The sequence below is a fragment of the Nicotiana tomentosiformis genome, chromosome 3 (assembly GCF_000390325.3).
Source record: "Nicotiana tomentosiformis chromosome 3, ASM39032v3, whole genome shotgun sequence".
NCBI lineage: Eukaryota > Viridiplantae > Streptophyta > Magnoliopsida > Solanales > Solanaceae > Nicotiana > Nicotiana tomentosiformis.
In genome coordinates, this window is record NC_090814.1 from 72433078 (window position 1) to 72505166 (window position 72089).

The following is a 72089-nucleotide window of genomic DNA, read 5'->3' on the forward strand; positions in this document are numbered from 1 at the left end:
TTTGAAAAATCTTTCAAAAACGGAAAATTTTGATTTGGAGGCCGAGTTGTTATCGGAATTTGATAAAATTGGTATAGTTGAACTCGTATCGAAATGGGTGTTCGGATTTCGTAAAAATTCTGCCGGGTTCCGAGATGCGGCCCCGCGTTGACTTTTTAATGTAAAATTTTAAGTTGACGTTTTATTGTCCGGAATTATTTTTGATGAATTTTAATGAAGTTATACAATTAATTTGATTAGATTTGAGCTGTCTGGAGGTCAATTCAAGGAAGAAGGCGAATTTGAATTATTGGCCTAACTTAAAAAAGGTAAGTATCTTGCCTAACCTTGAGTGGGGGAATTACCCCTTAGGCATTGAGTTTTATGTGGAAGTTGTGTGATTGAAAGCCATGTACGCGAGGTGATGAGTACGTACTCAGGCTTATATGTACAAATTTTATTGGTTTAAAGTCTTAGGTATTTTTATGAATTAAATTGGATAATTGTTGGCATTTAGTAAATCATTGAACTTATCATGCCCCATTCCTTGTTTGTCGAGTTTGTATTTTATATAATAATTTGGTGTGATTGTCACTTGAATTTTTATGTGAATTCCATGTGTTTGTTGATTTGATATTTTCTTGGAATTTAATTCCTTATGGATTTTCCATCTCCAAATAATTAATTAAATAAGTTTAAATTGGGGTGTTAATATAATTATCTAAAATTTGAATTTAAGAAGGCGTTGTTCCTTGATGAATTACTTTCCAGTTCATGTTGTTGAAATTGGTATTGAGTTATAAAGGTCGTAAATCATATTGAGACAAAGTGTTAAACTGTAAAATATTATTCTGTTGAATTGTTCACTCCCAGATATTTTTGTTAAGATTTTATGCACATTATGGTCGAGCCATGGATCCCTTATTGTGAAAATTAATGTATTGTTGATTTTTTGTGGCAAGTTATAATATTTGAGCACTTGATGTGCAATATGTGATATGTTGTAATATTTGAGCACTTGAGGTGCAATTTATGAGATATTGTGATATTGGCACGTGATATTGTTGGGAGATTTGTTCGGATATTTGCACGAGGTTTCTGCCGTGCTATTGTTAATTACTATTGATACATGCACATGCGGCGTGATAAGGGGACAATATATATGTGGGTTTGCGCATGTGGCGAGATAAGGTGGGAATATTATCATGCGCGTGCGACGAGATAAGACATGCATTTATTTTATTATTGCGCACGTGACGAGACAATGTGGGCTATATCGAAAATTGATTTGTGATGACTTGTGATGGCCTGGGGGTATTGTTATTGAAATTTATTTATGATTTGGGAGTACGAGGCGGTACCTCGGGAGTGCCCTTTTGTTGATATTTCTCTATGGCTGCACTTGCCTTTGGTTATTTTATTTTCCCGTAATATGTAAATTTATGTGTTATCTGTGATGTATTATTTGACTTAATATTAAGTGTTTTGTATTTCTTGTAGTATTATGCTGGCTTTATGTCACGGCCCAAAATCCCACCACAGGTATCGTGATGGCACCTAGTCTCTAAGACTAGGTAAGCTGATTTCAATTACCTTTTGAAGCCATTTCTTTTTTTGAATTAAATAAATAATCAAAACTGACAGCGGAATAAATATGAATATACAACCTCCCAAGACTAGTAGTACTGAGTCACGAACTCTAACTGAATACATAGAATGATCACGAGGACCGAATATACAATATTGTTTGATTACAAGTTAACAGTATAATGAAATGAGAAAACTCCAAGGGACTGCGACGACCAAGCAGCTCTACCTTAAATCCTTACGATCCCGCTTTAACTCTGCTCAAGTCTGTTATCTTCAATACCTGGCTCTGCACAAAATGTGCAAAAGTGTAGAGTGAGCACACCACAGCGGTGCCCAATAAGTATCAAGACTAACCTCAATGGAGTAGAGACGAGGTACAGTCAAGACACTCACTAGTCTAATAACCTGTGCAATATAATATACAAAATAATAGGAAACAAATAATAATAATAAAGGCAGGATAAAACAATCAGTGATATGCACAACAGACAACAAGAATACCATTAATATCACTCAACAATTAATAAACACAACTACACCCAATTAAATCAAGCCCTTCAAATAAATGTCTTTCACATAGTTCTTCCAGATAACTCTCTTTCAAATATAATTTTCTCAAATGATTTTTTTTCAAATATAATTCTTTCAATAAATTTTTTCAAATACAATTTCCTTTATATAATACTTTCTAAGTAAAAATCCTTCCAAATAAATATTTTTAATATAATTCTTTCAATTAAAAAGTCACCATGTGACACCTCATTTCATAATTATCAAAATACGGGTCTCAACCCATTTTATATTTTTCGTAAACATGGGTCTCAGCCCATTTTCATATTTTCATGGCACCTCGTGCCCATAATTAAATTATCATATTTTTCTGGCACCTCGTGCCCTCATTTCATATCACAACTGTACGGACAATTCACGTGCCAAATATTATTATCATTTCATCACAGCACCTCGTACCCACATTTTATATCACAACTGCACGGACAATTCACGTGCCAATATCCCCATTTCATATCACAATTCACGGCACCTCGTGCCCACATTTTATTTTATAAACCGCCTGGCAATAGCTACGGGCTCCCAATTTCAACATAAATCAGATTATTATCAATTTACTAACAACAAGATAAGTTGCACGAGGTATAAAAATAAACACAAGAAAATCACAACATCACATAAAAATTGTCAACATCACAACCCCACATCATCACATATCGTCCCTCATAATAGCCACCCTTATCGCTCTTATTGCCACCCTTATCGCTCTTATAGCCATCCTTATCGCTCTGCCCAGACAATATCAATAGCCACCCTTATTGCTCCTATAGCCATCCTTATCGCTCCGCCCAGACAATATCAATAGCCAACAAACACAACAGTGAAATGCCACCTTTATAACCACATAATATCAACGGTGAAATGCAACTTTTATCTCCCTAAAATAATAACTCACACAACACAACAATTTACACGAAAAAATTATCACAATAACATAACAAAAATCAATTCATATCACAATTTTTCCAATGGCCACAACCAAATTTCAAAGCTACAACCAAGTCAATTAATTTCACAACAAATGACCAAAAGCTCCACACAATGTGTACAACACCTAAAAACAATCAATAGAGATAGAAATTACTCAACATAAAGCAAAGACATCATTTAAATTCAATTTTTCAATAATTATATAAACACCTCTTCTTTAGCTCATTTAATTAATTATTTGCAGAAGAAAAATCCATAATGAAATTAAATTACAATAATTATCAAACCAGCAAATTCACGAAATTTCATAAATAATCAAACAACAATCACATCACATTGTCATATAACAACAGAGTCGACAACAAAGATTTAGGCATGACAAGTAGATGATTAAATATATGCCAACAATTATTCAATTTATTACACAATATGCTCAAGACTTTAACTCAATAAAATTTGCACATATAAACCAAGTACGTACTCGTCACCTCGCGTACATGGTTTTCAATTACACAAATGGCACATAAGATTCAATGTCTAAGGAAAAATTCCCCCACTCGAGGTTAAGCAAAACACTTACCTCTATGAAATTATGCCGATATTCCAAAATCGCCTTCTTGCTTGAATTGACCTCCTGACAGCTCAAATCTATCTAAATTAATTGTATAACTTCATTAAAATTTATCGCAAACAATTCCGGATAATAATACGCCGACTTAAAAATTTATTCCAAAAATTCAACAAAAGTCAACGCGGGACCCGCCTCTCGGAACCCGACATAATTTTTATGAAATCCGAACACCCATTCCGATACGAGTTCAACCATACCAATTTTATCGAATTCCAATAACAACTCGACTTCCAAATCTTAAATTTTTGTTTTTGAAAGATTTTACAAAAATCCTGGTTTTTCCTCCATTAAATCCGAATTAAATGATGGATTCAAAGACATAATCATGAAAATTAATCAAAACTTGATAAGAATCACTTACCCCAAACACCCACGCAAGAATCTCTCCAAAAATTGCCTTCTACCGAGCTCCAAATTAGATTTTGAGTTATGAACTCAAACCCCTGTTTTTGGGACTTTTAATTCTGCCCAGATAGGCCTTCTTCGCGTTCGCGACCTCTGTTTTGCATTCGCGAAGGCCAAAACCCGACTGCCTCAAATCCTTCATCGCGTTCGCGACCTCCTCGTCGCGTTCGTGAAGGCCAACTGTTTCTGCCCCATCATTTCCTCTTCGCGTTCGCGAACTCCTTGTTGCGTTCGTGACGACCAGCTGACCAACTCCTTCACGTTCGCGTTCCACGCTTCACGTTCGTGAAGGCTAAACGACCCCAGGCCCCAATCTTCCTTTCTTCTTCGCGTTCGCATTGCCTGGGCCGCGTTCGCAAAGGCTTGCCCTGCTTCTTCTTCGCGTTCGCGTCCACAGCTTCGCGTTCGCGAAGGCCAAACCATCAGTCCCTCAAATTCCTCTTCGCGAATGCAGGACTCCCTTCGCATTCGCGAAGAAGGAAACCAGACTTCAGCAACAGCAGTCCAAACAGCTCCAATTTAGTCTGAAACACACCCGAGCCCTCGAGACCTCAACCAAAACTACCATCAAGTCCCAAAACATCATACGAACTTAGTCGAATTCTCAAATCACCTCAAACAACAACAAAATGACGAATCGCATCCCAAATCAAAATCTATGAATTTTGAACTTTCAATTTCTATAACTTGTGCCGAAATACATCAAATCAATCCGGAATGACTTCAAATTTTACACACAAGTCATAATTGACATTATGGACCTACTCCAACTTCCGGAATCAGATTTTCACCCCGATATCAAAAGGTCCACTTCCGGTCCAATTCTCCAAAAATTTGACTTTCGCCATTTCAAGCCTAAATTGGCTACAGACCTCAGATTCATAGTCCCAACACGCTCCTAAGTCCAAAATCACTCAACGAAACTAACGGAACCAACAGAACTCCATTCCGGAGTCGTCTTCACACAGTTCCGAGTACAGTCGAAATTCTAAGACTTAAGCTTTCGTCTTAGGGACTAAGTGTCCCAAATCTCTCCAAATCATCCGTAAATCAAACTCGATCACACACGCGGGTCATAATATATATTTTGAGGCTTCTCGAGACCTTAAGTCACTGAACGGGGCGTTAATTCTTAAAACGATAAGTCGGGTCGTTACACTTTATCTTTTTCGTACGAGACTCTGAGGATTTGTATTTCTGGTTTGTACTTGTTCTTAATGATTGAGTTATTTTAAATAAAAAAATTACTATTATGTTTTAATTTAATAAGTTTTATATCCAAATCAGTAGCTTATCTGATGCTTTATTTTAATTGAAATGTCATTTTCTTTACTCGAACTATTTCAAAAATAAACTCATTTCTTTGTTGAATTCTTACTTGGTTTAAAATTTGTAACCTTAATTTATTGAAAATAAATTGATTGTGCAGATTTTATGTATTGATATATTTGGCACGAGAGTTGTCTGTGCGGTTGTGATAGTGATATGGGAACAAGGTGCCGTGAGAATATTAAAGGGGGCTGAAACCCGTATTTTATGATTTTTATATAAGGATTATTTATTTGAAGAAATATATTCAGAGGGTATTTATTCGAAAGAATTATATGCGAAAGATTTATATTTGAAGGACTTGTTTAATTGGTTGTACTTGTGTTTCTTATTCGTCTGAGTAATAATTATGGTATTCTTGCTGCCTTGTTATTTATATCACTAGTTGGTTATTGTTGCTATCACTGCTATTTATTCCCTATTATTTTTGTATATTATATTGCACAGGTTATTTGACTAGTGAGTGTCTTGACTGTACTTCGTCACTACTCCACCGAGGTTAGTCTTGATACTTACTGGGAACCGACTGTGGTGTACTCATACTACACTTCTGTACATTTTTGTACAGAGCTAGGTAAATTGGAGTCAGTTGATCGCTAGCTAGCTGTACGGATCTTGTTGTGGAGACTCAAGGTAAACATGTTGCTGAGTTCGCAGGCTTCGGAGTCACCTTCTGATATTGTTCTCCCATTGTTTTATCTCTACTTCAAAACAGTTGTATTTATAGGCTTTCTAGTAACTCAATATTATCAGTCTTGATAGGTTGTTATAATTATTTCCGATGTTGGTTTCGACACTTGTATTAAATTATATGTTTTAAAAAAATGGCTCAAAATGTAATTGTAATCGGCTTACCTAGTCTTAGAGATTAGGTGTCATCACGACATCCTACAGAGGGAAATTTGGGTCTTGACATTTTTCAAAAGCTTTCTATCCAATATGAAACTTAAATTTTAAAATATATGAAAAATAATTTTAAAAATGGTGGTCCGGCCCGTGGGGGCCCATGACCCACGTAGGGCTCGGCTGGGTTGACTATTTTAAGGAACCATCGAAATAGTAGGTCAGCCTAGCCTAGTCCGTCAAATGCCAAAGCCCGCGTAGGCTGGGTTGGGCCAGCCCATATTGACAGTTCTACTCGTCACTTTCCTAGGATGAGATTGTCCAAGGGGATAACAATTATCGAATAACCAAGTTCAGGGGAATAATTAATACTACAAATAGTTCAAGGTTGTAATTAATAATCAATGCCAAGTTAGGGGGCTCTTAAAGTATTTTGCCTTAAAATTTATCATCGAAAACAAGTGAGAAGAATTTGTGTGGCTATAAATCATGTCATTCACGATAAAATATGAAGTTTAAAGTTGATTATTTCTAAATAAGGAAGTATGATATTATTTTTTTGACAAAAACATGACAGTATAACACATAAATTGGAACAGAGGGAGCACATAGTGTGTGTGTGTATATATATATATATATATATATATATATATATATATATATATATATCAAATCTTGGTTTCCAATTTTGGCAGGGTTTAATTAGATCAAGCTGAGGTTATATACCAAATTTTTGTTTTCAATTTTGACAGGTCGTAAGATCAATCTATATTTTTTAAATTACATCCTGGTTGGGTAAGTGGAGGGGGGAAAACGAAAGGGGATACTACAGTAATAATGGGGTTTAAACCCTCAACATCTTAAGTGTTAAATGCAGGAATTTCACCTAGTAAGTCAACCCCGATCAATTTATATTATGTATTCTTTTGGGGTAAAAAACGAAGCTAAATCAAAAGTATATATTTTGGCGGAACTCTTCGCTTTACCGAAAAGTTAAATTTCGCTTTAAACGCAACGTAGGAAAAAGGGGGAAAAAAAACTAAATTGGTATCTAACTTTCTAAATAAACAACATTCAATAGTCTCGCTTCATTTAGTGACCGTCGATAAGATTTCAAAAATGCGAAAAAGAAGGAAATTAGGAAATCTTATTAAACCTTTTTTTTCTTGGGGGGGATTAATACTCGTCTGAGGCATGCACATTCATGACAAATTGTTCATAGTTGATCAGCAGAGCAAATTATTGTAACTCAGGCATATTGTTAACTGAGTTCGTTGTAAATTAAGGACCTATTTGTTCATAATTTATTTTTCTTTTCGAAACACATCTTCAAAATATTGTTTGGGTATAAATTGTACTAAATTTTTGAAATTTTTCTTGAAGACGAGTTTCAAGTTTGAAACAGTAGTTTCTACCACTTTTTCAAGTAAAAATTCATTTTTCCTCATAAAATTATAATATTTTTCAAAGTGAAATATATGTCCAAATATAATTTTAAATTTTTAATATTCTTTTTTAACTTAACTCCAAATACTATTTTTTTTCTTTAAAAAAAGTATAATTGTATGTCCAAATTGCAATATTTTGTATCCATATGCTTAAAATTTAAATCCACCTAAGGTTCGCATTGTTTATTTCATATATAATCTGAGTAATTGTTATAGCTCTATTAGGCAAATTAAGTGCATATTTTTATGTAATATATGAATTCGGCCTTAGTTTTGAATAGTTTGAATCACTGTCTATTGCTCTATAGCAAGAAACAAAAGGAACAATGGAAGGAAAGAGAAGGGCAATGTAGCATCACGTAGGGGCATAGTCGTCTTTCTACATAGCGGGGACCAAGACCAGACCTCACTCGCCGTTGCGTTATCAGTTAACTTTATCATTTCTCTCTCTCTTTTCTGCTCAATTTCATTTCGGTACTGCTCCCAACTCTCAGTATAACAACTTCCTTCACTCCATTTTATCATTGCACTTTGCAACAATACAATTCCAAATTATTATTCCAAATTCCAGAATCATCTAAACTCCATTTATATACATGTTTTCTTAACAATCTCTCTATACTTTTCCATTCACTATCTCTCTTCTTCCACAGCATTTTCTCCATACCTCAGTGTCTTTAATTTCAGCATATACGACGATAGGTATAAACAAAGCTTTCATTTTCTCTCCTATGTTCTTCTTTTTATTTCTCACTTCAATCCTCAATCGCCTCAGTAAAACAAGTGTTTACTGTTGCAGATGAATAATATCTCTAACTCTTTCTCTCTGTGTGTAAGTGTGTGTATCGGTGTGTGTGTGTGTGTATAGACGGGGATGGATATATGGCAGTTAGGGTTTCTTCATTTTTTATGCTGTAAATTTTTTTCCAAGAAACCATCTTGGTTTTTTTTTCTCGGGAAAGAAAAATGGAGTACTCTAGGGTGTTCGAAATTGCAACCATTTCATGTGTTGATTCTCTTTAGTAAACTAAAATCTCCCAAAAAAAACAAAAAAATCACAACTTCCTCTCTTTTTTTCGTCTTGCTTTGATATGAATATAAAAGTTCATGAATCATGCATTTATTTGCGATTTCCGTGTAAGACTGATCAAGCAGCAGTTTAGTCAAAAGGCATCAGTGCTTGCACTGCTTGTGTATGGATGAATATTATATAAATATACAAATATTCAGTTGGCGTATACAGAAGAGCATGAGAGTGTTGAAATGTACGGACACTGAGCATGAATATTAGCAGTTCATGTCTGAGTATTTATCCGTATGAGTGTTTTTGCTCTTTTTGCTTTTGAGCCGCTATATTTAATGCAATACTATTCACGGAACTGATCATTTCTGGGGGAAAACCCTAATGGCAGCTCAACAGTACTTCTCCACTTTTCTTTTGATTTCTGTTTTACCCAGATAGATTGTCATTTTCAACTTTTTGAAATCTAACCCCAAAAAATCCAACTTTTTATGCAAATCGTTATCGTTAAACACATAATTAATAAGTATGTTCTTTGCTTTGTTTGCCTACAGATTATGGCAACAATGGAAACTTACTACAGAAAAAGATCCAAAAAAGCCATTCAAGCCAACCTCGTAAGCACTCTCTCTCTATATATATACGCTTTTTCTCTCTCTAAATAGGTGCACTACTTCAGGCAAGGAGGTGGTTTTTTATCAGAAAATCAGTATCTGAAAGTTTCCTTTTTCTGTTATGCTATTCTTTGGCTTCATTAAATGTGAGTCCTTTACACGCGCCTTTAACATATTGTTATGATCAAATGCACGCGCCACATTAATGGCATTTTTACTTGAGCAGTAGCTTTCAATACGAGTGCGTGCATGTATTGTGTTTTCCTGCAAAAAGACAAAAAGAAATCTGCTTGATAATGATGATGGCGATTGCTAAATAACCCGCATGAGTGGGGCGAAAGAAACACTTATTATACAAATACTAATTAGATTATGCATATGTTAATATAATATTCTAAGTGATCATAGTGTATATAATAAACTCGTGTTTGAGTATATTCTGTGACATATTTGAAGAAAAGAGAGAGAGAGAGAGTACGTGCATATATATTGTACTAGTCTGATCAGAAAGGATAATGGTGGTAGTGGGTGTTCATCTTTTGTAATACAGCTTTATTGTATATACATACAGGAAATGGATAACCTGAAAGGGCAAAAGCAAAGCAGTGTCGCCTGCGCAGACACTCCAGCTTTGGCCAGACATGACAACCAACCTCTTCTGCCCACATCTGATCGCTGTACCCTAAAACGCAATGGTACTCACTCACTCACTCTCTTTCTGCAGTAGTTGTACTGTATTTTAACCTCATATGAATCAATTTCTTAAACCCCCATTTCGGCATTTGTTTTTGTGTAGTAGTATCTATATATCTAATAAGTAAGCTTTTGGGTTTTCAAAAGTAGCTTTAGTTTCTGGGAAAATGTATTCTTATTATGATCCTTTTCTTTGCTTTTCAGCAGACCATGAAATTCTGCAGAATGCAAAGATGAATATTGAGATGGGTTCTATCTACGAGATTGATCATTTATATTTGCCTCCGAGGACCCCAGTTCAACTCAAGTCCATCCGAGTTGCTATGGTGAGAAAATCCTGATGTTATAGTACAAAAATTATTTTCTGGTTCTAAAGTTTAACGTAGACTAATTAATTAACCCAAATATGCTTTGATTTTTCAGGTGAGCGAGAGAACTGTATTGAATGTGGCAGTGAGGTACCCGAGCATGCAGTCACTACAAACATACTTCAGCAATAGCAAACGAGAAATGTATCCAGCTTTTGATGAGAAGTTCGTAATGGGAACAGCTCTGGCTAGTAAAGTGCTTCTTCGTCAAGTTCCTTCTCAGGAGTTTGCCGAGAAGAAACATCTTCATAGCTTCTGGTTAGTCAACTATACTACTTTGGGCGCTGTTCCTGCTGCAAAGAATGGCATCTGCTTGTCTCAGCTTAAGGTCAATGGGATGGTTACTTGGGGAATACGCCGGCAGGTCAAGTTTCTTGGGAGACACGAAGACCAAAGCAACAACACCAAGTCTTCTTCCAGCTTTGTTCAAGGAGAAGAAATTCCAAAACTGAAAACACCAGAAAAATCTGAAGAAGATGAAGAGGAGGAAGAGGACGACGAGGAGGAAGATGAAATTGATGGTGAATCAGTAAAGCAAAAAGATGAAGAAGCAGAAGAGGAAGATGATGAGGAAGCTGTAACAGAAAAGACTAACAAGAATCTAAAGAGAAAGAGGTATAGCTTTAGAACAACTACAGTAAAGAAAAAGGCAAAGACAACAAGGGGTCCCGAGAAGAAAAATAAGATTAAGAAGAAAAACAAATGCAGGGTTTTGTCAGTATACAAAGACCCCAAAGACCGTTGGTCTGCTGAGAGGTAATTAAATACTTTATATGTATTGCAGGTTCAGAAGGGGAAAAAAAGACCCCTGAATCATTTCCCTTTTCAAATGTGTTCAGGTACGAGTTGGCGGAGAAAAACTTAATGGAGGTGATGAAGGCAAAGGGAGCAATGGCTAATAACCCTATTATAAGGCCAGAGTTGAGAGCAGAGGCGCGGAAGCGCATTGGAGATACGGGCCTGCTGGATCATCTGCTCAAGCACTTGGCCGGTAAGATTGCACCTGGAGGAACTGAACGTTTTCGCCGCAGGCACAATGCTGAGGGAGCAATGGAGTATTGGCTGGAGAGTGCTGACTTAGTTAACATCAGGAAGGAGGCTGGTGTTAATGATCCTTATTGGATTCCCCCACCTGGTTGGAAGCTTGGAGACTCCCCCATTCAACACCCTATTTGTGCTCAGGAATTCAAGCACCTGAAAGATGAGATTTTTGTACTCAAAAGGTACTTAACAGAAAATTCTTCACTAGCTTTTCAATGTGCAAATGTCTATGTAACAGGAAAAAGTTGAAGTTGTTCTATGATTATTCATGTGGAGCACTGAGGGTTTTGTTATGACTGTTATCATAATCAGAGACTGGGAGGAGATGGTGAGTTCCAAGGAACAGTTGGAAGAAGAAGTTGGAAGGCTGAAAAGGTAAATACAGTACTTATGATTACTGTAATTCAAAGTTTTTGTGTTGGTGAAATATAATTTATGGTTGTGTTAATATGTTCTTCTTTTCTTTTTTTTTTGTTTGAGCAGAAGGATTGAGGAGCTTGAATTCAAGAAGAAGCAAAGCCAAGCTATTGAGGCTTCAAAGACAATGGTAACGTATTAATTTCTAAAAGACGATAGTAGTTTATCATTCCTAACCCGTGTGATAATTACACTTCATGTTCCTTTTTTGTGGCAGGAAAAATACAAGAAGCAATTAATGATGACCACTTCAGATTTTATGGCCAAAATGGAGGTATTCTAATCAACTAACAAACGTTCTTGAATAAATTCTAGTCCTCCGCTTTTTTTTAAGTTAGTATTGGACCCCCAAAGTCCAAATTGGTCAAATTGGAGCCATGCTATTGCTTTGCATGTAGCCACATGAATGCTTGGAATTAATTAGATGCCACTAACACTTTCACCTTGTGCTTCGAATAACAATTGAGATACCCAACTTATATTCATTTCTCTAATCCATCAAACATGCATTATTTCCCCTCTCTGGTTAATTCTCTGAGTTTTTATGTTTCTTGTTAGGAGTGACTGGGAATGTAGGTTGAGGCTAATGGCTTGACTGGTTAGGAAGTAGATGCATATTACTGTAGCATGTACTATGATATGTAATAATAACTACTGTTTGGACTGGTAATTAAAATGGGTGCTCTGGTTATGAATACAGGAAAAGTGTCTGGGCCTAGTGTCTAAACTGGAAGAAAAAGAAAAGTCAATCTCCGCATTAATGTTGTCGACAGAAGGAAAGAAAAAGCAAGTGGAACCAGAGAAACAGGGAGTGCAAGAGGTAGTAACAGTGGAGGAAAAGAAGAGATCAAAAGCAGCTGATGATGATCAGAGCAAGGAGCTAATAGCAGTTGACCCCAAGCTGAAAGCAGCAACAAAAGCACAAAAAACTACTCCAACAGCTGAGGAAAAAGCTGCCAAGATACAAAGGCTTAAGAGTGGTTTCAGGATCTGCAAGCCCCAGGGTAGTTTCCTCTGGCCAAACATGGTTCGCAACAACAAGAACAATGGTGGCAACATGTCCAATCAGGTTATGGTCCAGGTTGAAGATGTTCATATGGTCCCTACACCACCCTCAGTCTCTTCTTCCACTGCCATAACAGCTCCTTCACTGCTGCCTTACTACCAGCAGGATAAGCAGCAGCCAGTTTCCCCTGTCAAGCCTGTTCCTGAAAGACGAGCTGTCACTGTTACTGTCTCCACCATCTCTAGTGAAACTCGCTATGAAGCTGGGGATAACAATTACTCTACTAGCAACAAGACAACCACTCTGATCAACTTAAATGATGTCCCTTTTAGCACTGGTGAAGTATTTCGGCAAGCCCCAACATCAAGGCAAACTATAACCACAACTACTGTCATGCCTCATGTGAGTATACCATCCTCTCTCTTCAATGCTAAATTACTTGCATTTTAGTGAAATCTTTATGTTGCAGAAAGGACTTTATAATTGATTGCCACCTTCTCTATGTATGTATTCAAGTCATTGCCCTCTCCGGTTCATGGAGACAAGATGAGTAAACCATGGCAAGCTTCAAGAGATGACAGGGCTAGCCAGGTTGCCATGAGTGAGAAGGACTCAGGTCAGCAACAAGCAAGCAAATGCTGCTCTTCTTCAGCCACATCCTTGCCCCAGGGTGCTGCAAGTTGGTTAGTTCTGGCTACTCCAAGCAACACTGATGCCTCAGATGAGTCCATCATTGGATGAGAAATTGGTAACTGGTTCATATTTAGGGGAACTACATAGGGTATAGTATCTAGACTATTATTAGGTCCTTTTGTTTCCAAGGGTATATAAGTTGAAGATTCTGCTTTTTTTGCCTTGTTTTGCTTTTGCTATGGATGCTGTTATTCTAATGGTATTGGTAGGAATCTGTGTATCTTTCTGTTTTGCTGGTCACTTGGGTTGAACGGGTAGATGAAGTATGTAAATCTGCATGGAAGGAAATATACTCCAGCATTTAATATCCAACCTCAGAGTTAAAGTTGAAGAAATATATGTTTCGAGTTCAACTGACACTTGACAAAATGATACTATGATTTTTATGGCATTATATTTTCATTTAAACCAGAAAGTTGCTGAGAACAGATTTTTTATTTAAACCAGCAAGTGGCTGAGAACAGACTTCGTACCCTTCATCAATTGGGTGCCAAAATTATTACTTATTGAACTTCATTAACTGCTAGATTTCATCGCCAGAAGGGGCAAAAACCAATGTAAATAATTCACGATTTCACTTACAGAAGGCGGCATCGTTTTCATTAATTGCAGCTCGTATTTACTGTACGAAAATTAGACCTGCTAAATTACTATAGAATGCTAAGAACATTACAAGTCACTCTTGTGCAGATGTCTTCATTAATTGCATTTCATACTAAAATCCACTCTTCTAAATAAGCAAATGCATCGAAAAACAAATAAATATAATTAGAGTCGGGCATTCCAGCTTGCGCAGTAGAATCCGATCTCACTGAAGTTGACACATTGAGACAGCGCTGCTATGAGCTTTCTTATATCATCCAATGTGTGAGCTGCACTCAGTGTTATCCTTAACCTGAGGAAAGGGGAGTAGGCAAGAGAGAATTTGAGTTCAGAGAAAATGAGAAAAGAAAGTAAAAATTAATGAACCTATTGTATGTGTAGGATAATATTCTGAAACTGCTTAACAAGTAAAAGCCCAAGATAAGCCACTGTCAGAAAAAACAAATCAAGCAAGGTGCACTTGATGACCAAAAACATCATAAAAGCATGTCAAAATTGAAACCAGCTTCATTCAAAGTTCCTCGAAAACAAAGAGGAAATGCAAGAAAACCAACCCAAAATTCTACACATAGCCAAGTACGAGACGCCCCAACACTAAAATTGCAGACTATAAAGAAAGTAATGTAATATATAATTATCATGCAGATGAAGATGTGAAAAAATCATCAGGAGTCATCACAACTTCAGAGAGAGAGAGAGATACATCAGCGACAAACCTGCATGAGTTAGGAGCCACTGTTGGGGGTCTTATTGCAGTTATGTGAAAGCCAAGTTGCAAAAGATGCCTGTTAAGAAATGAATGAGACAGTTATGAACAAATTAAGAGAGACCGCGCTGGACAAAGAGAGATGGACAGTAAGAAAGGTAACCTGCTAGATTGCAGAGCCGTCGCTTCATTTCCCACAATAAGGGAGATGATAGGACTTGTAATGGGAATTCCTGTTAAATCACGGAAATCTTGCACCCTATTCCAAATAGCTCTTCTACGCCACATCTCCTTTTTTGCCACAACAACAGCAGCTGCATACGTTACATCATTAACAATGTATAAGTAAGCCGCAATAAGCTCGCAGTTCGAAAATTATGTCCAGTCTCCATCCTAACACAGTTCAGTTTTCCAGCTCACACTTATTTTTAATAGGCCATATTTCCTTTGCATTTTTTTCATCTAGGATAAGGAAAAAAATTGTCCATAAATATGAGATTGAGAAAGACAATATTTCACTTAAGTGCCAGATAAGGCTATCCATTTCTTGCACCTTATCAGTCGATGAAGATGGAACGAAGACCATGAGAGACCAGGGTTCGAATTACACCAGAGAAAAAAAAGGGTGATTTCTTCTCTTCTATCTAAGATTTGGTGGGAAGAGTTACTCGGTACTTGTGGGAGGATTAAGGTAAGACAAGATAGTTGAGGTGCATGCAAACTGGACCGACACCACCATTATTTAAGTGAAAAAGAAGGAAGGAAAAGGCAGGAAGGAACGAAGGAGAAACTCCCCACTTCTCTCAGTTATGAGATACAAAAACAAATACTGTCATTTATAAAATGGCCTCAAATAAGAGCAATAACTAAATTTTTCATTCTGATAAGTAGATTTACCATGGGAAGCAGCAATTACAGGCACCGGGGTAGAAGTTGAAAATATGAAAGAGCGGCCTCTTGATTGTATCAATTGCTTCCATTTCTTGCTGTTCATTTAGCATTTCAACCCCAAAAAATAGAAGAACTGTAAATAATAACTTCTGATTGAAAATAATGGTCAATATGACTATCTAATATGTACCTAGTAGTCCAATTTTTTTAATAACCGAGAGATCCCCCGAGGCTAGTGTGTCCATAAAGCTATTGTGGCTCACAACAATCAATTTGACTTTCAAAAAGGTGGGCAGTGTGGCCATAATCAAATTTCTTTCTTTTTTCAAACAAAGGCGGCTATCATTGGATTGTTCAATATATATGTGCTGTTGTTTGAGGGAAATATTCCACATGTAATAGGAAGAAAAGCTAATACAGCAGACCAGGTATTGCCTTTTGCAAGGATAAATATCTTCAACTCAAACTTCAGGGATAGAGAACCAGATCTAAACCCAGAGTTTTATGGATGATTCGCACAAATAAAGGTAAGCAAAATCAATCTTCTACATAGGACTGGTTCAAGTTCTCATGAAGCGAGACTGGCACCAAAGTGTCATTCAACTGTCAACTGGTTTCAATGTGGGGACTCTCAGCAGTACATAAAATATTTTGCTCCTAAATGCAAGTCTCAGGTCCATTGAACAAATTAATCAACAGAAGATAAGAACTATAAATCCAATCAGTACTCGATAATTTTAAATCAGAGAGCATATGTATCAAGTTTCCTCTGTTCTTTCAATACTTTTACCTGCATGCTATGAATCCACCATGGCAACCTGCAGCCTTGCTCAGAGTACCTAGGCAAATGTCCACATCACTTTCACAATTGAACAACTCAGCGGCCCCACCACCAGTTTCACCACAAACAAATGTTGCATGAGCCTACGAGTGAGAGGGAAAGAAGAACTAAATTCTGTCACAATTAATTAAGCTATCATAGCAACCCAATTTAACTATACAAGTAGAAAAATGCAGTTCACTGCCACAAATGATCACATGAACAGGATTTAGGGAGAAAGTAAATGAACATGGAGACTGACTTTAATTTATTTTATTTTTATATCTGAGACCCCCAGGCTAGTGGTGCCTGGTCCGAAACTCGACGGATAACGGGGCCGCCCCTCTATCCTTCTCCAGTTAAATTCCAAGCGGGTTTGATTCCGCGACGTAACGCCTAACCCACGCATCACACATTACGTGATTACCGCTACAAAGACCCGGGGGTGAAATTTTAATCATCATTTACTTTGTAAAATGGTTCCACTAAAATATGCACTAGATTTATGTATAGAGGAAGGAAACTTTAATGTCTAAAGCTGTGGTGAGATTAGAGTAACAAAATAAAGTGACAGGTGTTGGCATCAGAAGCTTTGAAACTTGCATCATCAAATTGATAAAATGACAGACTTTTGTATCAGGTGCTTTGGAACTTACATCATCAATTGCCAACAAAAATCCATGCTTCTTACGAAGCTTCACAAGCTCAAGCATTGGGGCAAAGTCTCCATCCATACTAAATAAGCTGGTAATAAGAACAAACGTGAGGATTCATCAAATATTCCTACAACTACTTTTATCAATCACTGCATCATCTCTGCACCGTAAAAGATATCATACAAATAACTCAATCAAAGAGAAGCAATTCTCTATGCACATTACGACTTCAGCACCGCCATAACTCCTTCGTTCTTTTATCTCAGCTTTTGTGTTTACTGTTTTGTCTTTCTTTTTCATTGTAGATTTCTTGGATGATGCCAGAACAAATGAAATTGATAGAGATTGAAACTTTAATCGATACTAACCTGTCAGTAATGACAACTTTTCTCTTCATTGTACAATTTGTTCTGTTAAAACACAAACACACAATTAGTCAAAGAGACAATAACATCAAAGGAAGGTAGAAAAATAAAATAAAATAAGAACATACAATAGCTCATTAAGATGGCGCATGTCGCAATGCCGGTAGACAAAAACAGCTATGCTCTTTTGTTTCTCTGCTAGGCGTATACCATCAATAATTGATGCATGATTCAGGGCATCAGAAAAGACAGCAACCCTTGCATTTACTGAAGGTTGACCTCCACTAGCTAAGAGCATACTGACATTGCCTACAGCAGTCATAAAAGCCATGTTCGCTGAAAAGCCTGTGGGACAAAGAAGGCAATCCTAATATGAAATTAGAGGAAGAATGCATCAGTTTATATCAGTGATTCCCCTAAAAGGTGCAGATTCCCGCATCATACTCTTCGGCAGTAAGACTCAAAGCCAATTTTGAATTTTTTTTATGAAGAGCAAATTTTAGAAATTATCAGCCAGTTAAAATGATTCCAAGGGGTTTTCTCATTTTAATATGTATTCTGTAGTCAGATGGTTTCTGCATAAGTTATTTCTCTTCTACATTCTACAAAGCCTCCAGAGGCAAGAAACTTCCATGACTATATCAACACCATAACTGAAACCATTGTTGATTTTCTCTCTAACTCAAACGATTGTTCATTCTCTCTCTCTCTCTCTCTCCCCCTCCTCCCTCTCTCTCTCTCTCTCTCTCAAACAAACCACGTTTAGTTAAATACATAGCAGCTGCAGCATCAACTACATTGGAAGCATTATAGATTTGACATTTTAACCTACAGAAAGATTATTCAAATCCTGCAACTACCAAAATCAAAAACCTAGCATCAGTTAGTCACTAAGAATAAGCAATCAGCTTCCAACCATGAGAATTTGGATCTGTTTGAGAAATTTCTGTGGAATTTATTTGCTATTATGAGAATGTTGATTGGTATAAATAATAATGGCTGTGGAGGTTGAGTCCAAAGGTATTACTACATTTCTTTCCTGCCAGCTCAAAGAGATCCACATTTTAGCAGTTGAAAGGAAAGAGACAGCTGTTTAGTGGTTAAGTCCAAGGGAAATCAAAGAATATCAGTGGATAAGCATTTTTCTCATTTATTGTTGAAGCAAGGAATACACTCATAAGATGGAAAGAAGAAGATGTAATTATTGAACCATGGCGAAGGTACGGATAAAGTATGGTAAATTGACTTCTTTGATGGGGAAAATCCCCAACCCGCACACAAAATGTAGATGTTCATTTCCTGTTGTATTTTTTTTGTGTGTGTGTATATTTATTTATGAGTAAAATTAGAAGTATGAAAAAGATCATTAAAAATAGACTTTGGACATGACATCCTCCATCAATCTGGTTGATTTCAACATCAATATGAAGATAACAAAAACATTTGATTAATTGATAAGCTAAGGGGAACGTGTGTCATACTGTTATACCAACTCCACATTACTCTAACATGAATGCTTCATATAAACAAACATATGGGTTTCTATATACCCCGATGCAGCATTATAGGCCCTAAGTTCTAGTACCATAAGGAAAAGATAATTAGGAGAGTAACGTGAGATGCCAACTCATTTCACACTTCCAATGCCCACAATTATTCACAGTGTATTTATATTTGGTTTCCATTTAAGCAAGTTCATTACTCGAAACTTAAGACAATTATCAAAGAAATAAGTGAATACCTCCTTGCTTTTCAACTCCGCCAAGGATGACTCTAGCTGTCGATGATAATTTGTATAACCACATATTAGTGCAGAACCTCTAGGACCCATTCCATGCCTTTGAACTGCCTGAACACAAAAATTATAACAAATTAGCTAATAGGGAGCATTTAGTATCAGCCAAAAATCATTAATATATGCAAAGTTGAAGAGGCATAATTAGATGCCTGTGTTGCAGCCTTGATAATTGTAGGATGCGAACTCAAGCCCAGATAATCATTTCCGGAGAATAAAATTAACTTCTTGAATGTTCCAGCACTTGCCCCTACTTCAGTATCCGCCACACCGTTGCAACCAAGCTCATCTCCTACAAGGCAATTTTAAAGAAAATAGTGAAGACAACATTTCAACTTCGTAGAATACCCGACGGAAGAGAATAACAGCATAAGCATATGTATCATTCTTTTCTGGGCCAGTGGCAGATTCATTCTGTTCTTAAGCTACTATATTCAGCCTATGTGACTAGAATTTACAGCATTCTAAAGCTGCTACCTAGGTCGTTATTTCCAAATTTAGCAACAAAAAAAGCGAAACTTTTCGCCGGCGATTACGCGGTAAGTGAAACTACCAACAAGAGAAGACTAAAATTGAAGTCGAAAAAGAAATTGATAAAAACGAAATGGAGCAAAAATAACCCGCACCAGAACTGGGAATGTCTTGCAACCATTTATGGTACGTAGTTTCTGAAATCTGAACTTCCACTGTGCCTCTATCCCATTGGCGTAATTCATCGAAAAATTCGAAGTCGTCGGCATTAGAAGGGCTTAACATGTTTGAATCCTTGGATAGATGAATGGGTCTAAGAGAACGGAGGAGTTTACGCGACTCCAGTTTCTGCAGTGCCAATTCAACCCATTCGTCCCATGAGTTCATCTTCCTTCGCCGGCGAGCAATGGCAGCGGCAGTCGTACTGAACCCCGGCCCGATAGGGAAATCACTAGCTGTTGGTTTTTGTGAAATGTTGTGGTGGAATGGTAATTTTATTCAAACTTTTTTTTTGTGTGGATAATTTTATTCAGTTTGATTATATTGATTTCACGAGTTATTACTAACTTCTTTTTTTCTCAATTGGAATAAGGCGGCATTTGCTTGTGAAACTCTTTTTAAGTTTTTCCCGATAAACAAATTCTAAATTTTAGGAAATATTTTTTCTCTAAGAAAATATATTCTAGAGTTTAGTTATTTTAAAGGGAAAAGGTCTAAAATTGCCCCTCTATTACTATATATTATTTGCTTTTGTCACATGTTATACTTTTCGTTTAAATTTATCCCTACCGTTAATAAAATTTGCATAATTGATCCTAATCCTAACGGATCTAGGCAGCTGACTCCCTTGGTTTTCTCCATGTGAGCTGCCAAGTCAGCAGATCCCACTCAACCCCTCTAATATTCTGCATTTGAATAGTTGACCCAAAAAAAGTTCCCATTTCCCGTACAATCTCCTTACCCCACCCCCTAAAAATAAAATATTTTCCCAATACTTTTTCATTTTTTTCCATTCTTTCTCTTTACCTTTTCCATTGCAGAGATTATACCTCCACCAAAATGAAATCTAGTCTTCTTCTCCCATTAACAAATGATCATTATTAAAAAAATAGAGTTCACCAAAAAAATCACAATTGAAGACCTTCAATATGTCAACAATGGTGTTCTCCAATAATGGCTCTTGAAATTCACTACGGTATATTCTTCGGATGTCTAAAAATTTCGAATTTCACTTAGATTAGAGATCGACCGGGTGTTGTCGTTTTGAGCTTAATGTCGTGAATCAAACACTAATTTCGTGGATTTGAGTAAAAAATACGTGAACTATATTTTTTTGGTCGTCGAAATTCAAAGCTGGAAAAAGACTCGAGATCCTGAAATTTCTTGCTTCTTTTATACTGAAATCTAGTGGAGAAAATAAATTTTGGATCTTAAAAAGGAAAGAATAACACTGGTATTCAAAAATTTGAAAAACAAAACAGAAATCACCATTGAAATAGTTGTAAAAGAGCTCGAAAATATAAGATGGGTATTCCGATTTGCTGAAGTTTGAGCTGAGTATTTTGGAGTTTGTTGGGAATATTTATGTGGAGAAGTTGTGGACGATATGAGTCTGTTTGGTTAGAAATTTTGTTTGGATCGAAATTTGAAGCAAAGATGAAGAAGCATGGAGGAAGAAGCAACCTTTTTTGGGATTTTTTTTTTAATTTGTTGATTTAGTAAATAAGTGTAATAAATAAAATATTTTTTAAAATAGTGACATGGACTCTTACGTGGCACTTTAATAAATGCAATAACTAAGATATTATTAAAATTGGTGATATGGACTCCACCTTGGCATTTTATTTGGTGGGACATGCTAACTTGGCAGCTGACATGGAGAAAATTGAAGGGGTCAGCGGCCACGGTGTAGATCCGTTAGGGTTAGGGGCAATTATGCAAACTTTGTTACGGTAGGGATAGATTTGGACGAAAAATATAACGGGTGACCGAAGTAAACAATATACTATAATAGAGGAGCAATTTTGGATCTTTTCCGTATTTTAAATTGTGAAGATGCTATCCAATGAAAATATTTGTACTCTTATATGCGAAGGTCTTTATTTTGGAAGTATCCAAGTAGTTATGTTGTGTCATTTTCCATAGATAATATTTGGGGGAAAAATTTAACAAATATTGGGTCTGCTTTTTTAACTTCAAGTTATACTAAAAAATTTAAATTTCTATAAACTAGTTTGAGGCCATTTTAAGTGAAAATAGTTTTTACTCGCTTCAAATAAAGATCCCAATAAAGAAACATAAAACTTCAACTTTTTTCCCAATTGAATTCACTTTCAAATATTCTTTTTTTTATTGTAGTTAACTGAACTTTTTATTAATTACCACTTGTAATCTTTACAATACCATAGCCAAGCTTACACAACTTGCTATCTGTAGGGACAAAAAAAATATACAAATCAAACTATCTAATAAGCTACTACTTAGAATCTAAACATGTCTAATAGTATTCAAATTATAGGAGTAGCTTGTACACAACAACTATATGCAATCTCCTTTGCATTTTGATCCCATCATTTGCTCTTCTTCTCGAACACTCTTTGATTTCTCTCCATCCAGACTGCATAGACACTCTCAACATACACCATCTTGAATACTTGAGCAGCCTTGGATTTGCCTTTGGCATTGTTGATGATCCAATCTAAATGTTGTTCCCAGGTTCATGCCAAAGGCAAATCCAAGGCTGCTCAAGTATTCAAGATGGTGTATGTTGAGAGTGTCTATGTAGTCTGGATGGAGAGAAATCAAAGAGCGTTCGAGAAGAAGAGCAAATGACTGAACTCTTTCTCATGTTTGCTTGCAACCCCGAGGCATTTGAGAAGTCCATAAAGCATTGTTGCATAGCAGAGATAGACATCAAATCACCTCTTGTGAATAGGAGCAGGTCATCTGCAAAACTCAAATGAGTTATTCCTAGTTTAGCACATCTAGGATGAAATTTGAACTGCTTGTTTTCTTTAAGTATATTGAGGCTCATGCTCAAGTATTCCATTCCAATGGCAAATAGAAATGGAGACATATGATCTCGTTGCCTCAACCCCCTAGCAACATCAAAAGGCTCTGTAATTTTTTCATTTTTCAAGATAGTGTAATTGATTGTTTGCACACATTCCATAATCCATGATATGTATTATGTACCTTGATGGAATTTCCAATCTTTCAAGAACTTCGTTCTTGCAGATTCATTTCACATAGTCATAAGCCTTCTAAAGGTCTATTTTAATCATGCATCTTGGAGATATATTCTCTATAGTATAGGATTTCACCAATTCATGAGCTAAAATGATGTTGTCAGTTCAATGTTTTAAAAGGCGTTTTCAGGGCGAGCCTTGGGGCGAGACGTACCAAAAATGCTCCGAGGCGATGGTGTGGGGTGAAAGTTTCAAGAGGCGTACGCCTAGTAATTCGGGGCGTACGCCCGAGCGTTCGAGACGCATTTTTTTAGTGAGGCGTAAGCCCCAAAGACTGAAATGTATAATACCCAAATTCTCAAAATTCAGCTTGGTAATTACTCAAAAGTTTTAAAAAGGAACTGAAATGTATTAAATTTAAAAGTCAAGATCTCTTTTATTGATTGAAGCCCTAATTCATGATCTTTCCTAATTCTTTATCTTGTTCGCTAGTCTGCTAATATCTCTCTAAAGCAAGGAATATTCAAATATTTTTTTCAAATACAAAGAGAACTTCATTCTCCTTCATAGCAGCAAGTTTTAAGTTCAAATTGCAGGTTACTCATCCTTTTTATTCCTCCGTATATAAAACTTTATTCTTTTCGACTCAAGTTACTTGTGCTTCTAAATAGCGTATAGTAGATTGTTTTGACTTATTTTTTGTGTTGATGGAGCACATCTATATATATTTTTTACATATTTATAATTTTCTTCAATTTTTATACAATTTTACCCGTTTATAAATATTTATTGTAATTATATTATTTTATAAAATATTAAAAATTTAATAACTATGGGGCTTACGCCGCCCCATGCCTCGGGGCTTACGTGTCATGACCCAAACTAACCTCTATCGTAATAGCGCCTATCGTTGAACTAGGCAAGCTGACTCATTTAAAAAAAAACCGATATTTTTATTTTAAAGATAATTTCAAGGTTATTTAACATAAAACCTCCATTTAAAGAGTTCAAATTAAAGAAAAACAGAAGTGCGAAAAAGAAAAGCCCGACATCGGGGTGTCACTAGTCATGAGCATCTACTACAATCTGTCTAACAATATCAAGGCTAACTCAGCCTGAAAAATAGCTAAATACAACTAGAGGAAGATAAGAGGGAGAAGAGCAGGGGTTGTGATTGTCAAACAGCTACCTTACTATCTCCAAGAGAAATCTGCAACCATAACACTCAATAACTGCTACCATGTCCAGCTATACCTGATTTTGTACACAAAGTGCAGGGAGTAACGTGAGTATGCCAACTCAGTAAGTAACAACAATAAATAAAGACTGAGCAGTAGTGACGAGCAATAAAGCATATAATGTTCATATCATGAAATCTCACTAAAGTACAACATGCTTTAAAAATCAGTGTTTGAATCGAATCATCTCGTTTAAACCCAGTTCCAGTAGAAATCATTTAAAGATATTTTTCCAACAGTTTTTTAAACCAAGGCTCAATGCAAAGGTGAGCAAAAGAAATGATGAAATCACAAACAGCCCCTCGGGCAAATCATCACTCATAAACAGCCCATCAGGCAAACCTCACAGTCAATCTTGCCGCTCGGGCATACCTCACAATCACTCTTGCCACTCGGGCATACCTCACAATCACTCATGCCTCCCAGTCACTCAGCACTCGGCACTCGTACTCAGTATGTACCTGCGCTCACTGGGGGTATGTACAGACTACGGAGGGGCTCCTTCAGCCCAAGCGCTATAATCTGCACGGACAACTCATGTGCTGCACGGACAACTCATGTGCCAAAATAATAAAGTATGTTGCAGGCGGGCAGCCCCGATCCACACTCATCCTCACAAATTAGGCCCTCGGCCTCACTCAGTCATAAATCTCTCAAGCCACTTGGGCATTTCGGTAAAACAGGGCATTCGGCCCAAAATATTTATATTCATCAAAATAGAGTCATAAAACTGAGTTATGCGGTAAACAAGTATAAACATGACTGAGTATAGATTTTCAATCGAAAACAATGAAAGGATGGTAAGAAACAGCCCCTAAGGGTCCAAACAGCATTGGCGCAAGGCCCAAACATGGCATTTAGCCCAATTTATAGAAATTCTTTCTAAAACATATAAGTATCAAATGGTTTCAATAAAGTATGCAACTTTACAGTTGCTACGGGACGGACCAAGTCATAAATCCCCAATAGTGTACGCCCACACGCCCGTCACCTAGCATGTGCGTCACTTCAAAATAGTATAATGATACGAAATCCGGGGTTTCCTACCCTCAGGACCAGATTTACAATCGTTACTTGCCTCAAATCGCGAAATTCTTATTTTTCAATGTCCTTTCCTCGTGAATTGATCTCCAAACGCCTCGAATCTGGTCATAAATAATTCGTTTCAGTCAATAAAATTCATTGGAATTAATTCCACAAGATAATAATGATTTTCCATAAAAATTCAAAAATTAGCTCAAAAATTGCCCGTGGGACCCACGTCTCGGAACTCGACAAAAGTTATAAAATCTGGAAGCCCATTCAACCACGAGTCTAACCATACCAATTTTACCAAAATCCGACCTCAACTCAACCTTCAAATCTTCAATTTAAACCAAGAGGGTTTTTAAATTTTTCCAACTCAATTCACCAATTAAATGATAAAAACAACCATGGATTCAGGTAATTTAACCAATATTGAGTTAAGAATACTTACCCCGTTGTTTCCTCTGAAAGTCACTCAAAATCGCCTCACTTCCGAGCTCCAAATCGCCAAAAACTTTTTAGAACTTAAACTCACTGCCCAGACTTTTCTTCTTCGCGAACACGGTCAGTGCCTCGCGTTCGCGAAGCACAAAATAACTCCCGTCCAAATTCCTCTTTCGCGAATGCGACATCACCCTCGCGTTCGCGAAGCACAAAATACCTCTGTTTCAATGCCTTCTACGCGAACGCGTTCAACCTGTGAGACCCCAGGTGTTTCTCTCTTCTCTTACGTAATATACGTAACGTGGCGTGGTTATATTAGGTATATATGATTGAGTATAGCACATTGGGAGAATAAGACTGAAAATGTGTGATAATATCAAGGAACTAAACTAAAGCTTTAAGTCAAAGGAATCCCTTAAACAAAGGTTCATGGTTAAAGAAATGGCTCGGGTAGCACCCCGCGCGTTCGGAAGGTTTAAGTTAACTTGTACCTGTGGGATAAGACTAAGAGTGTATAATATGCTAAGAATAATGTGTTATGAGGTATTATAATATCACACTAGTCACATGTTAAGTTTTGGAGTCAAGCAAGTTGCGAAATAAAGGTCGGCAAAAGTTATCGTAAATTTCTCTAATAAATTTTCTAAACTTTGGGTCAAATGTATCAGATCATTTCTCCCAATATATAAAGAGTTATGGGACTCACAACCTACCAAATCGAAGGTCTATGAGTCTAGTTTGCAACCAAAGAAATCTCATATCAAACCAACATTGGAGTAAAAAGTTATGAATGTTTTACCGCGGACTGTCCGGGCTGAAATCGGGTCGCAAATCGGGTCGGGTCAAACAAGAGGTATAAGTCAGAAAATCCGACTTTTAAGACCCCAAAACATTTCATCTTCGTCCCAAAACAGTGAGAAATCTTAAGAGAGGGTTTCATGGTGTTCTTGAGTGATTAATGTACGTTTTTAATGATTTCTATCGTTAAAGTTTGCCCCCGTACCTAGAAGCGCAATCTCTACACTTTGCAATCGTTTTTCCCTTCTATTAGCTATGTTTGGAGCTATTTTTGGAAGATAGGAAATTGTTGTTCTTGCTGGTTCTTCAGGATTTATACTTGATTTTCCAAGGTAATCATCTTGGGAGTCTTTTATGATCATTTTTATAAAGTTCTACGGACGTTTCGTCAAGTTAGGGTTATATGGCAAATCTGCCGATTTAAACTCATTTATGAACTATTTATAAGTGCGTATAAGCTGCATATATATAGTGGTTTCGAAGCTTAGGACGTAAGGAACAACTTTCGTGAAGGAACTACAGGCACTCGGACGTTCGTTGGAGAGGTATGTTAAGGCTAATCTTCGTCCTTCCTTTTAGCACGAATTTTGGGAAATTCCTAAGACGCCAAATGTGATATTTTACTATTTTGTTGCTAGAAAGACCTTCTGTGAAAGGCATTGGTATCGTAGCTGAAGTATTTTCATGATGCTATTAGGTTGATATTCCACTCGTTCGATTAAAAAAGGTATTCGACATCTATATATGTCATTTTGTCGACTTTCTTAAATATATGTCCATATATATGAATTCTTATTCGTCTTTGGGTTGTGTAACTTAAAAATAAAGGCATTTTGTATTTGCGATCAGTCCTTCTTCCTTGTTAAAGTGTATTTTAAAATCTCTAAAGTGACACGTCGATTTCAAAATTTTCAAATATAATTTTTATGTTTAAACTACTAAAACATTTGATTTTTTTTTTGAAATACTTTCTTTTACTAATTATCAAGAAATCAGGTATAAGGACTAAGTGAAGCACCTTAAGCTTTTTATGAACATATTCAGAGTTAAGTTATTTTTTTAAAAGTCGAGTTAAATTTTCAAACTTATTAAAAAAGATATGAGGTTCCACGAGACATTTGTATGCGATACGAATGTGATTATGAGATTATGAGAATAAGAGTACCAATGAGCCAAGGTTGGCTAAGTTCTTGTTATGGCCTATTATGTGCATTCAAAGTTCATATCATACATGACATATTATGCATGGACTTCGAGCTATAATCGGAGGTAAGGGGCCTATTTGCCCGAAAGACTATATATATTGTACAGATGGCCACAGGTTGGCAATATGATACCGGTTAGCTACCGGGAGAGACCGCCATTGCTAGCATTTGGTTGGGTATGTCATGCATTTACATCAATATATATGTATTCACGACATACGATTACACGAGCATACCATGCATATTTTATTACTATGAGGTCGGATGTCGGCCATGGAGGTTATCAGAGTTTCAGTGTCAGGTGGTATCTTTATTACCTTTTTACATCAGCTATGTATGATTCTACTTTCTTCCTTACATACCAGTACATTTTTATTCGTACTGATGTCCCGTTGCCTGGGGACACTGCATTTTTGTTTCGTGCGTGCAGGTCCAGGTAGGGACTCTGATCGACCCCTCCGCTAGGATTTCGGGGTTCAGCTATGAGTTGGTAAGCTCCACCTCTTCCTGTAGCTTTCATAGGATGGTTACTTTTGTTGTACAGTTTGGATATAGTTGGGGCCTTATCCCGACAGTGCTTATGACACTCTTAGAGGCTATTGTGGACACAATATTCTGGGTTTCTTTTTTTTTTTTTTGCTGCTTTCAGTCTCCAGCCCATAGGCTTGGCATGTATATATAGGTGTGTAGGCATGTATGTCTTCAGTCGCGGCCTCGTCGGCCAGCTAGTATTTTATTATTTTGGCTTGTCTACCTATGTTTATATGGCTTATTGTTATTCATGTCATAACCTTACGGTCCAGGCTTAGTATTTCAGATGTTGTGCTGCCCGATCTGTTGGGGCCCCAGTCTAGTTAGCTAGTATGTTTAGTGGCTAACCCGATCGAATACAGTATCGAGTGCTAGTCGTTCCTCCCCTAGTTTGGGGCGTGACAAACTTGGTATCAGAGCAGGTCGTATCCCAGGGAGTCCACAAGCCGTGTCTAGTAGAGGCTTGCTTATGGGTGTGTTGTGCACCACACTTATAATCAGGAGTCTATGAGGCATTTAGGAATGGTTACATTTCTTTCAATTAATAGATCGTGCTATAGAGCGAAGTTATAAGAACATATGAAATCTAAATCGTTCTTTGTGTTTCCTATCTAACAGGCTACCTACGCTCAGGAGATGGCACAACGAGAGATAGGTATGGATCCGGGAGAAGGTACCAGTCGTTCCCCACCGGGTCAGAGGGATAGATTTCCCTTAGAGGCTCACAGTGAGTCTCCAGTACCCCTAGTTTCAGCTTCCCCAGCACTTGTTGGAGCCCAGGGAGATGCAGTACCCCCAGCCTCACCAGTTCCATTGGTACCTGAGGCAGCTAGAGACACAGGACCTCCAGCACCTATTGTTCCCCCATCAGAGACTGGGGAGCAGGGGATGAGGGAGGCTGTTCAGTTGCTGACTAGGATGGTTTCTATTCATGAGCGACAGCTAGAGTCAGGAGCAGATGCCCGGAGAGATCGGATAGGAAGCTCGACGGTACGAGAGTTTCTTCACTTGGCCCCTCCATTATTTACAGGATCCAGTTCCACTGAGGATCCCCAGGACTTTATAGACCATATGTATAGAGTATTGAGGGTGATGCATGCCTCCGTCACCGAGGCTGTGGAGTTGGCTTCTTTTCGACTACGTGATGTAGCCGTCCTATGGTATGAGGCATGGGAGAGATCTAGAGGACCTGATGCTCCGCCAGCAGAGTGGGAGGACTTCTCTGAGGCTTTTTTAGCCCATTATTTGCCTCGGGAGGTTCGGGAGGCCCGTCTTGACCAGTTTCTTAGCCTAAAGCAGGGGATATGAGTGTGAGGGATTATAGCCATAAGTTTAATTCTTTGGCAAGGTATGCACCAGATATAGTACGTACCATGAGGGCTAGAGTTCATCATTATGTGGATGGTTTGGGGGATCATCTGATTAGAGATTGTAGGGTTGCATCCCTATCGGATGATGTAGATATTTTCTGCATACAGGCTTTCGCTCAGACTATAGAGGACCTTTCCCGTCGGATTTGTGATACTCGCAGGGATAAGGAGCAGAGTAAGTGGGCTCGTACTATGGGGTCTTATAGGGAGCCACGAGTTGATTTTAGGCCCCCACTCCATCGATATCCACCTCGGTCAGCAGGTAGTTTCCCACCACAGATGCAGGGCCAGCGGTTTGATCGTTATATTCAGTCAGGACCGGGGTAGAGCTCAGGCCAGCCTGAGGGCCGTCGACAGGAGCGTTCTGCACAGATGAGACAGCTTACTCCTCCATGTACTCAGTGCGGTAAGCTGCACACCGGGCAATGTAGACAGGGTTCGAGTGCATGTTTTCATTGTGGGAAGACAGGACATTATATTAGCCGGTGCCCGGGGTTAGGCAGAGGTACACCAGCTCAGCCTTCAGGATTCACAGCAGCCTCTTCGCCCTCAGTCGGTGCTCCCCGACCAGGTCCACAGTCTACTCAGGGCCGTGGTAGGGGGAGAGGTGGAGGAGACACCTCAGGTTCTAGTGGTGGCCAGAACTGCTTTTATGCGCTCACAGGCCGACAGGATTCAGAGGCATCCCCAGATGTTGTCACAGGTATATTGACAATACATTCTCATGCCATTTATGCATTGATGGATCCCGGCTCTACATTTTCATATATTACTCCATTTATTGCTGGTAAGCTTGACATGAGATCTGAGTTGTTGCCACAGCCAGTTGAGGTGTCTACGCTAGTTGGCGGTCCATTTTTCTAACTTAATTTTTTAATTATGACTAAGTGTCTCATTTCACTCTGAGTTTTTCCCGGACCCGAACCAGAACCAACTAACCCGATATAACATAATATAGCTGAATAACACAAAAAGAAGTAGAAATGGAAAAAACGGGGCTATAACTCTCGAAATGATCGGCCGGGTCGTTACATCTTTCCCCTCTTAAACATTCGTTCATCCTCGAAGGGGTCTAGAAACATACCTGGAGTCTCGAATAGGCGTGGATATCTGCTCTGCATCTCCCGCTCGGTCTCCCAGGTGGCCTCCTCCACAGGCGGACCTCTCAATTGCACTTTCACTGAAGCTATATCCTTTGACCTCAACCTTCGAACCTGCCGATCCAAAATAGCCACCGGCTCCACATCATAAGTCATATCACCCTCTAACTGAACCGTGCTGAAATCCAAAACATGAGACGGATCTCCAATATACTTTCGGAGCATGGAAACATGAAACACTGGATGCACACTCGACAAGCTGGGTAGCAAGGCAAGCTTATAAGCCACCTCTCTTATCCTCTGAAGCACCTAAAAAGGCCCAATGAACCGGGGGCTCAACTTGCCCCTCTTCCCAAATCTCATAACACCCTTCATGGGTGATACCTTCAGCAAAACCTTCTCCCCAACCATAAAAGACACATCACGGACTTTCCTATCCGCGTAGCTCTTGTGTCTGGACTGCGCCATGCGAAGCCGCTCCTGAATCAATTTCACCTTATCTAATGTGTCCTGGACTAAGTCTGTACCTAAGAGCCTAGCCTCACCCGGCTCAAACCATCCAACCAGAGATCTACACCTCCTCCCATATAAAGCCTCGTACGGAGCCATCTGAATACTCGACTGATAACTGTTGTTATATGCAAACTCCGCGAGTGGCAGAAACTGGTCCCATGAACCCCCAAAGTCAATGACACAAGCACGCAACATGTCTTCCAATATCTGAATAGTGCGCTCGGACTGCCCGTCTGTCTGAGGGTGAAAAGTTGTGCTTAACTCAACCTGAGTACCCAACTCTCGCTGCACGACCCTCCAAATTTGCGATGTGAACTGATTACCCCTATCTGAAATGATGGAAACTGGGACACCATGCAGGCGAACGATCTCTCGGATGTAAATCTTAGCCAACCGCTCTGAAGAGTAAGTAGTACCAACTGGAATGAAGTGCGCGGACTTGGTCAACCGATCCACAATAACCCAAATAGCGTCGAACTTCCTCGAAGTCCATGGGAGCCCAACTACAAAGTCCATAGTGATCCGCTCCCACTTCCACTCTGGGATCTCTAATCTCTGAAGCAAGCCACCCGGTCTCTGATGCTCGTACTTAACCTGCTGACAGTTTAGACACCGAGCCACAAACCCAACTATATCCTTATTCATCCGCTTCCACCAATAGTGCTGCCTCAAATCCTGGTATATCTTCGCGGCACCCGGATGGATGGAATACCGCGAGTTGTGGGCCTCCTCAAGAATCAACTCTCGAAGCCCATCTACATTAGGCACACATATCCGGCCCTGCATTCTCAGCACGCCGTCATCACCAATAGTCACATCCCTAGCATCACCTCTCTGAACCCTGTCCTGAAGAACGAGCAAGTGAGGGTCATTATACTGACGCTCCCTGATACGGTCATAAAGAGAAGACCTGGAGACCACACAAGCCAATACCCGACTAGGCTCCAAAATATCCAATTTGACAAGCTGGCCTGCTAAGGCATGAACATCCAATGCCAAAGGTCTCTCTGCTGCTGGAAGATATGCTAAACTCCCCAAACTCTCTGCCCGGCGACTCAAAGCATCGGCCACCACATTGGCCTTCCCCGGATGGTATAAAATAATGTTATCATAGTCCTTAAGAAGCTCCAACCATCTCCGCTGACGCAAATTAAGATCCTTCTGCTTTAACAGATACTGTAGACTCCGGTGATCAGTATAGATCTCACAATGAACCCCATACAAATAATGACGCCAAATCTTCAAGGCGTGAACAATGGCTGCTAAATCAAATTCATAGACATGATAGTTCTTCTCATGGGTCTTCAACTGGCGCGAGGCATAGGCGATCACCCTACCCTCCTGCATCAAAACACAACCAATGCCTATCCTCGAGGCATCACAATACACGGTGTAAGAACCTGAAGCTGATGGCAGAACTAACACTGGAGTTGTGGTCAAAGCAGTCTTGAGCTTCTGAAAGCTCTCCTCATACTCATCCGACAACCTGAATGGAGCACCCTTTTGGGTCAATTTGGTCAAGGGCGATGCAATAGATGAAAATCCCTCTACAAAGCGACGGTAGTAACCCGCCAAACCAAGAAAGCTCCTATTCTCCGTGGCTGAGGACTATCTAGGCCAACTTTGCACCGCCTCTATCTTCTTCGGATCCACCTGAATACCCTCGCTGGACACCACGTGCCCCAAGAATGCTACTGAACTAAGCCAAAACTCATATTTGGAGAACTTTGCATAAAGCTTCTCCTCCCTCAATCTCTGCAATACAACCCTCAAATGCTGAGCGTGCTCCTCCTGGCTACGAGAGTACACCGGGATGTCATCAATGAATACAACGACGAATGAGTCCAAATAGGGCTGGAATACACTGTTCATCAAATACATGAACGCTGCTGGGACATTGGTAAGCCCAAAAGACATCACCAAGAACTCATAATAGCCATATCGGGTCCTGAAAGCTGTCTTGAGAATATCTGAATCCCGAATCTTCAGCTGGTGATAACCGGACCTCAAATCAATCTTGGAGAACACCCTCGCTCCCTGAAGCTGGTCGAATAAATCATCAATACGAGGAAAAGGATACTTGTTCTTGACTGTGACCTTGTTCAACTGCTTTTAATCAATACACATTCTCATGGAACCATCCTTCTTCTTCACAAAATAGAACTGGTGCACCCCAAGGTGACACACTAGGCCGAATAAACCCCATATCAAGGAGTTCCTGAAGTTGTTCTTTCAATTCCTTCAACTCCGCCGGTGCCATACGATACGGTGGAATTGAAATGGGCTGAGTGCCCGGCACCAAATCAATACCAAACTCAATATCCCTGTCAGGCGGCATGCCCGGCAGGTCTGCAGAAAACACATCCGAAAAATCACGTACCACCGGAACAGAATCAATGACAGGAGTCTCTGCACTAATATCCCTCACAAAAGCCAAATAAGATAGGCAACCCTTCTCAACCATGCGCTGAGCCTTCAAATATGAAATCACCCTACTTGGTACATAATCTACAGAACCGCTCCACTCAACCCTCGAAATTCCCGACATAGCCAATGTCACCGTCTTAGCGTGACAATCTAGAACAGCTGACATGGAGATAACCAATCCATACCCAATATCACATCAAAGTCGACCATACTGAGCAGCAAAAGGTCCACTTGGGTCTCCAGAGCCCCAATAGTCACCACACATGACCGATATACGCGGTCCATAATAATAGTATCGCCCACAAGAGTAGATACATGTACAGATAAAACTAAGGACTCACTGGGCATACCCAGAAAATGGGTGAAATACGAGAAAACATATGAATACGTGGAACCATGGTCAAATAATGCTGAGGCATCTCGGTGACAAACTGAGACAATACCTGTAATCACAGCATCTGAAACAATAACGTCTGGTATGGCAGGGAGAGCATAAAAACGGGCCTGACCAGCCCCTGATCTGCCTCCCCCTCTCGGGCGACCCCTAGCTGACTGACCTCCACCCCGAGCTGACTGGGCGGGTGGTGAGGTAACTGGTGCTGTAGTCGGAGGCTAACTCCTCTGCTGAGATAGACCTCCATGACGACGAGGACACTGCCTCCACATATGCCCAAGCTCCCCACACTCAAAACAACTCTCTGGTGTTGGCGGCGGAAACTGAAGGAACCCCTAGCACCGGGATGACTGGTAGAAGAACCTGGCATGGAAGAGCCCTGAACAGGTGGAGCACGGGACGAACTCTAAACTGGAAGGGCACTAAGTGATGAGTGGCCCTGATGAGAACTGTGAGAACCATGGTCAGATAATGTACCCCGATGAAATGGCCGAGCTGACTGAGCCTATCTGAAATGACGACCTCTACCGTGCTGGAACTGACCCCCAAAAGGAGCACCGCTGAATCCACCCTGACCACGAGGCCTCTTGGCCTCCCGCTCAACCCTCTCTTGACCGCGAACCATCTCAATCTGCCGAGCAATGTCGACAACCTCATCAAAGGTAGCACCCGAAACCCGCTCCCTGGTCATGAGCAACTGTAGCTGATAAGTAAAAAGGCCATCAATAAACCTCATGATCCTCTCTCTGTCCGTGGGAATCAACCATATAGCATGACGGGCCAACTCAGAGAATCGCATCTCATACTGTGTCACAGACATATCGCCCTGGCGAAGCCGCTCAAACTGTCTGCACAGCTCCTCTCTGCGAGATCGAGGCACAAACTTCTCCAAAAAGACCACGGAGAACTACTGCCAAGTAAGGGGTCCTGCGCCAACAGGCCTATGCCTCTCGTAAGTCTCCCACCATCTGAGTACAGCCCCAGAAAACTTAAAGGTAGTGAATGAGACCCTACAAGTCTCCAGAATACCAGCAGTACGGAGTATCCTCTATTACCTGTCCAAAAAGTCCTGAGCATCCTCTCTCTCTGTGCCACTGAAAGGTGGTGGCTGAAGTCTCCCAAACCTCTCCAACCTACGCTGATCATCCTCAGGCATAGCAGGAACTACATAATCCTGAGCAATAGCAACCGGCTGGGCTGATGGTAGCTCTAGTGTCTGAAGTCCCTGAATAACCTGCTCGGGTGTGCGAGCGATGGGAGTCTGAGTGCCTCCCTGGCCTGAGAAGTGGTTGCGGCCGTCAAAATAGAGACCGCCTGAGCAAGGCCAGTACACGCTGTCAGAATCTGAGCTAGGGCCTCCTGAAGGCCTGGAATCACAATAGGCACAGGTGGTGCCTGAGCTGGTGCATCAACAACTGGAACTTGGTCCTGATCTGGGACAACCGGTGGATCTGCAGGTACTGCCCCAACTGTTGTACGGGCTGCACCTCTGCCCCTACCACGGCCTCGGCCTCTCGCAGCCCTGACTGTTGGTACTGGTAGCTGGCCCTCCTGACCGGTAGCACGAGTCCTCACCATCTGTGAGAGAATGAAACAAGAGATGTTTAGTTACTAGAATCAACAGATTCGCACGACAAAAATTCAAGAATGTGGAGTTTCCTAAAGGTTCTGCAGCCTCCTGAAGATAAGTACAGACGTCTCTGTACCAATCTGCAAGACTCTACTAAACCCGCTCATGACTCGTGAGACCTATGTAACCTAGGCTCTGATACCAATATGTTACGACTCAAACTAACCTCTATCGTGATGACGCCTATCGTGGAACTAGGCAAGCCGACTCATTTTTTAAAAAAAATCGATATTTTCATTTCAAAGATAATTTCAAGGTTATTTAACATAAAACCTCTATTTAAAGAGTTCAAATTAAAGAAAAACAGAAGTGCGGAAAAGAAAAGCCCGACATCGGGGTGTCACTAGTCATGAGCATCTACTACAATCTGTCTAACAATATCAAGGCTAACTCAGCCTGGAAAATAGCTAGATACAACTAGAGGAAGATAAGAGAGAGAATAGAAAGGGCTGTGATCGCCAAACAACTACCTTACTATCTCCAAGAGAAATATGCAACCAAAACACTCAATAACTGCTACCATGTCCAGTTACACCTGAATCTACACACAAGGTGCAGGGAGTAACGTGAGTACGCCAACTCAGTAAGTAACAATAATAAATAAAGACTGAGCAGTAATGACGAGCAATAAAGCATATAACGTTTATATCATGAAATCTCAGTAAAGTACAACATGCATTAAAAATCAGTGTTTGAATCGAATCATCTCGTTTAAACCCGGTTCCAGTCGAAATCATTTAAAGATATTTTTCCAACAGTTTCTTTAAATCAAGGCTTAATGCAAAGGTGAGCAAAAGAAATGATGAAATCATAAACTGCCCCTCGGGCAAACCTCACAGTCACTCGTGCCACTCGGGCATACCTCACAATCACTCTTGCCACTCGGGCATACCTCACAATCACTCTTGCCACTCGGGCATACCTCACAATCACTCTTGCCACTCGGGCATACCTCACAATCACTCATGCCTCCCAGTCACTCAGCACTCGGCACTCGCACTCAGTAGGTACCTGCGCTCACTGGGGGTGTGTACAGACTCCGGAGGGGCTCCTTCAGCCCAAGCGCTATAATCTGCACGGACAACTCACGTGCGATAATAATAAAGTATGCTGCAGGCGGGCAGCCCCGATTCACACTTATCCTCACAAATCAGGCCCTCGGCCTCACTCAGTCATAAACCTCTCAAGCCACTCGGGCATTTCGGTAAAACAGGGCATTCGGTCCAAAATATTTATATTCATCAAAATAGAGTCATAAAATAGAGTTATGCGGTAAATAAGTATAAATATGACTGAGTATAGATTTTCAATCGAAAACAATAAGAGGGTGGTAAGAAACAGCCCCTAAGGGTCCAAATAGCATTGGCGCAAGGCCCAAACATGACATTCACCCCAATTTATAGAGAATTCTTTCTAAAACATATAAGTATCAAATGGTTTCAACAAAGTATGCAACTTTACAGTTGCTACGGGACGAACCAAGTCACAAATTCCCAACAGTGTACGCCCACACGCCCGTCACATAGCATGTGCGTCACTTCAAAATAGTATAATGATACAAAATTCGGGGTTTCAGACCCTCAGGACCAGATTTACAATCGTTACTTACCTCAAACCGCGAAATTCTTATTCTGCAATGTCCTTTTCTCATGAATTGGTTTCCAAACGCCTCGAATCTGGTCATAAATAATTCGTTTCAGTCAATAAAATTCATTGAAATTAATTCCATAAGATAATAATGATTTTCCATAAAAATCCAAAAATTAGCTAAAAAATTGCCCGTGGGGCCTCGACAAAAGTTACAAAATCCGGAAGCCCATTCAACCACGAGTCTAACCATACCAATTTTACCAAAATCTGACCCCAACTCGACCCTCAAATCTTTAATTTAAACCAAGAGGGTTTTCAAATTTTCCCAACTCAATTCACCAATTAAATGATAAAAACAACCATGGATTCGGGTAATTTAACCAATATTGAGTTAAGAATACTTACCCCGTTATTTTTTCTGAAAATCACCCAAAATCGCCTCACTTCAGTCCCATTTTCAGAACTTAAACTCACTGCCCAGACTTTTCTTCTTCGCGAACGCGGTCAGTGCCTCGCGTTCGCGAAGCACAAAATAACTCCCGTCCAAATTCCTCTTTCGCGAATGCGACATCACCCTCGCGTTCACGAAGCACAAAATGCCTCTGCTTCAATTCCTTTTACGCGAACGCGTTCAACCCATCACGAACGCGATGCTTCGTTTCCCCCTCACTACGCGAACGCGACACCCCCTACGCGAACGCGTAGAACAATTGCCTGGGGTCTTCGTCTGCTTCCTCTCTTCTTCGCGAACGCGTAACCCTTCTCGAGTTCGCGATGCACACCCAGTCCACCCTTCGCGAACACGTGCTTCTCTTCACGAACGCGAAGAGAAAATTTTGCTAGCCTCCCAGTTCCTCTTCGCGAATGCGAGGCTCTACTCGCGAACGCGATAAAGGAAACCAGATGGTGTATCAGAAAAATTCCAGCAGAGTTCCAAGTCCAAAATCCAACCCGTTAACCATCCGAAACTCACCCGAGCCCTTCGGGACCTCAACCAAATATATCAACAAGTCTTAAAATATCATACATACTTAGTCGAACCCTCAAATCACCTCAAACAATGCTAAAACCATGAATTACACCCCAATTCAAGCCTAATGAACTTTGAAATTTTTAATGTCTACAAACGACTCCGGAACCTATCAAATCACGTCCGATTGACCTCAAATTTTACAAACAAGTCATAAATGACATAACAGAGGTATTTCAATTTTCAGATATGGATTCCGACTCCGATATCAAAAAGTCAACCCCCGGTCAAACTTCTCAAAAATTAAACTTTCGGCATTTCAAGCCTAATTCCTCTACGGACTTCCAAATAATATTCCGGACACACTTCTAAGCCCAAAATCACCATACAGAGCTATTGGAATTATCAGAATTCGAATACGAGATCGTTTACACATAGGTCCATATCCGGTCCACTTTTCTAACTTAATTTTTTAATTATGAGACTAAGTATCTCATTTCACTCCGAGTTCTTTTCGGACCCGAACCAACTAACCTGATATAATATAATATAGCTGAATAACATAAAAAAAAGTAGAAATGGAAAAAACAGGGCTATAACTCTCGAAACGACCGGCCGGGTCATTACATTACGCCTCGCCCGCGCCTTTTAAAACATTCTCATTTATTCTCCTCCCAGATATAAAACCAGCCTATGTTTCACAAATGAGACCTAAAATTACCTTTGAGATTCGAGAAGCTAGAATCTTTGAGATTAATTATAGAGGACAAAGCAACAAGCTATTTGCCGAAATTCCTTCACCGTGGAAGGGTTAGCAACTTTAGGTACTAAAGTTACAATAGTGCAGTTCACAACCTTCGAAAATTTACCAGCGGTGAAGAACTCCTTCACTACCTCTGTTACTTCATCTTTGACTATGTGCCAAGCCTTTTTTAAAAAGACAACATTATAACCATCAACTCCAGGTGCCTTACAACCATCGGAGACCCGTTCCTTACGAACACTTTTTCTCGATGTGGACTAAGTTCCGACTTCCTTTATAGCTTTGGCTCGGAAAAGATCGGCCTTTGAGCCCGTATTGAAAGGCGATCTTGATTTTATTTATTATAAAAGAAATATGTCTTGTTCCCGAGGAAATGTTTGATCTCCCTAGTTTAGGACTTCTTGTAAGGGCCCCCTATTTATGGAATAGGTAATGTGTTAAAGGATAACTTAGGTACTGTAGTTGGTTTGGAATTAGACTACCTTAATATCAGACATCAAAGACAATACAGAATTTAAGTCTAAGACTTGAGTGATAATGCTAGAGACGTATCCTTCTTGGCAAGGCAAACAACCTTTGCCGAGGTTCCGAATGAAGGATAGATCTGAACTAACACAATTACTATAATCATCCCTCTTGTATGTATATAAGTTTTTCGATGAAAAGAGGCGATTATGATACTCTAGGAGCGTGTCAGAAAGATGGGTATGCGAAAAGTAATGGTTAAATTCTCTGCCATAAGTCCTCTGAAGCGAGAATGCACACTGCTTTAGATATCCTTTTCAATACTAGTTTCAAGCACTCTTTTTTATTATTAAAAAAATCAACCAAATATTTTTTATCTTTTACAATGAAAAAATATTTTAAACACCATCCTCATACTTTATCCTACATCTTGTAATGTTATTGTATCTACTTGTTGTAAACACCAACATGTTTATATGTTAACAACTTGTTTGGATGGTTGTTACATGTTGTATTGTATTATATTGTTACTTTAAATACAATATTTATTTTGATTGTTACTTAAATTTTATTGTATCTTATTGTTAAATCCGTCATTACGTAACGACGAAAAACATCACTTTATGGAACGACCGATTTGGTGTGGTCGCGTCGTTACCTTATTTATTATTGTATTTTTTTCTCGATTTAACTCGAATTTTTAAATTGATGCGGTTTGTCGGTTTCATTTGTACAACTCTACCGGCTAGTGTTTTTTTGCTCCCAATTATCAACTAGTGTGTTGTAGCGTATCACAAACTAAACGTATGGGGTGTGAATTGATAAAGGTATAAACATCCCGGGCCAAGTTGAAGATACGGTAATTAGGCGCAATACAAGCTCCGGAAGGACACGGAAAGCACCGTGAGTCGTGGACTTCCGGCTTCCAACAGGAAAGGTGAGAAATCTCTATAACCCAGTTGTCGGAATTTCGATACCTGTGAAAGTGGAGAGTGCAGAAAATGGTACTGTCACAGAAGATTCACGAAGCATTCAAGGGCACAGTGGAGAGAATCACAAGTCCTCGCACCGTCTCTGCTTTCAAAGAGAAAGGCGTTCTCAGCATCAATGAGTTCATCATCGCCGGCGATAATCTCGTCTCCAAATGCCCTACTTGGTCCTGGTATTCCTTTACTTCCTTTTCCCCTTCAACTTTAGCATCAATTGCTCACTTTAAGTCAAAGATAGAGAAAAAAGGTGAAAAAGGAAAAACCGAAAAACATTACGAGAAAGCGGAAGAGAAAACCGATTTTAGCGTCCAATTTCTATGCATAGGCTCCAATTCATGCTCAAAACTTATGTGATATGGAATCAGATCAGTATACGTGTATATGATGGTACAATTAATTATTACTATAAAACTTGGTGTGTATATATAGTCATTGTATTAGTGGTAGGATGAGCTGACTTGTTGTCGGAGACGGATCCAGGCTAAAAGCCCGTTGCTGCAGAGTATGGTTGCTGACTTAGTATAAATATATTATTGAGAATCCCCTAGATTTATAATTCTAGCCAAAAGTAGTTAGTGTCCCGCACTTGCTGCTATAAAAGGTGGATTCGCCTCTGCTTCTTGTTGTCAAATTCAAAACTTTATAGTCGAGCAGTTATTTTCTCTTTTGAGTTTTGACTTTGTTTCTGCCATATGACTGCTCTTTCTTTCATCTCTGGTATTGATTATCGAGCTAAGATGATTGATGCCCATTAGTATTAGTTATGTCGTCTGAAGTGATGAATTTACTGACTAGAGACTATTGATATCTCTCATGCTTTAGGTTTCCTATTTTTCCGTCTTCAGGGTGTTGTCTACTTTTGCTTGTTCTACATTGATTCTCGGCTTCTGATGCATATTATTTTGCTTTGAAGATGAGAATTTTTTTTGCTTTCTAGGATTTTGTTTAAGCATTGATCAATGTAGTATTATTGCTATATGTTACTCGTATCACATTTCAATTGTTCATTGACAGGGAATCAGGTGAACCTAGCAAGAGGAAGTCATATTTACCTGCTGACAAGCAATTCTTGATAACTAGAAATGGTACTTATCATATAACTCCTCCACTCTTCATAGCATTCCATGCATTTGGGTTGACATGAGCTAGCTAACTTATGTGCTCATGATGATTTCATTTTTTATCCACAATTAGCTAGAGTATTAATTTTCACTTCTTTATTATAGGAAGAAGCAGAGTTGATTTTGAAAAGCTAAATTAGGTGTTACAAGTACTTTAAAAAACGGAGAAAATTCTGATAGAATTGCCAAGTATTTTCTGCGTGCTGGTTGGTCTAAACACAGTTGATATACCCATTTAACTGTTGGAACAAATATTATCTTCCCATTTCACACCTACTACATCATCAAATTCTGGAACTTCAAGAATTACACAAATTAAACTTTCTTATCATGATAACTTATAAAAAAAGAAACTTTCTTATCATGCTAGTTTGAGTAGACCTTTTTTGATATTCACTTGCTCTTAAACGTCCTCTTATCATCTTTTTGGAATGCCTAGAGTGGAAGAGTTTTATCATTCACCAGTAAGTTACGTGCCAATTTAACTTTTATCGCAGTTCCTTGCTTGAGGAGAGCCGCATCGGTAGAGGAAGAATATGAAGCTGCTGGAGGTGAAGTTCTGCTTGATAATGAGGAAAATGATGGTTGGCTTGCCACACATGGGAAACCTAAAGGTATTCTTCGTAACTGTGTGTCTAGCAACAAATTGCATTTAATCTTTCATTGTGACATTTGTCCCATTTGTTTCGTAGAAAGCAAAAGTGACGAGGATGACAACTTGCCATCAATGGAAACATTAGAAATTAGCAAAAGGAATACTATCCAGTCAATCTCCTCATACTTTGGAGGTGAAGAGGAGGAAGATATACCAGACATGGGAGAGTACGATGAACCTGACAATCTCGTTGAAACGGATCCTGTATGTGCTGAATCTGCGTGCGGTTTCCTTTTCTTTTTCCCCTTGTTACTTGCTCTTCTAAAAGTGTGTGATTTGTGGTTAATCTCTCCCATCTTCAGTTTCACCCTGCTGCAATTTCTTGTGTTTTATCTCCAAAAGGCCTTTACAGAGTTTTTGCATCTATTGCTGTTGTCTTTCTTTTTAATCATACAAATGAATTGTTTTATATTACAAAAATATGATCTATTCACCCGATTGTAACTGTTCATACTCATCAACTAAATTGCATGATGGTAACAAGATTGTTTTTGATTACGGTTTTGCTCGACTCTAGCGGGAGTTCATATAAGAAGAATATGCATGCATTTGTTGGACCATTAATTACGGGTGTCATCAGTGTCGGAGGCAGAATTTCCGCTAAGGGGGTTCAAAAAGAAAAAAAGGAATGGTTAAAAAATTAAAAGAGATTGTGGCCAGTGAGAATTGAACCAACAACCTCACAACGGTTTTGAGTCACCTTGACCACTGAGCTATGCATTTGGGTTGTGCCAAGGGGATTCAAAATATAATATATAGAGGCACAAAACAGTTTTTGCCATATATACACAATGTAATTTTCCGGCCCCGAACCCCCTTCTACCTCCTAAATCCGCCCCTGGTGTCATAGTGCTAGAATTTGTGGGACTCGATACATGCATATATATAAGATAATATGTATTATTGAACATGATGTGCTAAAAATTTGAATTGAAGCAACATTACAAAGATTAAGAATTTTTTTTCCCACTATAACAAAATTGGGTGAGAATTGGGTGTGGCCTAGTGGTCAATGAAGTGGGTGAGAACCATGAGGTCTCAGGTTCAAATCCAGCGGAGGCAAATACTAGGTGATTTCTTCCCATCTATCCAATCCTTGGTGGATAGAGTTACCCGATACCTGTTGCTGGTGGGAGGTGGCAGGTATCCCGTGGAATTAGTCGAGGTGCGCGCAAGCTGGCCCGGACACCACGGTTATCCAAAAAAAAAAATAACAAAGAAGAGATGGAAACGGGAGATGGTGGGTAAAAGTCAGAAATGTAGCCATGTAGGTGTAGTGAAGAGACGAAAATTCCCATGGTTGCTGATATTAATACTGCAAACACAAGGACCATTCTGGGTTCCAACTTTTGTGTCACGCACAGTTGGTTACCAATGGCCGACCTACATGAAGAATCATGGGTGTTCAAGCGCCCATTGTAGTTGACCAGATTTGATATGCTTAATAGGCAATGAGGAACAAGTACCATAAAATTCGGTGAGCACCCTTAAATATAAAAGACACATGGGTCCGCTTGGAAGCAGGTGATCTGCCATACATTGTGGTGCAGGATCATTTCCTGCTTTGAAAAATTTCAACTGAGTGCTTTTTTTTTTTTCCTTTTCCTTTCATTTTTTTATTTGCTTTTCTTATCATCCAATTTTTCCTTATTTGCTTTCTGTTTTACTTTCGTTTTTCTCTTTTTACCTTTTTTCCCTATTCCCCCAAACCCTCGTTCTCAAACTAGAACTCTTTTCTTTCCTTTTCTATTTTCCGTTCTTAATTCCTCTTACCTTTTGTCTTGTCTTCCTTTTCCAATCCCATTTCCCCCCAAACAATTGAAATTTTCTCTTCCCTCACAACACAACATAACTCCTTTTCCACTCCTCTTTTGGAGCTCCTTCCAACAAGCACTCACGACTATAAAATCTTGGTCCGCTGCTTCTGGTTAGTTTAAGGAATTGAGGTTTTATTTGTACTATAGATGATCACATTACCAACCAAATGGGTCTTATAACTTTCATGGCAAAAGTTGACTGTGTAACTATTCTACCACTAAGATATTCTTGGAAAAGATCTGTTGTGAAAGTCTCTGAACAGCTAAGGTTACTACTCAACAGTATACAAGTACAAATGATTATGAAAGTGTTGTGGAGATCATACATGTTACTCGAAAACCTTCTGCATCTATTTGCCTGTATGACGGCCTGTGTTGGCTTATGAGATTATATAATAAGTTTATGGTTTTCTGCAGTTAATATGTTCTGGAAAAAGATCTGTTCAAAGCTAAAGGTGTTGTTTTTTAAAAAAAAATTAAACAGATAAGGTTACTATTCAAGAGCGTACAAGTACAATTGCAATGAGGGTGTATTGGTCATGCACTTGATTGTTTTTGGTCCAAACCTTTTGCATCTCCTTTGTCTGTGTAAGAACCAGTGGCGGAGCCACATGCATCCAAAGGGTGTCAACCGACACCCCTTCGTCGAAAAATTACACTGTGTAAATACGAAAAATAAAACTTTTTTATGTGTATATACTATGTGTTGAGCCTCCTTAATTTTGTGTATATTTATTTTTTTATATTTTGACACCCCTTAGTAAAAATCCTAGTTCCGTCACTGGTAAGAACCCATGCATGTATACGCATTAATAAATAAGTTAATGGTTTAAAAGGAAGGCTTGAAGAGCCAGTTAATTTATTTTCTGTTGCTGTAACTTTGTTGGTGTGAAAAGAAGGGTCACAAGTCCTTTGGCTATTTTTCAATGAATTAATCTTATCCTCCCTGAGGGAAAGAAAGTTGTTGTTGTTGGGGGTTTGGGGGAAGAGGGGGGGGGGGGATCATTTTTAATTATTTAGGTACCATTCTGTGTAAGAAGATTTTTCCCTATGTTTTTCTGCAAATCTGTTCAGACTTCAGATACAAGGGCAGGATTTCAGTAAATTATCATGCTGTGAGATTATTTGATCACAATGCCAATATTTTCAATTTGTCATGAAATTTTCGCAGGCTACCCTTCAGACAGCATATCTTGTGGCTCATGAGCCTGACGATGACAATATTCTAAGAACCCGAACTTATGATATCAGCATCACGTAAGGCAACTCATTCATTAGCTTAGTCATTCTTGTGCTTCCAATTTAATATAAGTGCTTATTTGTACAATTGTGGGCCTTATTTAGATGTCTCATCTGGATTAAGGAAGTGTTATCAAATGGTTACTTTTTGCAGGTATGATAAGTATTATCAAACCCCTCGTGTGTGGCTCACTGGATATGATGAGGTCAGTCATAATAAACTGCTGTTATTTTAATAAAATGTGTTTTTCATATTACAACAACAGCTATGCCTCAATCTCAAATTAGCTGGATCAGCTATATGAACTCTCGATATCTTCTCATTTCATTCCTGTGCTCAACAATCTTTTTAAGACAAATTTGCATATATATAAAAAACAGACAAATTAGTGGTTCCTAGAATAAAAGTCCCATGAGTTTCCTTTCTTTTTTATATCACTATATATATGCTTGATGTACTCAGATTTTCCTCCCATTGCTTTTTCTCCATTATTTATCATTAATTTCAGAAACTAATGCAAAAGCATGATTTAATCGAACTGAAATCTGCTTAAATTATGTAAAATATAACCTATGTCCATTTCTCTGCAGATTTTTCTATTTCAAAATGATTGTTTATCCTGATTTTTGCAATTCACAAAAGAAGTTAAAAATTTGCAGCAATATCTAATGCAGCGTATTAGATTATCTAATTCATCTTACCCTCCCAAGACCCCACTTGTGAGAATTCACTGGGTTTGTTGTTGTTGTTGTTGTTATTGTAATATCCAATGCAGTGTATCACAGCGTATCATCTTTGAGTTTACCGGTTCTGATAAACTGAATTTACTGGAGTTCCTGAAATCCGACCTTCATCTTTTATTTTATTTTTATCATGCCATGCTTATATTTCTTTTATCTGCAGAACTATGCAGCGTTCCTTTGCGATGAAATATAGGTTTCCTATCTTAATGATTGATTTCTTTTGCCTATTTCCGGGTACTGCTTGAAGCACTGTATTCATAGTTTTTTACTTAACAATTCAGTTAACGCTGAATCAGTGTGGTTCCCTTACCTTTCAAAACTTCATTATACAGGAGAGAATGTATATTCCTTTGGAAGAAATAAGATTCCCTTTCTTAGGCATGCATCACGGTCCTCTCTGCAGAACTTTATAATTGTTTGAAAACTGATCAACTATGAAAACTTTTGGGCCTTTGGAATTTCATGAGGCCTAAGTTTTTGTTTGACACATATAGTAAATAAGTGCTGCTCTTGTTTTTATATGGCAGTCAAGGATGCTTCTGCAACCAGAACTTGTACTTGAAGATGTCAGTCAAGACCATGCACGTAAAACGGTGAGCAACATGTTTTAGGTCTGGATGTTATTTATGGACAAGATTCAGTTAAATTTGTGAGACATTAGCTGTTTTCTTTCTTTAAAGCTACTGCTATTGAGTTAGAGACTCACTGCAATACAAGCAGGTGCATTGTTGCTTGAATCTAGTTCCATTACAATTTCTGATCAAGTTGGAAAAATAGTGTTGTTCCCCAGCGGCGTCTGGTTTTAAGCGCGTGTATTTTACCCTTATTTCTTTTTTAAGTTCTTATGCGTTTTGTGAGTTTGTCTAGGTATTTTTACCTTTAAGAAAAAGTCTGTGAATTCCTCATTGGGAAGTCTGTCACTTTACTTTTAGTTGTTGGCTGTCAATATTGTTATACAGGTAACCATTGAAGACCATCCACATCTACCAGGAAAACATGCTTCGGTACATCCATGTCGACATGGGGCTGTCATGAAAAAGATCATTGATGTTCTGATGTCACGGGGAGTTGAACCAGAAGTTGACAAGTACAGTAAATTCTAACTTTAGTTCATTTACCTATGTTTTTCAGCCAGTAATAGACATGCTCACATAATATGCATGGTACAAAATGATCTAATTTGGTCACTGGAAGATCAATAGTACACAACATATGTGGAAACATACAAATGCTTGTGCACGTCATGGCATCGATGTATAGCATGCATATGCAATACTAGTTATGTTAGTCATTACACTGAAAAGATCTTTGAGCTGTAGCTATTAACCACCTGGGGGGGGGGTTAGCTTAAATTTTCCCATAAGCTTTTTCACGCGCAGTGATGGTTTCCCTCATGAAGTTTAGGAAATAATTGTGTCTTTGCTAGAAACTATTTAGCAACCTTGCATCATGTTCTCGGATTCTTCATATCTCATTGGTGACTCCTGGAAGGGATCATGCAGCTGCAGGAGCATCTTGTAGCCACAGTAGTCTTAGACATGCTGTTTCATTTGAATAAATTGAGACACATACAAATCTCCAGCCCCATTAGATTTTTCTTTTGAAAAGTAAAGCATTATGATAAAAGAATTTTGTTTTACTAGATTAAAAGTAATTCAGTTCAATTTTTTGTATATTTGCATGAGGTTTCATGATAAAAGTTTTTATCTCTTCTCTGGAACATTGATCTGAAGCACCCAATTGACAGGTACCTTTTCCTATTCTTGAAATTTATGGCATCTGTCATTCCGACAATTGAATATGATTACACCATGGACTTTGATCTTGGTAGCAGCAGCACCTGAATTAAGAGGTAAACTTCCTTATTTGACGTCTATAGTTCTGTGAGTTATTTCAAGCTTATACTATATGCTAACCTTAAATCAGAAATGACCTCCATTAGATAAATTTTAAGGTTACCTTGTAAGGCTTTTGATGTCGTTGGGATTTTTTGCTGTTTGCTGTACCCAAAAAGAGGTCTTTCTGCTTCGGATTGTGTCTGCATTCTAAAGCCAGGGGCATAAAAGGCCCCAACTGAAGTGTGCTGAAAATTGTGTGCTTTATCATTTTCAGATACTAAGAGTGGCTGGGGCATGATTTTGTCGTTTTTCTTTTCTTTTTTCGGGTTTTTCAGTATTTTGGTATGGTGATGATTTTGAATGTTCCTGCTTCAATCTCTTTCCTTTTTCCCACCTCTTTTCAGATGAATATGTTGCACATAAAATGTCATGCCAGAGACCCTAGCGATGATGCGTCTCTTCATTTCATCCAACCTGTGATCAGTGTTGCTTGTACAGTTGTACATAGCATTAATAGCTCTAATTCTGAAATATGTGTGCATATGCTTATCGTCAGCTTCCCTTGTTTATTTTACATTTCATAAGACGAATTTGATGTTATTTTGAAAGTAAATTTGCACGATTAGCTTAAAGGTTGAAAGATCCTGGCTTTTGTACTTTGGTTTTTTAAAAGTTCTCGGAAAATTTTCATTATTAGCTATGCTTAGATGTAAAAACAGATGAAAATCAATCAACAAATGTACTTCGGAGAACAAGACAAGAATCCAAATTGCTGTTTTTCCTTTTTTTTTTTAAAAAATAAATAAAAAATAACTAAGACTGCATATTCCAAAAAAATTATATTTGGACCAGGTGTTCGAAACACCATATTTCTTTGGATTATTTCCCAAAATCTTCTTTTTTCCAAGAAGTAATTTTTCAAGTTTTAAAACCACTGCCAAATCTGAATACAAATGCCACCTAAGGCTCTCAAGTACAGTAGAGCCAACCCATGAGCTTCCACAATCTGTTTTCTTCTTTATTTTATATATGCTTCAACTGTTAAACATACAAGCATTATACACCGATATAGCTGATTCCTACACTTCTTTCTTTTCATATTATTTTTTTCTCTGTAATTCTGTTCTGGGAAAATTTACTATCCTTCCCATAGGGGAAAATATCTCTGATTCAATATGAGGGTGATATCAGTTGATATTCCTAATCATTTTTTAAAAAAAATAAAAAGAATAGAATAATTAACATGATAACAGTGTCGATCTTCAGATGCCTGTCACGTGGTGCTCGTTCTTATCCCCTCATACGTGAATCATCATCCATTCTTAAATAAATTATGTTCAGATTGAGTAGGTGAACAATTAAACAGTTTTTAAGTATTGGTCCAAATAAATCTGCCAACGCCCATGTGTGACAGCAATAAACTAGAAAATTTGCCAAGTTGATGAATAACATTATCATTTCATGCCTCTCGTGGCATATTCTTTAAACCTGCAGTAGAGACGAGACCCTCCCGAAATAGCATAATTTTCAGAAAGTAATGTAGACATTAGACTATACACCCTTATATATTTACTGGTTATTAATTATTATTGTCGTTACTCATTATGTGTATTTATTTTAGGGCTCTGGTCCCATTAGCTTTTTTTTCTTAGCAAATACAATATCTAGTAAACTGTTCACTAACTGGTATAATAATAATCTTCTGAATAAGAAATGTGAATTTAATTGTTGAAATTGGAGAGTAGATTGAATTTTTGAAGTCAATGAAAAAAGAAGAATAAAAATGTTAGAGAAAGATAGAGAAGAGTGGATTCCGGATCGAGAATTTACAAGTTATTTTTTTCCTTTTAATAAAAGAAATGATATGAATAAAAAAAAGAGAAAAGCAATTTAACTTTATTTCAAAAGAAAAAAAGGAAAGGGATATGGTGGGCCTAGTGACTTTTTCGCACAGGAAAACGCGGCCCAATATTTCCTTTATATATAATGCAGGGTGCTAGTTTAATGGTAGACGAAGCCAAATTTGGAAATCAAATCTCATCTCAAAAGAAAGAAATGATGACGAATCGCCACTTCCTCTTTGCTGTTGTTTTCACTTTCTTTCTTTCAGCTGTTGCAGCAGATTCTTCTGTAAGTCCTTATATATTTCTTGATTTCACTATACTTAAATCTTTTAGCTTTATTCCAGTTGAAATTTTAAAGATCAACTGATCCAACTTTAGGATTGAGTTTCATTAATTTTGGTGGTCCAATATGTTGACTGTAATACCTAACTTTTGTTTTTTGTTTCTTTACATATTCGTCAAACTCTACTATGATTACAGATCATATGTTGCTTTTGTAATTATTAATTTATTGCATAATCCAGATTCCAGTATGATGTGACTGTGCTTTATAATATATATGATAATTATGTCCCTTTTTGCTTGCCTTAGCTCTTCATTTTTAGATCTTTGAACCAGTACATTCTGTAGTGAAGCATATGCTTGAGATCTGAATCTGTACATTCATAAACAACATCCTGGAAAGCTTGTCTTTTTATTTATGCAACTATTTTGTAAGATGGCATTATCTGATGCTTGACATTTTCTCCTTGTCGTACTATTATTGCTGAACGCTGTACAACACTCCTAATGCACAATAAATATTAGTACTCTCTCCTCTGTCGTTCAACATTATACTAATACTGTATGAATTATGAGTTTAAGATAGTTTATCTTGATTTGTGTATTCTCTTAACTGTGATAGAGGAAAATGTTAATATTATACATTGAAAGTTTAGTTTGACAAAGGAACATCACATCAAAGTTTAGTAGTATTTAATTAGCTTGACGGATTTCATTCTTAGAAAAGTTGGATACAAATACAATGGTTTTGAGTCATGACTCCTCCTGGTCAATTGCAGCTTTCTATGCCATGACTTTATGGTTACGTTTGTGATAACTATAAGTTCAAATTTTTTTGCATTAAGGATACAAAAAAGACCGTGCACCATCAAGTAACTTATAAGATAATTATAGTTAACTTTTTATGATAACACGTTAACTGATTATCAAATAAAAATGGTAACTAACCTGGAATAACAGATTAGCTACACTGCTAGTGTAAAAAATCTTTATACTTTAGTTGTTTATTATTCTTAAACTTTCGCAATCTTTTGAAGATGATGTCTTATGGATATTTTGCTGATGCAGGAAGACTGTGTATACACATTGTATGTTAAAACTGGATCAATCATAAAGGGAGGAACAGACTCCAAAATCAGCGTTACACTTGGCGATGGTAAAGGAAAATCAGTATATATTCCAGATCTAGAGAAATGGGGTTTAATGGGCCCAAATTATGATTACTACGAAAGGGGTAATGTGGACATCTTCACTGGTAGAGGCCTATGTCTTAGCCCACCAATTTGCAGGCTTAATGTTACTTCTGATGGATCAGGTGACCACCACGGTTGGTTTCTTGATTTTGTTGAGACTACTTTTACTGGGCCACACAAAACTTGTAGCCAATCCATATTCTATGTCGAACAATGGTTGGCTTCTGATGCACCTCCTTATGAGTTATCAGTTTCACTTAATGGTTGTAAAAAGAAGACTGGGCTTGGACAACATGCTCGGCGTTTTGTTGTGGGAAAGCCCAATCTATCTGCTTCGGAATAGTTTGGCTCATTGGACTTCATTATCCAAAGGTCAACTTGAGAGCTATTCGAGATGTTTTTTATGTGTAAGACATGTCCACGCGTTGTCATGTGTCTTCCCTCCTCTTTGGCTGAAATAAATTTCTTGTTTGGGGCTTCCTTTATTGTTTGTTTAGTTGTCATATCTTTGACTTATTGGCTCGTTGGCAATTGCAATCTTTTATGTACTTAACAAAGGGGTTTTAAAGCTCTGGTAAGTTAAAAGATTAACGTAGCATAAGCCTATAATAACTATGGTGGAGTCATGATTTTCTTAAAGGTGCGTTAAAATATGAAGACGTAAACACACGAATAATTTACAAAAATATAATTCTACGAATGAAAGCACAACGTTATTACATTATTAGAATTGTACTAAACGAGGTTTCATTTTTTGAAATATTTTCACAATAGCATCTTTTTCTACATAAGGCAATATGCTATCGCTCAAAAATTCGTCGTTGATTCGAGTTGGCACTAATAAAGTTCGTTGTCGAGAAAGCTCTTTTAATGAATATTTTGTCCTATGTATTTATGCTCAATTAATTTTTATTCTTGTGTATATTTGTTAGTATTCTACAAATGGAGAAAATATCTTTTGTTGGACAAATTATTGAATTGCAAAGAAGGTAAGTTCTTATCGACCAGACTGATACAAGAAATGGTGTTTAAAACAGAAGAAATGATGAAGCTGGTGCAAACTCTAATGGATAAAAGACGGTCTTTATAATTTATGCTTGACATTTCTTTGTCTTGTGGATCTATAAGACATTAGCTCAAAATTTCTCCTCAAAAATCTTTTTCGCTGCGGGTCTTTTGTTTTAATATTTTATAATTTTTAACTTAGTTTCTTTATAATTTATTAAGTTAAGCTTATTAAAAAATTAGCCGTTGTCAACTTTAAAAATTAACCTTTACAAACTTTTAAAAAATAGTTGTTGGTAACTTTAAAAGAATAGTCGTTGCCAACTTAAATTAATAAATTATTTTAAAAAAAATCACTTATGACCTGTTAGGATGTCATGACGGCACCTTGTCCCTAAAACTAGGTAAGCCTAACACTTACTAAATAATTAGAAGAATTCAACCATCAAATGTAAAACACGAGATACAAATCTTATACAAATTTCAATTCCCAAAACCGGTAGTACAAGTCATAAGCTCTACCGAGTTTGCTAGAAAATCCCTAAATACAACTGTTCGGATGGAATTAATAGTACAATGAAAATATCATAAGGCACAAAAATGTGCAGAAGTGTAGTATGAGTACCCCACATCGGTATCCAATAAGTATCAAGATTAATCTCGGTGGAGTAGTGATAAGGGACAGTCACGACACCTACCGGACTAAATAACCCGAACAAGTGTGTAGATGAACTAACATGGAAACAAATTAATATAAAGGCCAAAATCATATGCGCCCCCCTAAACTTGTCCGGATTTTTCTTTCAAACACCTTATCTAAGGCATGTTTCAATTGAACACATATACTACTCAAAATTGTTCATATTAGACACTTTTTTGAAAGCCAACAGAAAAATAAAGAGAGTGTAATACACTTGCCAATGACGTGGCAAAGTAACGAATTAACAGATAACATGTGGTATTTGAGTCCAAATTGAGGATTAAGAAATAAATTGTAAAGAACAAAAAAGAAAAACTATTTTCTGAACCCCACCCCCACACCTATCCAACCCTTAATCTCCCTTTCTTCTCCTTGCTAAATAAACCAGTCATCGTCCCACCTCCCTTTTCTAAATCTCAAGTTTGTTTTTGGTGTTTAGAGCTAACTATTTTGTGGTTTATAGTCTAATTTTGTTGGTTATAAATTGTAGATCTATTACCCAACAGAATCTACCGGCCACCCGCCATCGCCGCCCCCTCCAGCCGCCGTCGACCCCCTACAACTCACATTTTTTTAGTTGTTAGATATGATTATTTTGTGGTCATAGATCTAAATTTTTTTGGTAGAAGAGAGGGAGAAGAAAGAGACTGGTGGCGATCTCCATTTTTTCCGGCACATAAGATAGCAATATTGCAGTGGTTGTCGGATTTAATGAAAAAGAAGAAGGGGATGACTGTAGTGATGGTTTCCAGATCTGAAAAAGATAAGGAAATACTTATTGCAGTGGTGGTGGCGTCGGAGAACGGAGGCGGTAGGATGGTGGTCGATGACGGAAGAAGCGGTGGCAAAGAGAGAATGGAGAAGAAGAGATTTAAAAAAATAATTGGTTAAATATATGGCCTTCACGCGCTAGTTTTAGGTGTATTACACACACCATGCCATGTCAGCAAAAGGTGTTTAATAGGTATAAATTTTGAGTAGTATAGGTGTTCAATTGAAATATGTCTTAGATAAGGTACGAGAGAGGAAACTCAAAATAATTTTAGGTGGCTGCATATGATTTTGGCCTAATATAAAGCTAAGCAGGATAAGAATTATAAGACAATATTTGTAATGATACACTGTAACAACAATATTCAACAAGAAGTAGTCATGTAATAATGCCGTAGATTAACTAATCACAGTGTAAGTCTGGGAAAAACCAAATAAAGGAAAAACCAGCAACAACTCAATAAGAACAGTCGCTTTCACATCAGATCTGTTCAAGCATTTCCACGAGGTACCGACCCTCATAATCACAGATCACGAGTCCCAATTCATGAACCCTAATCACTTGGCATCTTGTGACTACTTTACAACTCATAACCGCACGGACGACTCACGTTCCAATAGAATAATCCTCACACAAAAGGCAAGAAGACAAGAGCACGTATAATGGTTAATGTCATCAGGATTCGCCTTTTAAAACCGATATGGGTGATTTAACTACATGTATGCTTGTGCAAGTGTTCTACCATGATTCTAGTCAACGAATAAGAGTAGAGTCAATGAATGACACCTAAGCAACGATCACCACGAAATGTACGATGTAACAGAAGCAACAATGAAGTTTGAAGCAACGACCAGCACAACAAGATTAGCTACACAGAGCTGAGCAAATAGTGCAATACGGAGGAAAATAATTAATAGTATGCTAAGGAAAACAGCAATCAAAGACAAGTGCACAAAAAAAAAAGAGAAATGACAACAAGAGCACTCTCTAGGTACCGCCTCGTAGTCTTAAATCGTAAAATGAATCACAACTTTCCTTATATTACCACGGGAGCCTTTATATTTAGTTTTTGAAAACCATTTTTCCGAAATAGCATCTCGCGTTTTAGCCCACCTTATCACACTGCATGATTTCTAGTAGTTACCCTACTAGACACTCGTTTCAAGGCCACCTTATCTCACCGCATGTGTTTCAACACCGAGACCTTATACCACCGCATGTGTATCATTAACAATAGCACGACCGAAATCTTGTGCAATACAATAACAACCACATGTCAGAAGGCTCATGCAACACAATAACAACCGCACGACAGAAGCCTCGTGCAACACAATAACAATCGCACGACAGAAACCTCGTGCAAACACAATAATTTTCTCAACAAAACATGCATGAAAAAAAACATAATAACTCAAATAAATGACTTTCACCATCTGTGCGCGTATGCCACAATGTTTACTCAAAAGAGTTTCAATATCATAATCATGTATAGTCCTCGGTCCAACAACACGGAATACAACAGCAGCAATAACAGTAACACGAGAATACAATAAGTAAATCAACACAAGAACTTCAGAATACAAAGAAACAGAAGAGAGAATTCATAGAGAAAGACATAACAGGGAAATAATAGTCTCAACAAGAATAGTTAGACAAGGGAGAGGTAATGTATAACAATGATTCCACAAAAGTGCAATTCGACAACAAGAGAGATAACATGCATCAATGACCCCAAATAAGAATACGTCACAATGAAAGGGGTAACAAACATCCGTTAAGGCTAAGCAATTACGGAAGAGATAATAATGATTTCAATTAAGGTTTAAGAAATTACGGAAAGATAACAATAATTTCAATTAAGGTTAAGCAATTACAGAAAGATAGCATGGCGATAAAAGAGGCAACAACTTCAGTTAAGGCACATAATAGTTTAATCGACAATAAAGGTAAAACATGAAATAATTAATTTCAATTAAGACACGTAAGGGTGAATTTAGTAAATAAGGAATTTAACATGACAAAACAACTTCATATTTAATGGACATAAGAACCTAAGAGCACTAGACGGTCAAGTTTTCACAAATAAGTCCGAGCACGTACTTGTCACCTCGTGTACTCGGCCTTCACATGACACAATTAGCATAAAAGACTCGAATCCTAAGGGGTAGTTCTCCCATACAAAGTTAGACAAGATACTTACCTCACAAAAGTTAGACCGTTACTCTAAAATGACCTTCTCGAGTGAAACACCCTCCGGGTGGCTCAAATCTAACAAAAATAACTTCAATTCATAAATAAAACTCATAAAAAATAATTCTGGATAATAAAACCTCAATCTTTAACAATAACTAAAAGTCAACCCAAAAGTCAAACCCTGAGTCTGCACCTTGGTACCCAATCAAAATTATAAAATCCGAATACCCATTCGATAACAAGTCCAACCATACTAGAATTACCAAATTTCGATATCAATTCGTCCTTCAAATTATCATTTTACATTTTGAAAGATTTTCACAAATATTTCCCAAATTTCCAACTTAATTTACTAATTAAATGATGAAAATAGCAATGGATTCATGAAATATAACAAGATTTGGGTGGAGAACACTTAGCCCAAGAGTTTCTTGAAAAACCCACGAAATATCTCCCAAATCCGAGGTCTACAACTCAAAATATGAAGAAAATGGCCAAACCTTCGTCTGATATGATTCTGCCCAGAACTTCCGCATCTGCGCTCTCGCATTTGCGAGTAAAACTCTGCATCATCGGTTCACACTGCATGGACCAAAGCACGCACCTGCGCAAAAGTGGGTCGTACCTACGCCTTCGCAGAAGCGCCTAAACAACCGCAGGAGCGGATTCCCTTGCACCTGCGATCCATAACACGCCGATGCAATAATCGCACCTGCGATCCATCAATGAAGAAGCGGAACTCCCTCACAGGATCCATAATCGCAGAAACGACACACAATACGCAGAAAAAACCCCGCACATGCGCTCCAAAATGCGCAGATGCAACACACCAGAAGAAAACTTGATCACAAGCATGAAAATCATCAGAAACTCGTCTGAAACACACCCGCCCCCGTGACCCCGTCCATACATATCAACAAGTTCTATAACACCACGCAGACCTACTCGAAGCCTCAAATCATATCAAATAACGTTGAAACTATGAATCGCACCACGAATCGAACTTATGAACTTTCAAATCTTCCAACTTCCAAAACTCGTGCCGAAACATGTCAAATCAACCCGAAATGACTTCAAATTTTGCGCAACTCCCACATGACATAACAGAGCTAATCCAACTCTCAAAATCGAAATCTGACCCCGATATCACCAAAGTCAACTCTCGGTCAAATCTCTTAACTTTCCAAAACTTTAACTTTCCAAAACTTCAACTTTTTAACTTTTGCCAAAATGCATCAAATTACCATACAGACCTCCAAATCCAAATCCGGAAGCACGCCTAAGTTCAAAATCACCATACGAAGCTATTGATTATGCCATTTCATAGTCGTCTACACAAAATTCAAGTTCCGATCAACTCTTTTCATTTAAGCTTCAAAAATAAGAATTATTCTTTCAATTAAATCACGAATCATCTGAAAACCAATCTCGACCACACACGCAAGTCATAATTGATAATACCCATTACGAAGCTTCTCGAGACCTTGAGCCACCGAACGAGGCGCTAATTCCCAAAACGATCGGTCGGGTCGTTACATAACCTATGTCCCGTCCCATCTCATCCTGTTGTTAGTTAGTAAGACAGGACGGGACTAACGAGTTGCCCTTTTTATCCAGGCCTGGGTAAGGCTCGATTTTTTTTATCTCTTTAAGTTTACGTCCTGGTAAAATGGTCCTGTCCTGTTCTGTTGGACACTCATAGTTAGGCTTAACATATTTTTAATTTCTCCTCTGAGCTTAGCAAAACAGGAAAGTTGAGTATGTATGATTATGTTTATTGGAATAAAATCTTTGGCATCAAGGTTAGATTCAAAAAATTCATTTCATAACTTAACTTTTACATAATTTTTTTTATTGAACTTAAATTGGCCTCATTGTTCCCCTTCCACCTTTTGTGTTTGATCATATAAGTTTTTATATTAAACTCATACTTACATGTAATGTTCAAAATGTGGACTCTTGTGGATCTTTTAAGGTGGATCCTAAGTACCATAATAATTTGTCGATTAAGGTGCCGCCATAATAATTCTTCAGGTATAAGAATCTTAGCTCATATCTAAGAAAAATTTATGTTGTATCAATTTCTCTTACAATTACCTATGTTACTTGTAGCCGGCGTATCTTGATTGTGTTAACCGTTCTGCAACTCAAAATGAACTGAAATCGCGTTCAAATTAAGAGATCCCTCAGTAATTAAAAAAGAAAAAAGATTTTGCGAATTATCAAGGAAACTTATATTTTTCTTTTATATTCTCTAGTGTTACTACTACTTGGGTTGGTTTAATACTATAAGTCAAACATGGCTAACATTGTTTTGCAACCTTTTTGTGGTTTCATTGACTATAACATAAATCTTTTTTCGTTGACTATAACATGAATCTTTTATGTTACATGTAGTGTAAATGTTCATACATGTTTTCCTAATAAATCCTTTTGGGAGTTAGAACCGTTTACCCGAAAAACGGATTGAGTTAAATTTATATGTAGTTCTAAGGGTATGTGGTATAACTTGACACAAATCGTAAGAATGAATAGAAATATCAAGTGTTGACTATAGAGAATGAAAAATAAGCAAAGTTGGGAAGAAGATAATTTACAGATTAGGCAAGGTGAATCAATTTATCAAGCTAAAAAAGGATAACTCTTCAATATATGGGTGTATGATATCTCAGTTACAATGTATGCAAAAACTTGGTGCTTACAGAAATAATAACCATCCCCTTTATAGTAGAGTGATCTTACTTTAGATATAATTAAAAATACATGGTGGGAGACCCATGATAAATCAGCTTTCCCATAATTCCTTCCAGGATTCTCTTCTCTAGTGGGAATGCAACGGCTCTTGTCTATGAGCTTGATATTGACTCGAGCTCTCGGTCTTGACTCGAGCTCTCGATCTTGACTCGAGCTCTCGATCTTGACTCGAGCTCAATTCTAACTCGGATCCTTGTATTGATTCGGGGTCAGTGTTGGTTGGTCTCTACCTCATAAGCTTGATAACTTCACTTTGCATCATAGTTCGACTTGGATTCGAGCTCGATAATGACATCGAGCTCTACATTGATCGGTCCCTCGGGCTCGAAGCTTGGTGACCTGACTTCGGACCTCAACCTGAAACTATGAAGACATTTCTCCGATCCAATGTATTACTATTTAAATCAGTTCGTACGAAGGACTAACTGGTTTTTACCGTATACAAGTAGTCCCCCCGAAATCGTTTTAATTCCTCTAGTGCCTGTTGGCATTCCGGAGTCCAAGCGAAATCGTTCTTCTTTTTGAGTAGAGAGAAAAATCTGTGACTTTGATCTGACGACCTTGAAATGAATTGGCCTAAGGCAGCAATCTATCTTGTTAGCCTCTGCACGACTTTTACACTGTCCACGATGGCGATGTCTTCGATGACCTTGATTTTATCGGGGTTAATCTTGATCCCCCGATTTGATACCATGAAACCGAGGAACTTGCCCGAACCGACCCCGAAAGCACATTTCTCGGGGTTGAGCTTCATGTTGTATTTCCTTAAAATCTCGAATGTTTCCTGCAAATGATCCAAATAGTCCTCTGCGCGCAGGGATTTAACTAACATGTCATCAATATAAATCTCCATTGATTTACCTATTTGTTCCTCGAACATTTTATTTACTAGGTATTGGTAACTAGCTCCTGTATTTTTTAGCCCGAAGGGCATCACATTATAACAATATGTTCCATACTTTGTGACAAATAAAGTCCTTTCCTGGTCTTCCGGATTCATTTGGATTTGATTATACCCGGAATAGGCATCGAGAAATGTAAGGACCTCGTGGCCGACCATGGCGTCGATCACGCGATCGATGTTGGGCAGCGGAAAAGAATCTTGGGGGCATGCCTTGTTTAAATCCTTATAATGTACACACACTCTAAGTTTGTTTCCTATTTTAGGGACTACAACTATATTGGCTAACCATTCGGGATTCACCTCACGAATGGACCCTATTTTGAGAAGTTTAGTTACCTCATCCTTTATGAATGCGTGCTTTACCTCGGACTGGGGTCTTCTTTTTTGCTTCACCGGTTTGAACCTAGGGTCTAGGCTTAGCCGATGCGTCATTATATCCGGTGGTATCCCTGTTATATCTAAATGGGACCAAGCAAAACAATCTATGTTATCGATAAGAAATTGAATAAGCCTTTTCCTGAGTTCGGGGGTTAATCCCGTTCCCAGGTATACCTTTCGTTCGGGCAAATGCTTGATTAGTATGACTTGCTACAATTCTTCAATCGTTGATTGGGTAGCGTCGGAATCATCGAGAGGCACGAAGGATCGAGGGATCCTTTGATCATCATCTTCATTGATCTTCTGATTTTCTGGTTGGGTTAAAGTTGATGTCTGTGATTGCTATTTGGCATCTCGTTCCCCTTTTGAGATCCATCCGGTGCCCTTTATTGATGAAGGTGAGGATATCAGATTCGCTTCCTCGATGGCAACTTGTGGCCGGTTGTTCTCGGTATACTATTTTAACTCCCCTAGATGCTGGGAGTTTAAGAACCTGGTGTAGGGTCGAAGGTACAACTTTCATGTTGTGGATCCATGGCCTTCCAAAAAGTGCGTTGTACCTCATGTCACCTTTGATTACGTGGAAGTTTGTTTCCTGGATGGTCCCGACCACGTTTATCTGCAGAATTATCTCGCCTTTGGTGGTTTCACATGCCATACTGAATCCGTTTAGAACTAGGATTGCGGGTACGACATGGTCCTGTAGACCAAGCTGTTCTATAACTTTCGATCTAATGATGTTGGCCAAGCTGCCTGGATCAATTAACACACGCTTAATTTTAGTTTTATTCATAAGTACGGATATTACCAGTGCATCATTATGAGGTTGTATGACTCCTTCTGCATCTTCATCATTGAAGGACAAAGTTTCTACGGGTGCGTAATCCTGAGTTCGAGGTCGCTTTTCTCTCACAATCGATGTCTTAGTGCGTTTAAGCACCGACCCTTGAGGGGTATCGACGCCGCTGATGATCATGTGGATGACATGCTGTGGTTCTTCTTGTTCGTTTTTTTTGCCGAAATCCCTATTTTTGAAATGGTTCTTCGCCCTGTCGCTTAAAAATTCTCGAAGGTGCCCTTTATTGAGTAACCAGTCTACATCCTCTCTTAGTTGCCTACAATCTTCTGTTCTGTGGCCATGGGTGCCATGATATTCGCACATTTAATTGGGATTCCTCTTGGCAGGATCGGTCTGCATGGGTTGGGGCCATTTAGTGTCTTTGATGCATTCGATAGCTGACACAATGGCAGATGCATCAATGATGAAGTTATACTCCGATAACCATGGTGCTTCCTTAGATCCAGTAGGCCTATTGAAACCACTTCTGTTCATCAGCCTCCGAGATCCTTGACCTCGATCATTTTATCGAACCCCTCGAGACTTTGTTCTCGATTGATATCCCTTCGATCAGCGGGTTCAGAACCCAACTGATCATCTTCGACTCTAATTTTTGATTGGTACCGATTGTGCACGTCGGCGCAAGTGATAGCTGGGTACTCGATCAGGTTATGCTTCAACCACCGTAAAGCCGTCGAACTTCATTCATTCAAACCTTGAGTGAAAGCCTGAACAACCCAATCACCTATGACTGGTGGCAGATCCATTCGTTCCATTTGAAAACGAGATACGAACTCCCTTAGCATCTCTTTATCCTTTTGTCTTACCTTGAACATGTCCGACTTCCTGGTCTCGACTTTTATGGCCCCGACGTGTACTTTCACGAAGGAATATGCAAACATAGTAAAATAATTTATAGAATTAGATGGTAAATTATGAGATCATATCATTTCTCCCTTTGACAGAGTTTCACCGAATTTTTTCAATAATACAGATTCGATCTCATCATCCTCTAGATCATTCCCTTTAATGGCACATGTGTATGAGGTGACATGTTCATTGGGGTCGGTAGTTCCATTATATTTAGGAATCTTAGGCATGCGAAACTTCTTTGGGATTGGTTTAGGAGCCACGCTAGGGGGGGGGAAAGGCTTTTTTATGTATTTTTTGGAATCTAAGCCCTTCAATATTGGTGGTGCCCCCGGGATCTGATCAACCCTGGATTTGTATGTTTCCACCTTTTTGTCGTTTGTTTCGATCCTCCTTTCTCCCGATTCTATTCATTTGGTCAGTTCTTTGAACATCTTAGAAATTTTTGGATTAGTCCCCGACTCCTGCTCATTTGATTTCACTATAGCTGGTTCCATTGAATGGGCGATTTCTTGAGGTTGACTAGGCTCCGGCCTGCTCGGTATCTAGGTTTGACTCTGCAACTGAGCTATCACTGCATGCTGAGCTTGCAACATTTCAAAAATCATACGCAAGCTGACGCCGTTTTCCTCGACGTTATAGGTATCTCGAGCTGCAGATAGAGTGCCACCATGTATGATATTTTCAGGTTCAGAATGTAGGTTCGCCTCAATGGCCACATGCGAATTAATGTCTATCGGCACTTCAATTCGAGCTCCAACGGCGTTGACAAGCGGCCTTTCAGTACTGGATGTTAAGTTGTTGTTCTCATCTTGAAGACCAGCTTCGTAGTCGATAGGTAAGGCCATTTAATTGATAGTTTAGTCGTTGCTAATCAGAAATCAAAGACACTTCCGGAAACAAGCACAAAACGACGTGTTTTTGCAGATTTGTATAAAATAACCACTGTTATCCTTAGCCCCATGGTGGGCGCCAAACTGTTTACCCGAAAAATGGATTGAGTTATATTTGTATGTAGTTCTAAGGGTATGTGGTATAACTTAACACAAATCATAAGAATGAATAGAAATATCAAGTGTTGACTATAGAGAATGAAAAATAAGCAAAGTTGGGAAGAAGATAATTTACAGATTAGACAAGGTGAATCAATTTATCAAGCTAAAAAAGGATAACTCTTCAATACATGGGTGTATGATATCTCAGTTACAATATATGCAAAAACTTGGTGCTTACAGAAATAATAACCATCCCCTTTATAGTAGAGGGATCTTACTTTAGATATAATGAAAAATACATGGTGGGAAACCCATGATAAATCAGCCTTTCCATAATTCCTGCCAGGATTCTCTCCTCTAGTGGGATTGCAACGACTCTTGTCTATGTTCTCGATATTGACTCGAGCTCTCAGTCTTGACTCGAGCTCTCGATCTTGACTCGAGCTCGATTCTGACTCAGATCCTTGTATTGATTCGGGGTCAATGTTGGTCGGTCTCTGCCTCATAAGCTCGATAACTTCACTTTGTATCATAGTTCGACTTGGATTCGAGCTCGATAATGACATCGAGCTCGACATTGATCGGTCCCTCGGGCTCGAAGCTTGGTGACCTGTCTTCGGACCTCAACCTGATACTATGCAGACGCTTCTCCGATCCAATGTATTACCATTTAAATCAGTTCGTACGAAGGACTAATCAGTTTTTACCGTATACAAGAACTCTGTGACATGTCTCAACTTTTAAAGTGTATAGTAATGAAGAAGACAACTGCAAAATATATTTTGCTGTTGAAAATTAGTCAAAAGCTACGTTGATGGAGTAACATGTTACAAGTTTATAGAATCTTCTCGCTTGCCAATTGTAAATAAGCTAAAACAATGACACATGACTCGACTTCTATGATAATTTATGATGTTTTGTATAACACAATAGGAAAATTGAAGGTGACAAGGGGTCGGGGCCGTTCCTGGCCGATCTTGGCAAAAAATAGCCTGTCCGATCTTGGTGCCGATCTGATTAACGAGCTGCATATATCGATCTTAATTGGTCCCGATCCCAGCCAGTTAAAATATGGATTAAAATGGTACCAGACTAAAAATACTGCGCTGTTATGAAAATAATTATATTGTGAATGTTCATTTATTACTCCGCTATAGATAATCTTCCTGAAGAAGATTATCCATTTAGTACTCTGTTGAAGTTTATCTACAAGCAGCTGATGCAGACAGGTTGCAAGCAGCTCAATGAAATGATTTGCAGCAGCTTCTTATTAAACAGGCAGGTTGCAATAGACAACTTACAAGCAGCTAAAGAAAAGCCTTGCAGCTGTTTCCTGAAAAGCCTCGCAGCTGCTTCCTTTCTTCTATAAATAGAGGAGTTTTCAGTTCATAATGTACATAAGTTTAAAGATTGAATAATATATCAGTTTCTCTCTATACTTGTCTTTACTTTACTGTCTTTATTTTATAACACGTTATCAACACGAGACTCTGCCATCTCGAAAAAATACTTTGAAAATATCAGAGGTACAGACTTTCTTTTTTCAAATAATGTCAAATCGTTCTAAACTTGAGTTTGTAGCCCTGGATATATCGGGCAAAAGCTACATGTCTTGGGTGCTTAATGCCGAAATTCATCTTGATGCGATGGGTCTGGCAGACACCATCAAAGATAAAAATCAGGCATAAAACCAAGACCGTGCCAAAGCAATGATATTCCTACACCATCACCTTGATGAGGGCCTGAAAATGGAATATCTTACTGTTAAAGATCCAGTCATACTGTGAAATAATTTGAAAGATAGATATGACCACCTGAAGATGGTCGTTCTTCCACAGGCACGTTATGATTGGACTCATCTAAGACTACAAGATTTTAAATCTATCAGTGAGTATAATTCTGCTATGTTCAGAATTATTTCCCAATTAAAACTATGTGGTGATAATATTACTGATCATGATATGTTGAAGAAAACTTTCACCACTTTTCATGCCTCGAATATGCTCATGCAGCAGCAATATCGAAAGATGGGATTCAAAAAGTATTCTGATCTTATCTCACATCTTTTTGTAGCCGAGTAACATAATGGGCTATTAATGAAAAACAATGAAAGCCGACCTACTGGTTATTGTCCATTCCCTAAAGTGAATAAGACGAACTTCCACCAAGCTAAGCATGGAAGAGGACGTGGCCCCAGTCGTGGTCATGGCCGTGGTCGGGGAGGAAACTCTAATCGTGGTAATAATAATGCACCAAAGAACCCTCCTCACCACCAGCAGTGGAAAAGGAAGGAACAAAAGCATGAAGCAGTATAAGCAGCAAAGCCAGAAAATGCATGCTATAGATGTGGAGGAAAATGGCACTGGTCACGTACATGTCGTACGCCAAAGTACCTGGTTGAGCTGTATCAAGCCTCCCTGAAGAAGACAGAGAAAAATGTTGAAGCAAATTTTATTTCTGAATATAATTTAGACTCCATGCATTTGGATGTAGCTGATTATTTTGCACTCCCATAAGGGGAAACAAGTCATGTGATCGGTAGTGTATCTGTAGATATATAAATATTTTAATTTTTTTTGTTTGTAGTAGATATTATGGCTATGTAATAGTTGTACATAAATAAAAGTTATGCTTTGATAATGATGTTTACTATCATATTTATTTTGTTTATGTCATTTTGAAAAATATGGATAATCCTCAAATTATGTTTGGATCAAAGACCAATCATGAAGATATTTGTGTAATTGATAGTGGAACAACTCATGCCATATTCAAAGATCAGAAATACTTTTCTTATTTGCATAAGGAAAAAGCAAATGTTTCAATAATTTCTGGTAATATAAGTTTGATTGAAGGCTCCGGAAGAGCTACTGTATTTATGTCTAAGGGAACAAAACTTATTATCGACAATGCATTGTTCTCCTCCAAGTCCCGAAGAAACTTGTTGAGTTTATAGATATCCGCCGAAATGGGTATCATGTTGAGACAATAGATGAAATGAACATGGAATATCTTTGTATTACAAAGAATATCTCTGGCCAGAAATGCATTGTAGAAAAGTTACCAACTTTATCTTCTGGCTTATACTATTCAAAGATTAGTACAGTTGAAGCACACTCTATCGTAAACCAGAAGTTTACTGATTCAAATACTTTTGTGCTTTGGCATGGCCGTTTGGGCCATCCTGGATCAATAATGATGAGACGAATTACTGAAAATTCGAGTGGGCATCCATTAAAGAACCTGAAGATTCTTACAAATGATGAATTTTCTTGTGATGCTTGTTATCAAGGCAAAATGATCACTAGACCATCATCAATGAAGGTTGTCATTAAGTCCCCTACCTTTTTAGAACGTATACATGGGGATATATTTGGACCTATTCACCCACCAAGTGGACTGTTTAGATATTTTATGGTCCTAATAGATGCATCTTCAAGATGGTCTCATGTTTGCCTACTATCATCTCGCAACCTGGCATTTGCAAAGTTATTAGCCCAAATAATTCGATTAAGGGCACAATTCCCAGATTATCCTATAAAGGCTATTCGCCTTGATAATACTGGAGAATTCTCATCTCAAGCTTTTGATAATTACTGTCTATCAGTTGGAATAAAAGTTGAACATCCTGTAGGTTATGTTCATACTCAAAATGGCCTTGCAGAGTCATTTATTAAACAACTGCAATTGATAGCAAGACCACTACTTATGAAAACAAAATTGCCTACTATTGTTTGGGGCCATGCTATCTTGCACGCAACATTACTTATCCGTCTTAGACCAACACATTATAATAAATATTCTCTATCACAATTAGGTTTTGGTCATGAACCAAATATTGCCCATCTACGAATTTTTGGATGTGCTATATATGTTCCAGTAACACCACCACAACGCAGTAAGATGGGCCCCCAAAGAAGGTTAGGAATATATATTGGGTTTGAATCACCCTCTATTATTCGCTATCTTGAACCATTGACGGGAGATTTATTTACTGCTCGATTTGCAGATTGTCAATTTGATGAAACAAATTTCCCACAATTAGGGGGAGAGAAAAAGAAAATCAAAAGAGAAATTGTGTGGAAAGTTTCATCATTATCTCATTTTGATCCACGTACCCCTATATGTAATCAGGAGGTCCAGAAGATCATCCATTTATAAAATATAGTAAATCAAATGCCAGACGCGTTTACTGATTCGAAAAGGATAACTAAGTCACATATCCCTGCAGAGAATGTGCCTATACAAATTGATGTCCCAGCAGGACCATCTATTAGCATAAGAACTAGTGAACCTAAAGCACGCCTGAAGCGTGGTAGGCCTTTGGGTTCTAAGGATCGAAGTCCTAGAAAAAGAAAATCTACAAATGATCAAAATGATATTATGAAGGGATCTCCTGAAGAGACCCAAGATCTGATTAGTTCTGAGATTCCTAAAGAATCAATGAACCAGAGACTCAAGTGAGTGATGAACTTTTAATAAGTTCTACTGGTGATGGGATTAATTTAAATCGATCTGAAATAGTGGTGGATAATATTTTTGGATATAATGTTGCACTTAATATTATGCAAGATAGTGAGGATTGTGAACCCCGATCTGTCGAAGAATGTCAACAAAGATCTGATTGGCCAAAATGGCAAGGGGCAATTCAATTAGAATTGAATGCACTTGCTAAAAGAGAGGTCTTTGGACCAGTAGTCCAAACACCTGCTGGTGTAAAACCAGTTGGTCATAAATGGGTTTTTGTGTGAAATAGGAATGACCAAAATAAAGTTGAAAGATACAAGGCTCGCCTTGTCGCACAAGGATTCTCACAACAAGCTGGAGTCGATTATGAAGAAACATATTCACCAGTTATGTATGCCATAACATTTTGATATCTCATCAGTTTAGCCTTACGTGAAAGACTTGAAATGCATATGATGGATGTGGTTACAAATTATCTGTACGGGTCACTTGATAATGAGATTTACATGAAAATCCCTGAAGGATTTAAAATGCCTGAAGCATATTCGAAATCTCGGGAAATGTATTCAATCAGATTCAAAGATCTTTGTACGGTTTAAAGAAATCTGGGCGCATGTGGTATAATCGCCTTAGTGTATATTTACTGAAAGAGGGTTACATAAATGATGTTATTTGTCCATGTATTTTTATAAAGAAAATGACATCAGAATTTGTTATACTTGCTGTTTATGTTGATGACATAAATCTTGTTGGAACTGCAGAAGAGCTCCAAAAGGCAATTGAATATCTTAATAAAGAATTTGAGATGAAAGATCTTGGAAAAACAAAACTTTGTCTTGGATTGAAAATTGAAAATTTAGCAAATGGGATCTTTATGCATCAATCTGCCTATATAGAAAGGGTCTTAAAATGCTTTTATATGGACAAAGCGCACCCATTGAGTATACCAATGGTTGTTCGATCACTTGAAGTGAATAAGGATCCGTTCCGACCTCCAGAAGAGGATGAGGAACTCCCTGGTCCTGAAACACCCTATCTCAGTACAATTGTTACGCTTATGTATCTTGCTAATGCTATAAGGCCTGACATAGCATTTTCTGTTAATTTACTATCAAGATATAGCTCTTCTCCTACTCGGAGACATTGGAATGTGATTAAGCATATTTTGCTATATTTAAAGGGAACTCCTGATATGGGTTTGTTTTATGCTAACAAAGGTAGTGCAGATCTTGTTGGTTATGCAGATGCAGGTTATTTATCTGATCCCCATAAAGATCGATCTCAAACTGGGTACGTGTTTACATATGGAGGTACTGTCATATCATGGCGCTCCACAAAGCAGTCAATTGTTGCTACTTCTTCAAATCATGCAGAGATAATAGCTATTCATGAAGCAAGTAAGGAATGCGTATGGTTGAGATCAGTGATTCATTTTATTCAAGAAAAATGTGGTTTGGAGTGTGATAAAAGATCCACAATTTTATACGAAGACAATGTTGTATGCATAGCCCAATTGAAGGGAGGATTTATAAAAGGAGATAGAACGAAGCACATTTCACCAAAATTATTCTACACATACGATCTTCAGAAAAATGGTGACATTGATGTGCAGCAAATCTGTTCAAGTGACAATCCGGCAGATTTATTCACTAAATCTTTGCCAACTTCAACTTTTGAGAAGATGGTATACAAGATTGGAATGCAGAGACTCAAATATTTGAAACAAGGTTTTCATCAGGGGTAGTAAAATATGCGATGTACTCTTTTTTTTCTTACTGAGGTTTTTTCCCACAGGGTTTTCCTTATAAGGTTTTTAATGAGGCAGTTAGAAATGCGTATTACTAAATATGTGTACTCTTTTTCCTTCACTAGGATTTTTTCCACTGAGTTTTTCCTAGTAAGGTTTTAACGAGGCACAATACCTTTTAATGAACATCCAAGGGGGAGTGTTATGAAAATAATTATATTGTGGATGTTCATTTATTACTACGCTATAGATAATCTTCCTGAAGAAGATTATCCATTTAGTACTCTGTTAAAGTTTATCAACAAGCAACTGATACAAACAGGTTGCAAGCAACTCAATGAAATAATTTGCAGCAACTTCTTATTAAACAGGCAGGTTACAAGCAGCTCATGCAGACAGCTTACAAGCAGCTAAAGAAAAGCCTTGCAGCTGCTTCCTGAAAAGCGTTGCAGCTACTTCCTTTCTTCTATAAATAGAGGAGTTTTCAGTTCATTATATACATAAGTTTAAAGATTGAATAATATATCAGTTTCTCTCTATACTTGTCTTTACTTTACTCTCTTTATTTTATAACACGCGCCTATATATATACAGGTGCATTATATTTACTAAACTATTTCTCCATAAGTATATTCGTTTAATATTTTATAATTTCTTACTTCGCTTCTTTATAATTCATTAAGTTTAAGATCATAAAAAAAACTACGAGTTGCTAAGTTGTTTCAAACTTTTAAAAAATTAGCAGTTGGTAACTTTAGAAAATAGTCCTTGCCAACTTAAATTTAAAAAAAAAACAAAACAACTCACTTAGGGCCCATATCTCGTCCCTTTTGTTTACACGAAAAATGGATAAAGTTGAATTTGGATGTAGTTCTAAGGATATGTGGTATAGCTTAATACAAATCGTAAGGATAAATAGAAATATCAAATATGGATTGCAAAGGATGCAAAATGGACGAGGTTGGAAAGAAGATAATTTTTAGGACTAAGCAAAATGAATCAATTAATGAAGCCTAAAAGAATAATCCTTCAATATAGGAGAATATGGTGCTTGAATTACAATGTATGCCAAAAAACTGCCTTTTACAGAAATGTAGCCATCCCCTTTATAGTGGAGGATCCTACTTTAGATATAATTAAAAATACATAATGGAGAATCCATGATAAATCTGCTTTTCCCTTATTCCCGCCGAGATTCTCTCCCTTAGTATGTTTGCAACGACTCTTGTCTATAAGCTCGAGCTCGATCGGCCTCGGTGCTGGTCGGTAGTGCTTCTAGAGCTCGATATGGACTTAGTATCAGGTGATGATTCAGACTCGGTCCCGGTTGGCCTCTGCCCCTTAAGCTCGAAATCATCTCATCATAGTTCGATTCAGACCCGAGCTTGATGATGACTTCAAACTCGATGCTTGACCAATACCTGAAATCCGTAGCTTGTTTATACCATCTTTGGAACCCATCTCGATATTAGGAAGTCTTCCTTCGATCCATTATGTTTCGATCTCGATCAATCGTACGAAGGCAGAAATCTATTTCGAACGTATACAGATAGTCCCCTCATTTCTCGGGAAGGATGTGGTGAGAAACAATATGATTTCTCAATGGCTCGATTGGATTATAAGCTGACATTTACATTGTCCTCGATCATGACGCACGTGATAGCTGTCCTATCGATTTAGTTTTTTAAGGCATTTAATACATGTCAGACGGTGGTCGACCACTGCTGATACTGAACCGCCATTGCTTATAAATAGCTCTTCCTTTTACCATTTACCACTTTTGCATCTTTAATCTTCCAAATTTCCAAAATTCTTTTTCGTATCCTTTGAGTTTATTCACCAATCTGTGATTCCTTTTTGCAAAAGCCCTTCTTCAAAATTACCAAATCTTTGTTACTTTCTTCTATTCTCGACCATTAAATTCGAAAATGGAAAAAACATCACAAATTATTACTCAGAAAGAGAAAGCTTCATCTTCACAGTTTGCCACCGACGAAACACCGGTAGAGCCATGGCTTGAGGAGTGCGTTCCTGGGGCATGTGTTCTTACCTCTGATTTTAAGGTCGATAAAGGCTCATCGGTTCCTGACCGATGCGATCCAGTATCGAGGTACATGTGTTCGATAACAGAGAGGCACCTCAAACAGCTACAGAAAGATTGCAATTGGGAGAACAAAGAAATAATAATCCCTTCTTCTGACGAAGATATCACCACTTACGTGAAAGAGTTTTTTAGTGTGAATACTTACCCTTTCACGTAAGGTCCCCTCGATTATGTTATTATTGACTTCTGCAGACAATACCAAATAACCCTAGGCCAGGTCCATCCTTCTTTTCGTGGATCGTTATTTTGATTTGATACTTTCTGAACAAAATTGAGGGGACGTCGTTCACCCTCGACCATCTCATCCGATTATACCGTCCTCTCCTTTTTCGAGGAGGGTTAATAAAAATTCAGATTTGGGCTACCAAGGCTCTGTTCTCAAGTATAGACGAGGACAAGGACCGAGGCTGGATGGGCAGGTTCATTTGAATAAGGACTTCGGACCTGATTCCGACTAAAAAGATGCCTTTTTCTGAGGAGTGGAATATGAAAAGTAAGTGTAATTCTGCTGTTACTTCCTTCTATTTTGCTATTTATTTCTTTTCTCACCGATATTCCTCTTTTTGTGATGCAGCGGTTCCTTGAATTCCCGGAGCAGTTCCCGATCTCAAGAACTGGGTACGAGCTCTGGCTTCGACCTCCACATATGCCGAGCGCTCATGGCATGATTTGTCAAAGGGGATGGGAGGCCAAAAATCATGGTAATCCCCTTTCTCGTACCTTTTAGTAGTTTGAACGAGATGCCTTGCATATACTTTAATGAAAATTTTCATACGTAGGTGTGGGCAAAGATGCGGTTTTAAGGCCCTCGTCCATCGAGGAAGAGGCTTCAGTCTCTGTCCCAAAGTCTGTGAAAGATAATAAGTGGAAAAGAGCCCCCGAAGATCCAAAACCGAAGAAGAGGACGACTCATAAGCCGAACAAGAATACCATTCCTTTGACCGTAGAATCAGTTCTGCGTCTAAGGGATGAAGATGAAGATGAAGAAGAAAATGATGGGTTCCCGCTGGCGTCCCGAACGAAGAAGACCACCGACGTTCCACATGCAGCTGGATCGATGGTGGTTCATAAGGCTCTACCTCGAACTGAGGATATATCAGAGA

At 38.4% G+C, this 72089-nt stretch overlaps 6 protein-coding genes across 7 annotated transcripts; 5 read left to right on the top strand and 1 right to left on the bottom strand.

The window, feature by feature from the left end:
- Positions 1-9934: 9934 nt before the first annotated feature.
- On the top strand, positions 9935-12443 carry LOC104103402 (protein DYAD). The gene is made up of 8 exons (XM_070198622.1): positions 9935-10055; positions 10258-10379; positions 10477-11177; positions 11261-11644; positions 11775-11837; positions 11946-12009; positions 12097-12153; positions 12438-12443. Exons 1-8 carry the CDS (start codon positions 9935-9937, stop codon positions 12441-12443), a joined length of 1518 nt encoding a protein of 505 aa, XP_070054723.1.
- Positions 12444-12587: 144 nt separating this feature from the next.
- LOC138908761 (uncharacterized) lies at positions 12588-13868 on the top strand. The gene is made up of 2 exons (XM_070199414.1): positions 12588-13287; positions 13402-13868. Exons 1-2 carry the CDS (start codon positions 12640-12642, stop codon positions 13624-13626), a joined length of 873 nt encoding a protein of 290 aa, XP_070055515.1. The 5' UTR covers positions 12588-12639; the 3' UTR covers positions 13627-13868.
- A 238-nt stretch (positions 13869-14106) lies between these two features.
- On the bottom strand, positions 14107-20441 carry LOC104103399 (8-amino-7-oxononanoate synthase). The gene is made up of 11 exons (XM_009611295.4): positions 20041-20441; positions 19567-19706; positions 19361-19468; positions 17748-17986; positions 17623-17664; positions 17255-17342; positions 16569-16702; positions 15785-15873; positions 15051-15201; positions 14898-14966; positions 14107-14473 (listed from the first exon to the last, which is right to left on the bottom strand). Exons 1-11 carry the CDS (start codon positions 20270-20272, stop codon positions 14347-14349), a joined length of 1419 nt encoding a protein of 472 aa, XP_009609590.1. The 5' UTR covers positions 20273-20441; the 3' UTR covers positions 14107-14346.
- A 9616-nt stretch (positions 20442-30057) lies between these two features.
- LOC138907994 (uncharacterized) lies at positions 30058-30549 on the top strand. The gene has a single exon (XM_070198623.1). It carries the CDS (start codon positions 30058-30060, stop codon positions 30547-30549), a length of 492 nt encoding a protein of 163 aa, XP_070054724.1.
- A 9846-nt stretch (positions 30550-40395) lies between these two features.
- Positions 40396-50070, top strand: LOC104121100 (autophagy-related protein 3). 2 transcript variants are annotated; one of them, XM_009632993.3, is made up of 10 exons: positions 40396-40699; positions 41541-41611; positions 42145-42261; positions 42340-42506; positions 45291-45376; positions 45513-45564; positions 46630-46695; positions 47062-47189; positions 47850-47954; positions 49933-50070. In XM_009632993.3, exons 1-9 carry the CDS (start codon positions 40539-40541, stop codon positions 47944-47946), a joined length of 945 nt encoding a protein of 314 aa, XP_009631288.1. In that variant the 5' UTR covers positions 40396-40538; the 3' UTR covers positions 47947-47954; positions 49933-50070. The 2 variants fall into 2 exon arrangements, with proteins under 2 accessions (XP_009631288.1, XP_009631286.1); XM_009632991.4 differs by lacking the exon at positions 49933-50070 and adding an exon at positions 48345-48596.
- On the top strand, positions 49939-51739 carry LOC104121101 (PLAT domain-containing protein 3-like). Its single transcript, XM_009632994.4, has 2 exons — positions 49939-50070; positions 51135-51739. Exons 1-2 carry the CDS (start codon positions 49945-49947, stop codon positions 51600-51602), a joined length of 594 nt encoding a protein of 197 aa, XP_009631289.1. The 5' UTR covers positions 49939-49944; the 3' UTR covers positions 51603-51739.
- The last annotated feature ends 20350 nt before the right edge of the window (positions 51740-72089 follow it).

Bases quoted from the DNA above. Each gene is read 5' to 3' on its own strand.
- LOC104103402 (XM_070198622.1), top strand. From the start codon at position 9,935: ATGGATAACCTGAAAGGGCAAAAGCAAAGCAGTGTCGCCTGCGCAGAC. The intron at 10,380-10,476 runs GTGAGAAAATCC...TTGATTTTTCAG, and splicing joins AGTCCATCCGAGTTGCTATG to GTGAGCGAGAGAACTGTATT. The intron at 12,010-12,096 runs GTAACGTATTAA...TTTTTGTGGCAG, and splicing joins TTGAGGCTTCAAAGACAATG to GAAAAATACAAGAAGCAATT.
- LOC138908761 (XM_070199414.1), top strand. From the start codon at position 12,640: ATGTTGTCGACAGAAGGAAAGAAAAAGCAAGTGGAACCAGAGAAACAG. The intron at 13,288-13,401 runs GTGAGTATACCA...TATGTATTCAAG, and splicing joins CAACTACTGTCATGCCTCAT to TCATTGCCCTCTCCGGTTCA.
- LOC104103399 (XM_009611295.4), bottom strand. From the start codon at position 20,272: ATGAACTCATGGGACGAATGGGTTGAATTGGCACTGCAGAAACTGGAG. The intron at 17,987-19,360 runs GTATTCACTTAT...ATTTCATATTAG, and splicing joins CGGAGTTGAAAAGCAAGGAG to GATTGCCTTCTTTGTCCCAC. The intron at 14,967-15,050 runs GTTACCTTTCTT...ATTTCTTAACAG, and splicing joins ACGGCTCTGCAATCTAGCAG to GCATCTTTTGCAACTTGGCT.
- LOC138907994 (XM_070198623.1), top strand. From the start codon at position 30,058: ATGAGACAGCTTACTCCTCCATGTACTCAGTGCGGTAAGCTGCACACC.
- LOC104121100 (XM_009632993.3), top strand. From the start codon at position 40,539: ATGGTACTGTCACAGAAGATTCACGAAGCATTCAAGGGCACAGTGGAG. The intron at 42,507-45,290 runs GTATGTGCTGAA...AAATTTTCGCAG, and splicing joins ATCTCGTTGAAACGGATCCT to GCTACCCTTCAGACAGCATA. The intron at 47,190-47,849 runs GTACAGTAAATT...CCCAATTGACAG, and splicing joins GTTGAACCAGAAGTTGACAA to GTACCTTTTCCTATTCTTGA.
- LOC104121101 (XM_009632994.4), top strand. From the start codon at position 49,945: ATGGTAGACGAAGCCAAATTTGGAAATCAAATCTCATCTCAAAAGAAA. The intron at 50,071-51,134 runs GTAAGTCCTTAT...TTGCTGATGCAG, and splicing joins CTGTTGCAGCAGATTCTTCT to GAAGACTGTGTATACACATT.